Source organism: Diplotaxodon limnothrissa, linkage group LG18 (genome assembly GCF_057381915.1).
Source record: "Diplotaxodon limnothrissa isolate DT_005_m linkage group LG18, D_limnothrissa_male_GT1.1, whole genome shotgun sequence".
Lineage (NCBI taxonomy): Eukaryota > Metazoa > Chordata > Actinopteri > Cichliformes > Cichlidae > Diplotaxodon > Diplotaxodon limnothrissa.
Genome location: NC_140613.1, coordinates 25,270,907 through 25,342,995, shown reverse-complemented (window position 1 = coordinate 25,342,995; position 72,089 = coordinate 25,270,907). Strand labels below are relative to the sequence as shown.

The following is a 72,089-nucleotide window of genomic DNA, read 5'->3' as shown; positions in this document are numbered from 1 at the left end:
AATAAAAAAATGTGACCACATATTTGAGTAAACAGTATTTTTTTCCACGTTCTTTCTCAAAAGTTGTTTTAGATGTGTACGAACTTTTTTCCATCCCACAAAATGGGAAGGGCCAAGATGATTGCACAAACTTTTGGGTGACAGTTGTGATAAGTAGCTGGTTCTCATGTGGATTACCTTTAACTGCTGGTGCTGCTTTGTTGTTGGACGATTTAAAAATGTGCATCAAATATTTTGCATTTGCTCTTCTTTGGTTTCCTGGAGTGCTGCACGGTGAGAACAACAAGTAACTTCACAGACAAACATTTACACTGGTTGATAATGTTTTGCACTTACTTCAGTGTTGTGTTTCAGCACAGAGCACCACACAGGCCTGTGATGCTCCCACACTGGACGGTGGCTTCTTTGCCCCAAAGCAAGAGACTTACTCTCAGGGCACCAAGCTGAGCTACACCTGCAACGAAGGACGTACGCTAGCAATGAAGGGTTGGTGGGCAACCAGCACATGTCACAATGGAAAATGGTCTCATCAGCTACAGTGTATAGGTAAGTCCTGCCAATAGCTCTTCTTTCTTTGCCTGTTTTTCTTGGTTGAAATATTTTTGCACAGATTTCATGAGACAGTAAGGTAGAATGAACTCCTTTTTACTTTATGTGACTTTTAATTTAATGCCAACATCAGTTTAAAATTTTAATGTGTCAGATTTTTTTTTTTTATGTGTTTCACTAATGTAAAGAAATCTGGTCGCCTTCTTTCCAAGCTCCTTAAACTGCCATAACCTGGATGACTGAGAACCTACACAGACACGATGAGCCTGTTTTTACTGTCAGTGTGATAGAGTGTCCTCACTGAACAGGAGATAATAAAGATATAACTGTCAGAATTATGACTGTTTCTATGACTGTCACAAAGACTACATTTTATGTTAACTTTTAAAAGAATATAATATTGATTACATGTCAGAATCAAAAGAAAATTCCAACATTGCTGATTTTTCAGAATCTGATTGAAACCTATGTGAAATTTTAAAGATAATTCACCTTGTTTAAAAAATAATAAGGTGCGGCAAACATTCTTCAGAAATTGTGGCCATATAGTATCACCTAACACAACTGCTGCAGATTTGCAGATTTAACATTGAGCACATTAACCTGCTGGAAGCAGTCAGTAGAAAGTGGTCGGCTGTGGTCCCCAACAATAGTAGGCTTTGGTGTTTAAATGATGGGACCCAAAGTAGGCTGAGAAAACATCAGTAGACCCTACCAGCCTGAATCATGGATCCATCCTGCCTTAGATGGAAAATTAGTGATGGATGGATGGCTTCAGAACAACAATCAGATGATGAGCAGCGAGCAAGACTTGGGAAGGAAGAATTCATTATTTTACTGGAATGGTGGGGGGGAGAAGAAAGGACGACATAAAGAGACAAGGACAATGAGAGAAAAAACAAAAGATTTAGTACTTACAGCAGGAACAGGGAGCGAAAAGTGGTGACAAAAGAATAAAAGTTCACATCACATGAAATTCTCCAGCAGCCTAAATCTAGTATGTGAGGAGAGGAGTTTCAAATTTAATTCTGCATTTTAAAGGAGCCAATAAAGTGAAGATGATACAGGAGAAGTATGATGGTTCTTTCTAGTCCCTGAAAGTACTCTTGCTGCAGTATTTTGGATTAACTGTAAAGTATCTGTAAGTATCCGGTTGGACACCACAGTCTGCACACTATGATGAAAACTATTGGTCAACCAAATTAATACTGGTCAACACAGAACAAATTCGAGACCAATGCTGTTAATAAGGACATTTTATGTAGTTTTTGTTTTCAGGTCCTCACAGTTTTTTGATCCATGACTCAACACGCAAAAGTTTTTATGATTAGTGTTTAAGGACTGTAGGTTTTGTGGGTTTGATCCTGTGAATAAGCTACAAACAAATGGCCCTGCTCTGGGATTAATAAAGTCTAAATCTAATTTTACAGAAAGCATGAATGCGTGCAGCGTGCCTCCTAAAATCCCCCATGCAGTCATCGTTCATCAGGACTACCAGGAAGTGTTTGCTGCAGGTTCAGAAGTGCAGTATGAGTGTGAGGATGGATACACTGCAGATGGAGCACACAACAAAAAATCTGTTTGTACACAAGGAAGCTGGACACAAGGCCCGACCTGCAGTAAGCTGACTGTTTACTGAGATCTGCATTTATGTATTTACTTTTTATGAATTGGCAATAATCCACAGTAAGTTTAAATACAACTGATTACATGAAACTTGTATCAGTGCACAAATGAATGAGAATGTTTAGTGAATGATCAGGTGGTCAGAAATATAATAAATAAAAAATAATAAGTATTCTGCAATCATTTGAAGTTTACAGTCTACAAATGATGCACGTTTAAACAGGAAGTGGACTGTCAGTGTCTGTTTACAGTCTTTTCTGCTGTTCATAGTGAAATTTAATAAAATACAAAAATAAAAAAAACAGATATTTAATACATATTACAGTGACTTTATCCTTTTATTTCTGGGTGTTTTTGAGCAGTAAAAGTTCTTGGATGCATATGTAGTGTGTGTAGAACCTTGTTAACATAAAAATGACTGACAAACTTTATAAAATAATAATAGAGAAAATGTTCAAATTGGCCTAATCTCAAAGCAAAATAACTGTTTTGTATCTTTCAGGATCTTCAAATGAGGGAGACACACGTCTTCGTTATACAACAAGTAAATAAGTACATTATTTTCTCCTTGAATTTATTCATGCTGACCAATCAGAATGTTAAGTGCATTACCTCAGCGACAGTTTGGTATGTTTTCAGAAATATTCCTGCGTTTTCATTTCAGTTCAAAGTTGCGGAAACTTCCCTGTTATTGAAAATGCTGTTGCTCAGCAAACTTCACGATACTATTTGACATACCGATGCCAACGTTTGTACAGATTAGTGGGTCCAGAAAGAGTGAAGTGTATCAGCAGTGGCATGTGGTCAGACTTACCTGAGTGCAGAGGTATAAACACATCAATGATAATCATTTTTAAGGATCTCTTAAAGCGTTGGGGAGAAATTTTAATTTGATGGTTGTTTCTTGTGTCCAGCTAACTTCTGTGCTGTCAACACCGATGACAATCCTGCATACATATCTGTGGGAACTGTGCACATAGAAAATGGTGAGGAAGAGAGAGTGGAGTGTGTGAAACCACACAGCTGGTCGTTTGAACATTATTCTAAGGTTCGATGCATCAATGGAAGAGTGGAGGCAACTAACTGTAAGTATTACTGTAAACTCTCTATGTTTGAACGTGTCAGTCAGAAAAGTTTTCAGTGCTGTGTTGCCTACATGTTAACACGTTTTTATTACCTATAAGAAAGAATTTTTTTTAACAAATAATAAAACTGAACATGAATCATTTTAATAACAACTACTTTTAAAAGATCTGAGCACTTAATGTCTCTCAGTGTCGTCAAATTCAAGCAAGCTTTTACAACTTTAAACTCCTTTAAACACACAGAAAAAACTACAGCAACTCTGCTGATTCACTGATTCCTTGTAGCACGTGCTGCAGCCCTGACAGCTTCCCTTTCCCTGCACTAATGCCTGTGATGATTTAAACCTGAAGTTATCCTTGCCTTTTCCACTTGGCAATTTCTAGTGGAATCACAATAGATCTTATAGACCTGATGAATATGTATTTCTTTAAAACATGCAAAAAAGCTTTAAACAGAGTTTACTGTGTGATCACCTTTAATGAGGCTGATAAATATGTTGTTTACTTTGTGCCTCGTGTAAACACAGGTGACTATTTAGTAAACAACCATATCCACTTCTATAGAAACTTCTGCCTCATGCAGTGATTTAAACAGTATCCCAGTAAAGTCGATTAAACAAATTATCAAACCTGATAAAAAAAACTGCCAGCAGCTTGTAGACATGTAGAAAACTGAACACACCTCATCTGCAAATGTTAAGTAACTGAAGTGTTCACACTGAGCTTCTGCATCACTGTTTACAGGTTGTAACAGGGCAGAGCATGCAGTGGTGAGTGTTCCTCTTTAAAAGAAATGCTGTTATTGCTCTGATTTAACGATGTTTCAATTGAAGAATGACATCTTGACTTTTATACTTAGTTTTCACACTTTCGTTATTTTCTCCTTTGTTTTTACATTTTAAAATTATATTTGTCATTTATTCATAAAACATCTGTTCTTCTAACCAGGGATTGTGTGACTAAACCTGTAGCTGAGGATTAGCTCACCACTTTGGAGCTTTTACAGGAGGAACCTGACTTATGATCGCATCGTCACAGCCTGTGTTAGCTTTTCATTTTCATCTTCAAAAATTTAAGAGAAAATGGTTTGTGTGCTCTTATTTGAGACACAAACACCACCAAACTGAATAAAGTCTCAGATTTTACCATCAAAACTGCTCCTGCTTTGTGTGTGTGTTTTATTTGTTTAGTATCTGAAGAGCACTGATTTAAACCTAGCTGTTGTCAGGTTTATATAATGGATTGTCATTTATGCTTAGAAATATTTACTCATATATGCTTAGAGTTTTATAATTAGTTGTAGATTGATAGAGGTTTAATCCGTAGTAGTCTGTGGAGACTGTGTGCCTCCCAGAGCACTCTGGCATGCACACACAACTTAAGGTCAGGAGAGAAGTTATATCTGCTCTTACTGATTTATGGTATAGGACAGACCTTCCCAAAGTGTGGGGCCCGCCCCCTAGGGGCAATGGCGTGTCCAGCGGGGTGGCCTGGGGGGACACAGGCCACCCCCCCAACCAGACTGGCCACCCCAGGTGCCACCCCAAAGGTAAAACAATAAAATTCAATCAAATGTACGATTATGTTTTCACGGTGAAGCTCAGATATCCGAGTGTAAGTGAATGCAGCATCGGCTTCTGCGCTATGTGCATCACGTTAGCAAAGGTAGAAGAGCCAAGCACGAAAGACGGCACTGCAGGAAACAATTTTTCGGTGAAAGAAAATGAGGACAGAATAAATGTCCCGGTAAGTAATATTAAGTTTGTTGAGTTTAGTAAACTTCGGTGAAATTAGAATCCCAAGGAAAAAATAACACTTAAATGTCACGGTTTGCGGGGCAAGCCGTGTGGATTTGTAGTAAGGACCCAAAAGGCGGCAGCTCTGGTGCAGGTGAGTGTTTATTTACAGCAGTGGGTACAAACAGCAACGGGGTGTGAACATGAAACCGAAACCTAAACTGGGTAAACTAACAACACAAACCAGGAATGACGGTGCAGGGAGGTCCGGGGAAATACATACGGGGAGACGCAGGGAGACCGAGGGGAAACAACACAGACGAACCAGCAACTACTATGACAGAAGACACAACTTAAATACACTCAGAGAACACAGGGGGATTACATACAGGTGGGAACACAGCTGGGAGTAATTAACATGACGAGACTAGGGAGGCAAACTGAAAACACTCACATAAGATACAGACCTTCACAATAAAACAGGAACTTACACATGAAAGGACACAAACTAAGAAACGCGGACTAGATACAGGAACACACGGGCAGAACAGAGTAAACACTAACCAGAGGAAGAACAGAACCAAAATCGCGAAGAGAAAACACAAAACGCTGGGTCAAAAGGACCCAGGATCATGACAGTACCCCCCCCCCCCCTCAAAGGCTGGCTCCAGACAGCCCAACAAGAAACAAAACAGCCAGAAAAAACAGAAAACAACCCGACCAGGGCGGGCGGCGGGGGCCCAGGAAGGAGGGCTCGAAGCAAAACAAAACCGGAGCACCAGGGCCCTGTTTCAGGAAGCCGGTTTAGTGGAAAAACTGAGTAAGTATACCCTGAGATAACGAAAACTCCGGGTTTTCGGTTTCACAAAGCGATTTCAGATGAAGCCTCAGTGAGTCACTATGACGACACACTCCGTGAAGCTAACCTGCCCCCTAGCAGGTTTACTTCAACTAACCCTGACTGTCTCCGCCCCTTTGTTGGAAACCTGACTGTAGGAAGTGTCGGACATGGCGTGTCCCTTCCTTGAAGAGCCAGTAGATCGTGAAGCCCAAATACTCCGCAGAGCTCTCCGCCGGGAGAGAGTGATCAGAGCGCGTTTGGACATTTTATCATTTCCTGATGATTTTCTGTGTGAACGTCACCGTTTCTCAGCACAATCTATAAGTTATTTGAATAACATCCTCAGGCCATATATTGCGCATGTGACACATCGCGGACATGCTCTCAGTTCATTACATATTATTTGTATTGCACTTCGGTTTTTTGCAAACGGGAGCCTTCTGTATAATATTGGTGACGCTGAGCACGTTTCCAAGGCTACCGTCTGTCGGGCAGTCAGGAATGTTACAGTTGCACTGAAACGTCTCCTGTACTCATCTGTGGTGTTCCCCGGTCATAGACCCACAAGATTTATCAAAGAGGGATGCCACAAAATTGCAGGTATCAGGATGACCAAAACTTAATTTATGATGTGGTGATACTTGGACTACTACTTAAATTGCACATTTATTTTCAGGGTTCCCAGGCGTGATTGGCTGTATAGATGGCACTCACATTCCAATCATTGCTCCTTCAGTAAATGAAGGAGACTATGTGAACAGGAAGTCTTTCCACAGCATTAATGTACAGGTACATAGTTCCCTGTAGCATTTCAAACTAACAAATTATTTCATTATAGTAATGGATGCTAATTTGTGTTCTCTGCACTGTGAAGATCATATGTGATGCTGCCAACATTATCACAAATGTGGAAGCCAAGTGGCCAGGCTCTGTCCATGACTCACAAATATTCCGTGAATGTACACTGAGCACAAAATTTGGACATGGTGAGTTGAGAATACTGTAAAATATATAAAGACCAATTGCTTCAGGGACATTTGAACTGAAGTGTATCCTTCTGTCTCAGGAGAGTTCACTGGCTACTTGCTTGGTGATAGGGGGTATCCATGTTTACCCTATTTGCTTACCCCTTACCCTGACCCTGAACCGGGCCCACAGCAGCGATATAATCTGGCTAATTGCAGGACAAGAGCCAGAATTGAAATGACTATCGGAATACTTAAGGCCCGGTTCCAGTGCCTGCAAAGACTCAGGGTCACCCCAGAAAGGGCACGTGACATTATTGTGGCATGTGTGATTCTTCACAACATTGCCACAATTAGAGGAGAACACTGTCCTTCTGAACCAAACATCAGCAGTGATCCAAACCATGAACATCCTGACCCTCGCACGGACATACAAGATGGAAGAGCAGTCAGAGACACCATATGTCACAATCATTTCTTTTGACCCATCACCTCAACATGTTGAAAGAAGAATAAACAGATTTTTTGTTCAACTGGCTTTATTGGTCGCCTGTATTTCCTGTACACAAAGTATTAAAAGATGTAAACCTCATAAAGTGTCTCTGTTGCTTCCTCCTCTGTAACAGCTGTCAATGTTTCTTCATTATTTTCCTGTAGTAAAGAAATAAACAACATTGCTGTTCTACTGTAAACTCATATAATCTGTGGAGTATTACTCACAACTGCATGTTGGTCTGGCTCAACAGGAGGCTGCACCAGATGCAGTACACCACCACCATCAACTGATAGAATATGAGGTTTATACAGGTCACTTATAACTTACAAGGGACCAAATGGCAATTAACAAACATACCAATCACCTTACACTTCATTGTCATTATGCTCTCAAAGACAACCAAGACTGAGGGAAGGCAAAATCAGTAGGAAAATAACTTCACTACAAAAAAATTCATTATGGTAAAGAGTTTATCAAATGAATGAGTAGCACTGCAAAGGTGACTGTGAAGAAAGGATGTATGCACATCATGTATTATTTTGGATTTACCCCCTATGTAGGCACTTGTGTCTCGCGGGGTCATTGACTCAGAGGATGTCCCCGCAGAGATGCCTTCGGCCACAGGGCGCCCACTGTTTTGGCTGAGGGCCAACTGCTCAGCCTCTGTGAGTGGTGGTGGTGGAGGACCCCCACCTGTTTTTCGGGCCTCCGCTTTTTTTCTGTTGGCTATAACGGGCCACATTTGAGCATACAGAGTAAGCAAATATGTACTTGTAATGTGCTCAGATAATTTCAATAAGTGCTTACAGAAAGAAAATTAATGTAGCCTCTAACTGCAATCGATTTACATCGGACAAACAGACCAAGCACTATGGCTCATAATACAATTACACCTTACCTGTTTGGACTATATTTTTATATTTCATTTTTACTTGCTGCCAGGAACGTTTGGGGCCTGTTGGGTTGCACCTGCGCTCACATCACATCACAAAATAAAATGTATAAAATAACAAATAAAATAACATATGATAAAATAACGTGTTAAATGGGTGGAAATCCCTAGATCAATGTTTAAATTAACACTCACGCATTGACTCTGTCGGCTATGTTTTGCCATGCATGCTCCCTTTCTTTTGCAGCTGTGGCTGTGTTACTTTTTTCCGCGGAATTTGTATGTTATCAGCATATGCTGCCATCAGAATTTCGGCCTCAAGCGCTGTAAAATACATTGACTGCGCCTTCTTTCCCTCCGTCTCCATGGTGACTCGCTTACTCTGTGCTCCGCTTATCAGGGCTTTATGTATCCTCGTGCGCGCGCTTCACTTGGGGTTAAAGCAACTCCGCGTTGATTGAACTAATTGTTATCAGCCTTTCTGAAACCGAATATTCCGAGTTGGACAGTTCGGGGTTACTCAACCCTGCGTATCGTTTTTCACTCTGAGTTTTCTAAACCGGCTTCCTGAAACAGGGCCCAGAAGGCCAAAAGACAAAAACAAAAAACGAGCCCAAAACCAAAAGAAACGAAGCACACCAGAACACAGGAAAAAACAGAGTCCAAAACAGAAGAGTTCAGGGGGCCGACAGCACAGGAGTCCAAAACAGTTCAGGGGGCCGGCCAGGGGGCCGACAGCACAGGAGTCCAAACAGTTCAGGGGGCCGGCCGTGCGGAAGGCAACGGCGGCCACTCAGGCGATGGTGATCCGGACCAGGCGAGGATGAAGACTCGGATGAAGCTGGACCAGGCGAGGATGAAGACTCGGATGAAGCTGGACCAGGCGAGGATGAAGACTCGGATGAGGCTGGACCAGGCGAGGATGAAGGCTCTGAGGCTGGACCAGACGAGGCTGAAGGCTCTGAGGCTGGACCAGACGAGGCTGTAGGCTCTGAGGCTGGACCAGACGAGGCTGATGATGATGCTGCAGCCGGCGAGGATGATGATGATGCTGCAGCCGGCGAGGATGATGATGAAGCTGCAGCAGGTGGCTGGACGGGCTCCTCGGGCCCTCCAGCTGAGACAGGTGGCTGAACGGGCTCCTCGGGCCCCCCAGCGGAGACTGGAGACAACGGCCGGAGCGGTCCCTCGGACCCTCCAGCGGAAACAGGAAACAAAGGCCGGAGCGGTCCCTCGGACCCTCCAGCGGAAACAGGAAACAAAGGCCGGAGCGGTCCCTCGGACCCTCCAGCAGAGACACGGGACGAAGGCCGGAGCGGTCCCTCGGACCCTCCAGCGGAGACACGAGACGAAGGCTGGACGGGCCCCTTGGACCCTCCAGCAGAAGCCATCACAAAGCCAGCAGGCATGGAGTCCTCTGGCAGACATGAAGGCAATGGGTGCTGTGCTGAGCACTGGCCCTGCTCAGACAGCACTGACACGGAGTTGTTCTCTGAGGGCTGCTTAATCTTCAGGGGTCCAGAATCAGCTGGGGACTGAGACCTAGCCTCTGGGGAAGCCCTGGAGTGCAGAACGGTGCCTGAAGCAGCTAAAGCGCGAGAAACTCCCTGACTGGACCTTAAATCTTCTCCCTGCATGGAGTGAATGAGTGGAACCGGTACTGCTGGAGCCAGAGCTACGGGTAGCGGGGGCACTGGAGCTACTGGGGCCTGCGCTACAGGCGGCACTGGAGCTACTGGGGCCTGCGCTACAGGCGGCACTGGAGCTACTGGGGCCTGCGCTACAGGCGGCACTGGAGACTGAACTGAGGGTGGCACTGGAGACTGAACTGAGGGGGGCACTGGAGACTGAACTGAGGGGGGCACTGGAGACTGAACTGAGGGGGGCACTGGAGACTGAGCTGAAGGGGCCACAGGAGACTGAGCTGAAGGAGGCACAGGAGACTGAGCTGAAGGAGGCACAGGAGACTGAGCTGAAGGAGGCACAGGAGACTGAGCTGAAGGAGGCACAGGAGACTGAGCTGAAGGAGGCACAGGAGACTGAGCTGAAGGAGGCACAGGAGACTGAGCTGAAGGAGGCACAGGAGACTGAGCTGAGAGGAGCACTGGCTGCGGGGGAGCTAACTGAGCTGAGAGTGGCTGCAGGGGAGCTAACCGAGCTGAGAGTGGCTGCGGGGGAGCTAACCGAGCTGCCGGTAGCTGCACAGGCGATAAGCAGCTCGCGTTGACATCCGCCACACAAAACGCAGCCCCTGAATGAACAGTCATGCAGTCTGAAAATGAAAAAGAGTCCTCACTCACCACAGCCGGCGATTTAGAAGCCCGAACGTCCGGCTGTGGGGTGGCGCGCTTGCGGCGCGATCGGCGTTTCCTCCCCGCAGACGGCTCCGACGGGCCGGGCAAGATCACATCCGGCGAGTCGGGCAGCGAGGCAGGAGTGGCTGAGAGAAGGTGAGGTGTGTGCCGGAGAAAAGCCTGTATGGTCGGAGGAAGTGAATTCAGTAGCCATGGCAGGCCGGAAAAGAGACGTTGTAGCCGACCTTCCACGGCGCGGCGAAGCTCGTACGGAGGATTCTCCAGCCACAGCCCGAGGAGGATCTCCACATTGTAGCCGATGTCATCCTGGAGCTCCTCGGACGGATTGACTGCCGCTGGGTCCATGGTGGCTGGTTCGTTCTGTCACGGTTTGCGGGGGCAAGCCGTGTGGATTTGTAGTAAGGACCCAAAAGGCGGCAGCTCTGGTGCAGGTGAGTGTTTATTTACAGCAGTGGGTACAAACAGCAACGGGGTGTGAACATGAAACCGAAACCTAAACTGGGTAAACTAACAACACAAACCAGGAATGACGGTGCAGGGAGGTCCGGGGAAATACATACGGGTAGACGCAGGGAGACCGAGGGGAAACAACACAGACGAACCAGCAACTACTATGACAGAAGACACAACTTAAATACACTCAGAGAACACAGGGAGATTACATACAGGTGGGAACACAGCTGGGAGTAATTAACATGACGAGACTAGGGAGGCAAACTGAAAACACTCACATAAGACACAGACCTTCACAATAAAACAGGAACTTACACATGAAAGGACACAAACTAAGAAACGCGGACTAGATACAGGAACACACGGGCAGAACAGAGTAAACACTAACCAGAGGAAGAACAGAACCAAAATCGCGAAGAGAAAACACAAAACGCTGGGTCAAAAGGACCCAGGATCATGACAGTAAAGAATTATTGCAGCCGTGGAATATTTCAGACAGTAGGCTACTGAGGGCAGCTAACATAAGAGTTATGAGTTATAAGATATAATCTAAGTCGTAACATTGCTGTATGGAGCTGCAGATTTGGTTGCAGGTTAACATAGCTGGACTGGCCATCGGGCATACCGGGCATATGCCCGGTGACTTATTTTTTATTATTTTTGTAACGGCATGAACAATGAGAGGTGGTGGATTGGCCAGATGCAGGTCGATGTGTAAAAATAACTCCGTTGTTTGGTGGTGGCTATGGCGGGGCTTCCACAGAGGCCAGCAGGTGGATGAGGGAAGGGGAGGCAGGAGGAGAGCCCCGAGGCAGCCGCCAGTCCGAGTGTCAGGTGAACTGAACTTCAGGGAAGAAGTTATGACCTGCAGTCTATCTGGGTCAGATATAAACCAAGTTTAGGTGGAGTTTATTTTCGTTGTGCTGACTTTTTACCGTCAGTTGCAATAACTCATACTGCGTTCTAGCCAGCTTGATGGAGTTTTTATACAGCTGGGTGGGTGCTATGATGTTACTGATAGTGAACTTTATTTTATTCATAAGGTTAGTTAGTAGAGTTGCCAACGGCTCCTTAAAAAAATGGGATGGTCCCTCATTCAGAGAAAATATTACACGTTTCGTATTGAGCTGAGAAGAGATGCAGTTTGTCCAGGACTTTAGCTAGAATGGAAAAAGACACAAAGCTGGAGTTATTCTGTGTGTTTACGCTACACAGCTGCCTCTTCTCTCATTCTCTCCCTCTCCCTCTCCTGTTGCTACTTCAATCATGAAACTGATCAATGAGCAGCTGATCGGCTTTTCTCTCTTGTTTGTTTATCGCCCACTTTGCGCCAGAAAGAGGAAACCAGCGGATGTCGCGCTAAACAACAGCAGCACGTTTAAGCTTGATCATCTGTTGTCAGAATTTATTTAATATTAATTTCTAGTATCAGCTGATGTTTGCTGGAGCCACAGCTGTAAAAGCTGCTGGTTATGATGTCGGTTTGTATATGTGGTGAGAGGGAAACATGAAGATGAAACCAGGAGATGTCCTTACTGAACCATCAGAGCTGAACAGGTGATGGAGAAACAGGTTTACCTTTTAGGTGACATGAATGAGTTGAAGGGAAGTTATGAACTGTTTCTGAGAGACAAATAACCCCAGGATCCTTTTCTATGTAGCTGACAGCTGGTAACTGTGCAGGGGTGGATCTAGGAAATTTTTGCCAGGGGGCCAGGTAGGGCATTAACAGGGAAAGGGGGCACAAAGAAATACTTTTCTTTCTTATTCTCATTTAAAATATCTAGCTTTTATTAAATAATTATCTAAATCTTACAACCAAAGTTTTTATCTGACGTAAAATGCAGAGGTGTGGACTCGAGTCACATGACTTGGACTCGAGTCAGACTCGAGTCATTAATTTTATGACTTTAGACTTGACTTGAAAAAACGTTCTAAGACTTGTGACTTGACTTGGACTTTTACACCAATGACCTGGGACTTGAATTGGACTTGAACCGGTTTACTTGAAAAGACTTGATATTTTACCCCAAATATAAAATTTAACATGCATATTATATAGAGATTGAAAATGTGACGTCATTCACGGGTAGAACCGCAAAGGATTCTGGGAACTCGTGGCAAGCGGTACTAGCGCACGCAGGCTTTCAATTAAAATCAGTTATACAGCGATAAAAAGAAACACAAAAATGTCAAGAAGCTGTTGTATTATTAACTGCAATAGCCGGTCGAATGACAGCCACGGGAAGCCGACGGGTAAAGAGATCGGTTGTTAGTCGTTGAAGAGAAATTGTTCGAGCCATGTTTCCGAAGTAACAAAGATGCGACGGATGGCCTGGATTGCAGCCATTCAAAGACCAAATATAACGTCCCAGAACACTCCAGCTCACAGGTTAGTCTGCTCCAAGCATTTACACGAAGGTCAGTGTTTTTTAGTAGTTAATACGTCATTTTCATAACATAATTGGTGATATAGGTTACAAGCAAGTCTGGCGCTCAACAGAAATTGTCGCGCTATGCTCCTTTATTTATTGTGTTTATTGTGCATAAATAGTGAATTGTCCTGACACAATATTGCGTTTCGCTTCTGTTATTATGGTACATTGACAAAAACATATACTTTTATTCACAGGATAAAACAGGTTTTTTGTATCACTAATTGCCCAGTACGATTACAGCATACAATATTGTTGTCACTACATTTCTGTGATGGGTACCAGAAATTATTTCCACTACTAATTAATTACCGTTGAGCTCAAAGGTCCTATTAATAAACGGTTAACGAATCTGTATTTATGACGACAATTTGTGAGACTGGTAAACTTATGATACGTACGATGGTCTTTCGTTCTACACGGTGCATTTCAAGGTCCTGCACCCATCCGTCGGTAAACTGTACCTGGGCTTGTTGCAGTGACCTGAAGTTACTAAACTTCACGAGTGTGTGCACTCACTCCAAGAACCGTATGATTATAAATATGCATATAAATATGCTAAGATGAGATAGCTGACTTCATCTAACTAGCAAATGTTGTCCAGGCTACGTTGGTGATACAGTTTTTTTTTAATGTGTATGATATTTTTGTCATGCGATTTTAAAGCTGGTCCTACAACCGCATCCAAGAATAACATGCAGCTTATCTCAGAACTGTCGGTGAAAATTATTCTTGGAGCTAGGTTTAATTGAGCTGCATTTTAAAGAGGTGCAATTTCACAATTTGTGTATATTTTCTACGTTCACTATTTTGTCATGTGTTGAGAAAAACACAGATTTTAAAATTACATGGTCTAATATTTACATTTAGCATATAACTGCAACATTATTTTTTCGTTTTTTTTTTTAAAGACTCGAAAGGACTTGAAATTCAAAGTTTCAGACTTGTGACTTGACTCGGACTTTTACACCAGTGACTTGAGACTCGACTCTGACTTGCCTGACATTACTTGAGACTTGAATTGAGACTTGAGGATAAAGACTTGAGACTTACTTGAGACTTGCAAAACAATGACTTGGTCCCACCTCTGGTAAAATGTATAGAAATCATACATATACCAACAAGACGGTGTACATCACTGTCACAACAGCATTTGTTTTCATTCAAAGTCTTTATGGCTTTAATACCTGGTGGGCCGGTCTGTAGTCAAAATGCCAGATTTTCTGTCCCAGTCCAGCCCTGCAGGTTAATACTGGCAGTGTCACCATGCCAGCTGACTGTATTTCATCATCAGCCAGTGTTGTTCTTGATCAATATTACCAAAGTTGACCATAAGGCAGCATAGAAAGTATTTACTTGCTTTCAGGTTTTATTCAAATGTTAGTCTTTTCAGTTGTTTCCCCACTTTTTTCCTGTTTCAAAATCAAACACCAGTTTGTGAGAAGATTATCTTCTTTTCTTAATAGGCAGATAAAGTTTTGCATTGGAACTGGCTAATTTGTCAATTGTTTGTTACAAATGTTCGTATTTTAATATTCAAAAATGTTTTTGCCCAAAACATATGTGCACTACATGTCAGTAAAAATACTATGCAAATATTGCTGTCCTTGAATGCTGAGTAAACACTGACAAAGCACTGATTGTATCTCTTGTACTTTATCAACGCAGTATCTAAAAACTTTGCACCGTAGTGGTTAAAATCTCATTCTAATAAGAGTTAAAAGTGCATTTGGTTATTAGGTTTATAGGATTATTGAATTATGGTTAATGGTTGGTAGAATTTTTTTTAAACATTATCTACCAATTACATCTGCCATCCTTCTCCAAATCTGTGCCCCTACCTGGCCCCCCCAACAAAAATTTTCTAGACACGCCACTGCCTAGGGGGGGCGCAGAGCAATTGCAGGGGAAAAAAAAAAAACAATGCTTGGACACTGCTAGCATCTGCACCTCATCTGCAAATGTTAAGTAACTGAAGTGTTCACACTGAGCTTCTGCATCACTGTTTACAGGTTGTAACAGGGCAGAGCATGCAGCGGTGAGTGTTCCTCTTTAAAAGAAATGCTGTTATTGCTCTGATCTGTCATTTTAAGAATAAGAATTGCATCTTGATTTTTTTACACTCGTAAATTATTCATAGAAGAGATTTTCTTCTAACCAGGGGTGCAAAGCACAGCTGTAGCTGTGGATTTCCTCACCACCTTGGAGCTTTTAAAGGAGACACCTGACATATGATCACATCACACCCTATATCAGCTTTTCATCTTTGAAGGTGTCAGAGAAAATGATTGTGTGTGTGTGTGTGTGTGTGTGTGTGTGTGTGTGTGTGTGTGTGTGTGTGTGTGTGTGTGTGTGTGTGTGTGTGTGTGTGTGTGTGTGTGTCACATATATACAAAAACACCAGTGAAAAGAATAAAGTCTCAGATTTTACCATCAGGGCCCTATTTCAGGAAGCTGGTTTAGAAAACTTAGAGTGAAAAACGATACTCAGGGTTGAGTAACCCCGAACTGTCCAACTCGGAATATTCGGTTTCAGAAAGGCTGATAACAATTAGTTCAATCAACGCGGAGTTGCTTTAACCCCAAGTGAAGCGTGCGCACGAGGATACATAAAGCCCTGATAAGCGGAGCACAGAGTAAGCGAGTCACCATGGAGACGGAGGGAAAGAAGGCGCAGTCAATGTATTTTACAGCGCTTGAGGCCGAAATTCTGATGGCAGTATATGCTGATAACATACAAATTCCGCGGAAAAAAGTAACACAGCCACAGCTGCAAAAGAAAGAGAGCATGCATGGCAAAACATAGCCGACAGAGTCAATGCGTGAGTGTTAATATAAACATTGATCGAGGGATTTCCACCCATTTAACACGTTATTTTATCATATGTTATTTTATTTGTTATTTTATACATTTTATGTTGTGATGTGATGTGAGCGCAGGTGCAACCCAACAGGCCCCAAACGTGCCTGGCAGCAAGTAAAAATGAAATATAAAAATATAGTCCAAACAGGTAAGGTGTAATTGTATTATGAGCCATAGTGCTTGGTCTGTTTGTCCGATGTAAATCGATTGCAGTTAGAGGCTACATTAATTTTCTTTCTGTAAGCACTTATTGAAATTATCTGAGCACATTACAAGTACATATTTGCTTACTCTGTATGCTCAAATGTGACCCGTTATAGCCAACAGAAAAAAAGCGGAGGCCCGAAAAACAGGTGGGGGTCCTCCACCACCACCACTCACAGAGGCTGAGCAGTTGGCCCTCAGCCAAAACAGTGGGCGCCCTGTGGCCGAAGGCATCTCTGCGGGGACATCCTCTGAGTCAATAACCCCGCAAGACACAAGTGCCTACATAGGGGGTAAATCCAAAATAATACATGATGTGCATACATCCTTTCTTCACAGTCACCTTTGCAGTGCTACTCATTCATTTGATAAACTCTTTACCATAATGGATTATTTTGTAGTGAAGTTATTTTCCTACTGATTTTGCCTTCCCTCAGCCTTGGTTGTCTTTGAGAGCATAATGACAATGAAGTGTAAGGTGATTGGTATGTTTGTTAATTGCCATTTGGTCCCTTGTAAGTTATAAGTGACCTGTATAAACCTCATATTCTATCAGTTGATGGTGATGGTGTACTGCATCTGGTGCAGCCTCCTGTTGAGCCAGACCAACATGCAGTTGTGAGTAATACTCCACAGATTATATGAGTTTACAGTAGAACAGCAATGTTGTTTATTTCTTTACTGCAGGAAAATAATGAAGAAACATTGACAGCTGTTACAGAGGAGGAAGCAACAGAGACACTTTATGAGGTTTACATCTTTTAATACTTTGTGTACAGGAAATACAGGCGACCAATAAAGCCAGTTGAACAAAAAATCTGTTTATTCTTCTTTCAACATGTTGAGGTGATGGGTCAAAAGAAATGATTGTGACATATGGTGTCTCTGACTGCTCTTCCATCTTGTATGTCCGTGGGAGGGTCAGGATGTTCATGGTTTGGATCACTGCTGATGTCTGGTTCAGAAGGACAGTGTTCTCCTCTAATTGTGGCAATGTTGTGAAGAATCACACATGCCACAATAATGTCACATGCCCTTTCTGGGGTGACCCTGAGTCTTTGCAGGCACTGGAACCGGGCCTTAAGCATTCCGATAGTCATTTCAATTCTGGCTCTTGTCCTGCAATTAGCCAGATTATATCGCTGCTGTGGGCCCGGTTCAGGGTCAGGGTAAGGGGTAAGCAAATAGGGTAAACATGGATACCCCCTATCACCAAGCAAGTAGCCAGTGAACTCTCCTAAGACAGAAGGATACACTTCAGTTCAAATGTCCCTGTAGCAATTGGTCTTTATATATTTTAAAGTATTTTCAACTCACCATGTCCAAATTTTGTGCTCAGTGTACATTCACGGAATATTTGTGAGTCATGGACAGAGCCTGGCCACTTGGCTTCCACATTTGTGATAATGTTGGCAGCATCACATATGATCTTCACAGTGCAGAGAACACAAATTAGCATCCATTACTATAATGAAATAATTTGTTAGTTTGAAATGCTACAGGGAACTATGTACCTGTACATTAATGCTGTGGAAAGACTTCCTGTTCACATAGTCTCCTTCATTTAGTGAAGGAGCAATGATTGGAATGTGAGTGCCATCTGTACAGCCAATCACGCCTGGGAACCCTGAAAATAAATGTAAAATTTATGTAGTAGTCCAAGTATCACCACATCATACATTAAGTTTTGGTCATCCTGATACCTGCAATTTTGTGGCATCCCTCTTTGATGAATCTTGTGGGTCTGTGACCGGGGAACACCACAGACGAGTACAGGAGACGTTTCAGTGCAACTGTAACATTCCTGACTGCCCGACAGACGGTAGCCTTGGAAACGTGCTCAGCGTCACCAATATTGTACAGAAAGCTCCCGTTTGCAAAGAAACGGAGTGCGGTACAAAGAATATGTAATGGACTGAGCGCATGTCCGCGATGTGTCACATGCGCAATATATGGCCTGAGGATGTTATCCAAATAACTTATTGATTGTGCTGAGAAACGGTAACGTTCGCACAGGAAATCATCAGGTAATGATAAAATGTCCATACGCGCTCTGATCACTCTCTCCCGGCGGAGAGCTCTGCGGAGTATTTGGGCTTCAACATCTACTGGCTCTTCAAGGAAGGGACACGCCATATCTGACACTTCCTACTGTCAGGTTTCCGACAAAGAGGCGGAGACAGTCAGGGTTAGTTGAAGTAAACCTGCTAGGGGGCAGGTTAGCTTCACGGCGTGTGTCGTCATAGTGACTCACTCAGGCTTCAGCTGAACTCGCTTTGTGAAACCGAAAAACCAGAGTTTTCGTTAACTCAGGGTATACTTAGTCAGACTTTGCACTAAACCGGCTTCCTGAAACAGGGCCCAGGACTCCTGCTGCTCTTTATTGTTCTTGTTTGTATCTGAAGAGCACTGATTTTGAAGTGTCAGGGTGACAAGTTGCTAAAGGTTCTCACATGTCCTGTCCTACCTGGAGCCACCAGACACTCAAAGATCCTACAAACTAAAACACATCTTTTGTTTATTTATTTTTCAGTTGTCATTTATTGATTAAGAAACAAAGTTTGGAAAGAAAAAAAAAACATTACCACTTTAAAATATTTGGAATATTGAATTCTCAAACAATTCTGATCAAAGTTATAGGAAAACAGTAAAGAAAAGAAAAAACCCCTCTATTTGTTTTACATTTCTTTACCGTTTAACTTTCACTTTCTGAGTGTTTTTAATAAGGTTCTTACACGTTTTATTACACTAATAAAAGGCCGGGCGGTCTTTATCCTTCAAGCTCGGGTCCTCTACAAGGGCTTGAGAGTCTCGTGCAGTATCTTAGCTGCGCTCTTCTGGACAGATCTCAGATGTTGTTTCTGGGATCTGCCGAAGTCACTCGTCTAGCTTGGGAGTCGCTGCATGGACTGCTCTGATTACTACACGGACCACTGTTCACCCTCCACATCTTCTCGAGCTCTTCTCTGAGGCCTTGGTACTTAAAGGCAGACCTTCACAGTTTAAACGATCTGTAATTGAAACTAGACCATTTAAAGCTGCTGTCCACCTCGTCCTCATCAATCAATCAATCTTTATTTATAAAGCACTTTTCATACAAAAAAAAAATGTAGCACAAAGTGCTTTACATGGTTAAAAGCAGCCCACCCCACCCCACCCTCCAAGTCACTCCCCACACTCTCATTAACATAAACGATGTGAATGCACACATACCCCCCCCCCCCCCCCCCCCACACACACACACACACACACACACACACACACACGCACACATGCACACTTAAAGAGTAAAATTGGGCTGGGTACGCATGAGCCAAGTGAGGAAACACTATAACAGGGAGCCGTCTGCACCGGGAGCCGGTCACAGACCGCAGCCTCCAGGCTGGGCACACAGCAGGAGGGAGGCAAAGAAGCCCCCCAGCCAGGCTGAAAGGACCCCAGAGCCACAGCAGCCACGGTCGGTCACAGCCCCGGTACAGAGAGCGCCCTCCGAGGAAACACTGGAGATATGACACAATAGGATATATACAGGGTAAAACGATAAAATAAATAAGAACGGGATACAATATAAATATAAATAGAGTAAGAAGATTAAAAAATGAATAAGAATAAAATCAATAAATATTAGGTAAAGCCTAAATTAATCATAGAATAACAGGATAGAATAAATAAGCATAAAATAAATAAACGTTAAGTAAAAGCTAAATTAAAAAGGTGGGTCTTGAGCCTGTTCTTAAAAACATGTACGTTCTCTGCGGCCCTGAGCTCCTCCGGCAGGCTGTTCCACAGACGAGGACCATACCACTGAAAAGCTGCCTCTCCGTGAGTATGTGTCCTGACTTTAGGGACGATCAAAAGGCCAGCACCAGAGGACCTCAGGGTCCGCGAGGGTTCATATGGTAGAAGCATTTAACATTTAAAAACCAATAAAAGAACTTTAAAATCGATCCTGAAACACACAGGGAGCCAATGCAGCGATTCTAAAACCGGTGTAATGTGGGCCCGCCCTCTGGTCTTCGTCAGCACACGAGCTGCAGAGTTTTGTAAAAGTTGTAAAGGTGGAATATTCTTTTTAGGAAGACCAGAGAGCAGGGCATTACAGTAATCAATGCGACTGGTAATAAAAGCATGCATCAGCATCTCCGTGTTGACCCGAGAGAGAATAGGGCGGACTCTGGCTATATTCTTTAGATGATAAAATCCAATTTTGGTTACATGTTTAATATGTGGGAGAAAAATGCATTTAGTCAGACAATAACAAACACTGGGTGTCTGTGACAGATTCTGAGATAAAATACATTTTATCATCCATTACATGGTCACATGAGGTCACATGATATTTTAAATCTTTATACAATACTTTATATATGTTGACAATAAACCAAAAACTTGTATGAACTATAATTTTTAGGTTAAGGGGTTTTTTTTGTTGATCCTGGTCCTATAAATCATTACCTCAGTTTTGAGTGTCTTGGCAAAGGCAGTAAACACTTATGTACATGTTGTGTTTTTGTTTTGTATTTTTTAATAATAAATCCATTTTGGAATAAGAATGTAGCAGAGAGCTTCATTTCCAAAACCAAGCAAAACGTTAAGGATTTAGTTCAAGCTGTGATTGGGGTTATGTCATATCATAATATTAATGATGTTTCAATAAGGAGAGTATTGAGATTATCAGCGTGGGAAAGTGGTAGTGATGTAAAGAATAAAAAAAGCAGCCTAACAATGACTAATGACACTTTCCACTGATTCCTTTGCTTCCTTACCTGAGTGAGTCCTGAAGTGCATTTCTAGACTTCCTTTAAATTCTTTCATGCAGACTTGACATGTAAATTCTTTCCTTTCCTTCACATTTTAGCACTTAACCATCAATCAGGTCAATTAGGTGTCAAAACATGTTTGTGTGTCCCTATATGGAGGACGAACAGAGAACATTCAACAGGTCCAGAGACCATAACCCTGTCCACGTATATATACACACACAAACATCTTATCTCCTTTCACTGTGTGCAGCTGTCACAAAGCAGCAATCAGTGGCTTTGCGATCTTTGTTTCTTGGACCCAACTGGCACCTCTTTCTCTTCTGCTGTGTGCTTCTTTCCTGTTGCCAGATCGGAGCACTTTTTGTCCCTCCACACCTTCCCATTGCTTTAGTGATGTAGGTTGGTAGGGTCGGGGTACCTTCCAGTCGACTGTTCATGTGAGGTGTCACAAGCGACATCAATCATGTTGTACCAAAGCACCGTGGGCCACCTTTGCGTCTGGCATTTGCAAATGTAGTTGCCAACCATCTGGTCCATAGTATCTACTCCTCCTTTGGTCTGGTTGTAGAAGAGAACTGCTTCTGGTTTTTGCTTCGGGCTGTTTTCATCCTCCATCTCGCTGTGGTGCATTGTGCTGAGCAGCAGAACAGCCGTTCCCTTTTTTCTCCCATAGCTGATCATGGTCACACTGCCATTGAACCCATATTCAGTGCCGTGGACCTCTCTAGACCTGGAAGCCTTCATAACTGGAGGAGTGTCTGGCTTGTTCTGTCGCAAAGTTCCCACAATAGTAAGACCCTTCTCCAGGAGATTCTCTGCAAGAGGCACACTGGTGAAGACGTTGTCAGTGTTGATGTTGCGACCTGTGTGTCTGAATCCACTACACAACTGATGGACAATGTTTTCCCCCAGATTCTTCTGGATGTCTTCCCCTGGTTGTCTCCCTAGGTACATGATCCCATCAATTGCATATGGGGTGGGTGCATCACACACCCAAAAGATTTTAATGCCATACTTGGCAGGTAGATGTCTAAGGGGGACAGTCAGAGATGCGAAGAATTAAAGGTTCATAGAAGATTCCATAGGAACTGCTCCGGGTCATTTTTGACACCACTTGTGAAAGAGTGAGGTAGTGATACAAAAACTGCAATTTACTTAAATTAATGAAAAAAATACATAATTATCAAAATGGTCTCATCTCACAAACTCATTTTATGAGGAATACCTGGAATATGAATATATTACACTGGACTGAGGTGAAGCTTGTCCAAGGAACAGTTTAGCAAATATAGAGAAGTATAGCTATAACAAAGGCATGTTAATAATAGAGTCTGAAACTTTTGTCATCATCAAGCCTCTCCAACAGTCACTGGACCCATCTGTAGCAGTTGTCACTATGGAAACTTCAACCACAGATGCCACAGAGGTCAGGTTTCTCTCCAGAGAAGAATCAGTCTACTTGTTCTTATTATTAATGATGCAGAATAATCATATAGAAATAAAAAACCTGAAGTTGTGCGCTATTTGAGCATGTTGCCTGACTGGAACACTAAAGGACTCGGCAAGAGACGTCTGTCTCTCCCTAGCAGCACCTGTCCCTCTCCTCCTCTTCAGTTCGCCTCAACATAAGCTCATCATATTCTGTGATATGATTTGAGGTTTTTGACGAGGTTAGTGGTGTTGCCACCGCGTCTTGGCTGTTTGTGGAGGTAAAATACGTCCACACATGACTCCGTCACACACACATTGTTGTGAGTGCGCACGCCAAGGGGCTGCGACACATTTATACAGCCATATTTTGCATATGACTGTGAAATGTGTAAGAAGAAGTAGTTCCTTCTAATTTAGACGATCCGAATGATATAGTTTCTTTCCACTGTGTTCCTGTTAATGAAAAACTACAAATTTTCCCCAAAGTTGTCACGGTCGGACGGCCCTTTCCGGACGACCCTGCTTGTGTTTATGTTTTCTGTATATGTGTTTGCTTCTCCCTCCCTGGCCCTCGGGGTTGTTTACGGAAGTGCGCGCCGTGGGAGAGGCGTGTCCTGGCGACTGTCGTCATTGGGAGTCCCCCTTCGCTGTTGCCGGCCCACCTGCAGCTGATTACCTGACCAGTGGTTGGTAATCATTCCTCCAGGCTAGAAAGGGGTATTTAACCTGGACTCACGGCGACAGTCGACGTGGGATTATTACTCCGAACTGGTACAGTCTGTGCGAGCAGTGTGAGTGTGTTATTCGGCTAGCGTGTGGCTAACGCTGGATTTTCCTTCTTCCTCCAGGAGGGGCGAGCGGAGAAGCGAGTTGGGGAGCACACACACGAAGGGAGTTACTACACGGAACGCACTGGGAGCAAGGGACGAGCACGATTGGAAAATTGCACTTTTGAATGGATTGTTGGACTTGTCTGTTTCACTGTAAATAAACGCACTGTGTTTCTGTGAGCAAGAACCGCGCCTGGGTCCCTCTTTTCCGTGACAGAATAATCCCACCACCATGGACCCAGCGGATTCTGCTTCACGCCAGCTGTCTATCCAAGCGGAGGTTTTGGAGCGACACGAGGAAATGCTGAAGCACGTTTCAAAGGAACAAACCGCGCTTCTGCAAGCCATGACAGAGCTTAAAGGTATGTTGATTTCCTCACCTAATACGGCTCCAACGCAGCCCGCCCCTTCGCTGGAAGCCGCGGCAGCCTGTCCGCTTCCTCCTTCACCTCCACCGCGGCAGCGGGAGTACTCACTCCCCGCACCCGAAAAATTTGATGGCGAGTTGGGGAGGAGCCGGGGTTTTTTGACGCAATGCTCTCTTGTGTTTAGACAGCAACCTTGTGCCTTTGCCTCTGATTCTACTAAAATCGCTTATTTGGTGCAACTTATGACTGGGCGGGCGCTTCAATGGGCTCAGGCAGTTTTAAATACCCAGCCCTCTGTGTCATATGACGTCTTTCTCAGCAAGTTTCGCTGTGTGTTTGATAAAGGCGCTAGCTCGGATGCTGCAGGTCATCGCATGTTTTCTCTGAAGCAAGGTAGGAGGAGTGTTGCTGACTTTTCCGTGGAGTTCTGGATCCTGGCGGAGGAGTCGGGCTGGGAGGAGAAAGCACTGCGTGGAGCCTTCCTCAACAGCCTTAATGAGAATATTAAGCGTGAGTTAGCAACCAAGGAACTGCCTAAAGCTTTGTCTGCTCTAATCAATATGTGTATTAACTTAGACGACCACATGCGGGAGTTCGGCAGAAGAGCCGGGGATGGTCGGCAGCCTGCTGGGGGCATGGGTACATCTAGGGACCTTCCTACTCTGATGTGGAGAAGTGAGGAGGAGGAGCAACACAGGGATGAAGAGCAACCCATGCAGCTCGGCGGAGCCAAGCTTTCCTCCTCTAGACTGAGGCGCAAACAACGGACTGGTGAGTGTTTTCTTTGTGGAAAAAGAGGACATTTTGTTGACTCCTGCCCAGACCGAGTAAAAGAGTCGGCCCGTCAGTAATTGTGGGGATACTGGCGGGCGCCACAACAAAAGTGTTCCCTCACCTCAGCTGCCCTGCTAAATTAATGTCTCACTCCCTCACTCACTCCTGCTGCGCACTCATTGACTCTGGTTCTGAACAAAATTTCCTAGACGAGGAGTTAGCCAACATCTTAGGCCTGCCCCTACTTCCCCTTCCAGAGGTCCTGAAGGTCTCAGCCTTAAATGGCGGCCATCTAGCCTCCGTCACACATCGCACTCAGGAGATTACACTCATTATTTCGGGAAATCACTCTGAGAAAATCAGTTTGTTGGTATTCAAAGCCCCCCACACCCCACTGGTACTGGGATTTCCTTGGCTCCAACATCACAACCCCCAAATCGACTGGGCCAAAGGGTGTGTAACTGGCTGGAGCACGCGGTGTCATGAACAATGTTTACTTGCCGCTGTCCCGGACAATCCTGGGACCGCCTCTGCGAAAAGCTCCTCACCCCCCCGACCTTTCCTTGGTGCCCGCCGACTACCACGACCTCGGCCAGGTATTCAGCAAAAGTAAGGCGTTGTCTTTGCCTCCACATCGGCCTTACGACTGTGGAATCGACCTACTCCCAGGCGCTCCCCTGCCAGCAAGTCGGCTCTACAGTCTGTCTAAACCGGAACGCGAGGCCATGGAATGCTACATAACGGAGTCTCTGGTCGCAGGTATTATTCGCCCATCTACTTCGCCTTTAGCAGCAGGATTCTTCTTTGTAAAGAAGAAAGATAAGAGCCTGCGTCCCTGCATTGACTTTCGAGGGCTGAACAAGATCACTGTTAGGAATAAATATCCACTCCCCCTGCTGGCCTCGGCATTCGAACTATTACAGGGGGCAGTCCTGTTCACCAAACTGGATCTTCGGAGTGCCTATCATCTGGTTCGCATCCGCAAGGGTGACGAGTGGAAGACGGCTTTCAACACCCACCTGGGGCACTTCGAATACTTAGTGATGCCCTTCGGTCTCACTAACGCCCCCGCGGTCTTCCAGGCCCTGATTAATGATGTGCTCAGGGACTTTATTAACCATTTTGTCTTCGTGTATCTGGATGACATTCTGATTTTTTCCAGGTCGCAGACTGAGCACATCAACCATGTACGTCTGGTTCTACGGCGCCTATTGGAGAACCGCCTTTTTGTGAAAGCGGAGAAATGTGAGTTCCATGTGGAAACTTTCTTTTCTGGGTTTCATTGTGGAACAGGGGCGTTTGCGAGCTGACCCGGCCAAAGTCAAAGCCGTAGTGGAATGGCCCATTCCCAAGACCCGCAAGGAGGTGCAGAGGTTCCTGGGCTTCGCCAATTTCTACCGCCGCTTTATCAGGGATTTCAGCAAGGTAGCCCTTCCTCTAACCAACCTAACTTCTCCTAAGTTGTCTTTCCAGTGGGCCTCCGCAGCCCAGCAAGCGTTTGATCGGCTCAAGCACCTGTTTTCCTCAGCTCCGGTCCTCGTCCAGGCAGACCTCGGCCGGCCTTTCGTCGTCGAGGTGGACGCGTCCGATTCGGGCGTGGGGGCGGTTCTCTCCCAACGGATCGACGGCAAGTTGCATCCCTGTGCGTTCTTCTCCCGCAGGTTGTCTCAGGCCGAGAGAAATTACGACGTGGGCGACCGGGAGTTGCTCGCCATCAAGTGGGCCCTTGAGGAATGGCGACATTGGCTGGAGGGCACTGAGCAGCCTTTCGTGGTGTGGACGGACCACAAAAATCTGGCGTATCTCCAGGCAGCCAAGCGCCTCAACGCCCGACAAGCCAGGTGGGCCTTATTTTTTACTCGTTTTCTCTTCTCCATTACTTACAGGCCCGGTTCTAGGAACACTAAGCCAGACGCGTTGTCGCGCCAGTTCGCACCCGTGACCGATGAGGACGAGAAGGAAAAACCCATCCTGCCCCCCACCTGCATTGTGTGTGCACTAACATGGGAGATTGAAAAGGTGGTCAGGGACGCCCAGCGACAGGAGCCCGACCCTGGCACGGGCCCAAAAGGGAGACTATATGTTCCGGCCACAGCACGTAGTCAGGTCATTCACTGGGCACATACTGCCAAGTTTTCGTGCCACCCAGGTAAAAATCGCACGGTCTCCTTTCTACGACGTTTGTTTTGGTGGCCCTCTCTTGTTCTCGATGTCCAGAACTATGTTGCGGCATGCCCGGTGTGCGCACGGAACAAAACCACCAACTCGCCTGCTTCTGGCCTCCTGCGACCGTTACCCACTCCAAAACGCCCATGGTCGCACATCGCCCTGGACTTCGTCACCGGCTTGCCTCCCTCTGCAGGTAACACCTCCATTCTAACCATTATTGACCGTTTTTCCAAGGCTGCCCACTTCATTGCTCTGCCCAAGCTCCCTTCTGCCTTGGAGACGGCCCAGTTACTGACGCAGCATGTGTTTCGGCTCCACGGCATACCCCAGGACATCGTTTCCGACCGTGGCCCTCAGTTCACCTCGCGGGTTTGGAAGGAGTTCTGTGCAGAATTGGGAGCTCAGGTCAGTTTGTCCTCCGGGTTCCACCCCCAAACTAATGGTCAGACCGAAAGGGCCAATCAGGAGCTGGAGGCCATGTTGCGTTGCGTCGCATCATCGAACCAAGCGACCTGGAGCGAGCAGTTGGCCTGGGTGGAGTATGCCCACAACGCCAGCACGTCATCAGCAACTGGACTCTCGCCCTTCGAGGCGTCGCTGGGGTATCAACCCCCTCTCCTCTCCATCTCTGAGGGAGAGCTGGCGGTTCCCTCGGTCCAGCACCACCTTAGGCGCTGTCGTCGGGTCTGGCGGGCCACGCGCGCAGCACTCCTGAGAACGGCCGAGCGGAACAAGGCATTGGCGGATCGCCGTCGCACTCCTGCTCCGGATTATCAGGTCGGCCAGCGGGTGTGGCTCTCCAGCAAGCACATCCCTCTTCGGACTGAGTCCAAGAAACTGGCCCCCTGGTCTCTTGGCCCCTTTGCCATCCAGGAGGTCCTGAACCCGGTGACGGTCCGGCTGGCCCTTCCGCCTGCTATGAAGGTACATAACGTCTTCCATGTTTCTCAGGTTAGGCCCGTCCGGACCAGCCCTTTGTGCCCGCCCCCTGGGCCCCCGCCACCCGCCCGGATTATCGACGGCGCCCCGGCGTATTCCATTACTCGCATAATGGATGCCCGGCGCCGCGGTAGGGGCTTTCAGTTTTTGGTGGATTGGGAGGGGTACGGTCCGGAAGAACGTTCTTGGGTGCCGCGGTCTGCCATTCTCGATCATCGCATGGTGAGAGAATTCCACCGCCGGCATCCGGACAAGTTTGCCAGGTCGCCCGGAGGCTCCCATTAGAGGGGGGGTACTGTCACGGTCGGACGGCCCTTTCCGGACGACCCTGCTTGTGTTTATGTTTTCTGTATATGTGTTTGCTTCTCCCTCCCTGGCCCTCGGGGTTGTTTACGGAAGTGCGCGCCGTGGGAGAGGCGTGTCCTGGCGACTGTCGTCATTGGGAGTCCCCCTTCGCTGTTGCTGGCCCACCTGCAGCTGATTACCTGACCAGTGGTTGGTAATCATTCCTCCAGGCTAGAAAGGGGTATTTAACCTGGACTCACGGCGACAGTCGACGTGGGATTATTACTCCGAACTGGTACAGTCTGTGCGAGCAGTGTGAGTGTGTTATTCGGCTAGCGTGTGGCTAACGCTGGATTTTCCTTCTTCCTCCAGGAGGGGCGAGCGGAGAAGCGAGTTGGGGAGCACACACGAAGGGAGTTACTACACGGAACGCACTGGGAGCAAGGGACGAGCACGATTGGAAAATTGCACTTTTGAATGGATTGTTGGACTTGTCTGTTTCACTGTAAATAAACGCACTGTGTTTCTGTGAGCAAGAACCGCGCCTGGGTCCCTCTTTTCCGTGACAAAAGTACTAAAATATCAATATTTTAATACGAGAATCGATTCTAGAACATAAATTACTGGTAAAAAAAAAGTCAATATTTCAATATGCCACTAACGGGCAGCTGACCCAATCAACTCAATATGGAAAATGATAAACGCACATTGGCCCTCTCAATGGGAAATTTGAGTATTTAAAAACATAACAAGATGGAACAATCGACCAACATAAAGTATTATGCACGTTGTGCAAGAAGGAATTTTCTTTTCACCGAAGCACCTCCAGCTTAAAATATTAGTGTATACTTACTTATTAGTACATAGTTGTTGTTTTTTAAGGTATATTTCACAGCAGAGAACCTGTGCTAAAAGATTGAAGAAAACTACACAAATCCTCTTTGAATTTAAGCATACATTCTTTGTGTTTATTCTGCATTTACTTCATTATATTGCATAAATGTCAGTTACAAGCTTAAATATAAAGTTGAAAAAAAATGTATATGCAACCAGGCTGTTGATCAAGTATATGCCATTAATCGTGATTAATTACAGAAAATTGTGAGATTAATTAAGGTTTGTTTTTTTTAATCTACTGACAGCAATAGTTTGTTTATACAACATATGTCTAAGAAATATGGACCAGAGCCAGAGTTACTCAGCGCAATGTTTACTGTGTCCTGACTTCTTAGTTCTTTGGGGGAAATTCCCAACAATTATTAACTCGTCCAGCAGAACACGGCTCTTTACTCTGCCTTCACATCGTGCTTTCATTGCTGCAAAATGTGTCTCAGGACTCTTGGATTTGTCCTCGTTTTGTTTCCTGGATTGCTTCAAGGTAAGAAGATTCAATTCTGTTATAGTTTGTAAATGTGAGACTTATGTGGGATTTTAAACAATTTTCTTTATTGTACATCAGCACAGGGTTGTGATCCTCTCAGACTGGTTCATGGTAACTTTCTCCCCAGACAAGAGACTTACTCTGACAGAACCACGATCACTTATTCCTGTGATAACGGATATAAACCTGTAGTGGAGGGTTGGTGGGCAACCAGTACCTGTAAACGTGGGAAATGGTCTCATGAACCGCAATGTATAGGTAGGTCAGTCCCGGGAATGGTGAATTCTTTTACCATCTTTTACCAAAGATGAAAATGAAATTCTGTTCTTAAGGAACAATGTAATTAGTTTAGATTTGCTAAAAAAAAAAAAAATCAACTCAATTGAGGAAAAAGAACGATGAAATCTGATTATTTCAGTAAATAAATATAAAAAGCAATAAAATCCAATTGAAGAATTGTGAAGTTTAATTTAATGTTTTTGTGTCAAGTATAAAAAAATTATATTATCGTATTTTTTAAGAATTACAAACTAGGAATTTCAGTCTCTCACAAGGAATAATAACGAAAACTTTCTTCCAGTAATTCCTTGAATTAACTATTCACAACATTTAATGCGGCATGTTGCTGTTCGCAATCAGAAAGTTGTAATTATAGTTACTCTGTAAAATCTCAAAGTGTTGATGGTGACTCTGGTCTGTTCTTCCTCAGATGAAAGCGCCTGTTTTGGACCAACTATTCCCAATGGAAAGTACCCTGAAAACTCAAATGGCTGGTATGAGGATGGAAGTACACTAACGATAACATGCGATGGAGGATTTGAGCACCAAAACCAGATCAACACCACTACCTGTGGAAATGGAAAATGGTCCTCTGCACCAGTCTGTGAGAGTAAGTCTGCCACATGTTTGACTCCAGTTAGCTGTTCAACACTTTTTTTCTGCTTCTATTCATGACTTTTTATTTTTACAGGAAGTATGAGTGCATGCAGTGCACCTCCTAAAATCCCCCATGCAGTCATCATTCATGGATACCAGGAAGTGTTTGCACCAGGTTCAGAAGTGCAGTATGAGTGTGAAGACAGATACACTGCACACACCGAGAAATCTGTTTGTATACAGGGATACTGGACACCAGTGCCAACATGCAGTAAGTGGTCATGAGTTAAAATTCTTGACTCACTATAACATAATATTATAATAATATAGTAGCCACGTAGTACAGCTCAATGGTGTGACTTGATCTTCACGGAAGAGCATTTAGGCACCATTATTGACAAGTTTGTACCAATAACTCCTCTCAACCTGCAGACAGAGGAAGTATTAAACCATTTATTTATTCTCTTTATAAAATATAGATATACCTTGTAGCAATGTTTTGAAAACACTCATTCACACATCTTTCTTTATTTTGACTGACAAACAAGACTTGCAAATCATTAGTTATAGAACAACACCAGTTAGTAAGCCACAAAAGAAATACAAATGAAAATTGGGGGTGGACTCAAACCATGAAGTAGCCTGGGAGAGAAACAGAATAGGAATGTCCTTAAAGCAAGCACATGTGTATAGTGTTGTGGAGGTGAAGAGAGTGTCAGACAGGGTCCATCCATCCATGCATCCATCCATCTTCTTCCGGGGCCGGGTCACGGGGGCAGCAGCCCAAGCAGAGAAGCCCAGACCTCCCTCTCCCCAGCCACCTCCTCTAGATTATCCGAGGGAATACCAAGGCGTTCCCAGGCCAGCCGACAGATATAATCTCTCCAGCGTGTCCTGGGTCTGCCCCGGGGCCTCCTCCTGCTGGGACATGCCTGGAACACCTCACCCAGGAGGCGCCCATGAGGCATCCTTGTCAGATGCCCGAACAACCTCAACTGGCTCTTTTCGATGTGGAGGAGCAGCAGCTCTACTCAGAGCCCCTCGCGGATGGCTGAACCTCTCACCCTATCTCTAAGGGAGAGGCCAGCCACCCTTCAGAGGAAGCTCATTTTCGCCGCTTGTATCCCCGATCTCGTTCTACTACCCACAGCTCGTGGCCATAGGTGAGAGTAGGGACGTAGATCGACCGATAAATTGAGAGCTTCGCTTTTACGCTCAGCTCTCTCTTCACCACGATGGACCGGTGCAGCGTCTGCATCACTGCGGCCGCAGCACCAATCCGTCTGACAATCTCTCGCTCCCTTCTCCCATCACTCGTGAACAAGACCCCGAGATACTTGAACTCCTACACTTGGGGCAGGAACTCATCCCCGACCCGGAGTGAGCACTCCACCCTTTTCCGGCTGAGAACCATGTTCTCAGATTTGGAGGTGCTGATCCTCATTCCTGCCGCTTCACACTCGGCTGCGAACCGTTCCAGTGCATACTGGAGGCCTTCACCCGATGAAGCCAACAGGACCACATCATCCGCGAAAAGCAGAGATGAGATTCTGAGGCCACCTAAGTAAAAGCCCTCCGCCACTTGGCTGTGCCTACAAATCCTGTCCATAAAAGTTATGAACAGAATCGGTGACAAAGGGCAACCCTGGCAAAGCCCATCACCCACGGGAAACAAGTCTGACTTATTACCGACTGCAAACCAAGCTCTTGCAACGGTTGTATAGGGATCGAATGGCCCATAGCAATGGGCCAGACAACGCGTACTCCCGCAGCACCTCTATGTCTCAATGAAATATATGCAGCATGTACCATATAACTAATGAGTTATCTGTTCTCATCAAGTAGAGGAACTACTGGACATCAGGGAGGTACAGCTAGCAGCAGGACTCATTTATAAGTCAAAGAAGTTTATAAAGTGATTTCACTAACAAGGACCACATCCTTGGTAACAATGGGCGATGGGGGATAAGGAAGTGTGAATAGTGCTGCGGTTTGGGGAAGGCCTTTTTTTTTTTTTTTTTTTTTTGGCCTGTCCCGTTTGGCTCTTTTGCCATCAGAATTGTTGTCTAAAGGCAAAGAAAGATGCCCAACGGATTTACTTTACCAAACTGACCATCCCAGCCTTGCCGTAATGGTCCATTTGATTCACCTTTTATTGTTTATTTTATTTTCACTTACTGAATACGGGACAGACTTGACTGGGGGAAAGGAGGGGAGAAAGAAAGAGGGAAAGAGAAACAGCTGAGAAGAGGGACGGGGGAGAAGGGCAAAAGACAAAAACCAACAGAACGGGCAGAGAAAAAAAATGCATATATCAATCACCTGGATCACCTGCTGAGAAAGAAAAAAGAAAGCAAGCAGAAGAGAACAAGAGTAATAGAATAAACAACATCACAATGATATATGGGAATATGACAGTAAATACTAAATGTTAAACATTATTGTGCAGCACATAAGATCAACAGAACACAGTGTGCTTTGAGGTAGGAGCCAAAAAGGGTGTAGTTTGTGGGTGTGATCACCCGTGTGTACACCTGTGAGCATGGACGCGTTTGTTTTTTGTTTTTTAAAAGGTTCCTTCATGTAATAATCTGCTAGAGGGTGTGGGGGGGCCACAGCCCCGTCCTCCAGGGCGTGAAGCAGGTGTGGAGATCAAAACTCCAGACATCCAGAGGCCCCCAGAACACAAGAGACCAAGGAAGACCAACAGAGGGGCAGCTGCGCCACTGTCCCGGAAAGAGCTGAGGAGAGTCCCAGATGAGGGCTCACTCAGCAGCCGCGGAGCAGAAGCCAGGGGGAGTTGCAGTGACGCGCCCGTGAGCTCCGCCGGCAGCCAGCCGCGCCTGAGTGACCGAGCCCCAGGCCGGGAGGCCGGGGGCACCCCCCCTCCGAAGTGGCCCGAGCGAGCCCCAGGCCCCGATAAGCGGCCGCCAAGGAGTGAGCCGGTGTGTACCTGGACGCCCATCCCCGGACACAAAGAACCACCAACGCACCGATGTCTGAGGGGGTCCGCCACTGGCAGGGGAAGTGGTGGTAGGGGGAGATAGGCCTCCAAACCTTGCAGCATCCACACTTGTTCCAGTTGCCCCCAAATCACCACAAAACAGTTTGTTATGGTTACAAAACACACAATGAAGTAACTTAAACAAATGTTAATGTGGAATAAAAGTAAAACATGAGGAATAAAAGCAGTCTGGCTCTTTAAGAACAGAGAGGATTTTCCTCTGTAGGTTTATCTTTGAATGCAGTGAATCAGTCCTCACTAATAAAGTTTATGGATCTGAGCTTCTAACTGACAAACTATCTGCTTCTTTTTTAGGCTGTACTGTATCTGAATTTCAATATTTTGTAAGTGTTATTCTTTGATTTATTTTCAAACAAATATAGTTTCTTTGAAATAAATGTGCTTGATGTTTTTCACTCAGCTGTTGTTTGTTTGTGTTTTAATCAGCCTGATTGCAGAAGATTCAGAGAATCCTACTGACAACACAACCTTTCTGAAACACTTCAACCAGAACCTGCAGAGCAACAATGAAACATGTTTCTTTTCTTTGTCGAGTTTTGGGGCTGATTGTTCTCTAAACACCAAACTGTCCATAAATGATTTGAACTTTTCATGCACTCAGTACATGATGTGTACATTGAATCCATAAAGTGTCGATGGCTGGCTGAGGTCTGAATAAAATGTTTCGTCATCAGAGACGTCTTTGTATTGCTTTGTCTGCTAACTGTGTAGAACAGTTCTTTTACTATGCACACCAAAATATTATTTAATAAATAACAATAACGGAAACACTATAGTAAGCAGACAGGAACAAGTTTATTGATTTGTTTTACTTCATGATGGTGTTGGCTTTGGTTAGTGACCAAAAGCATGCAGAAGATTCAGTAAGAGCATAGGGAGATATTTTATTTTAAGCCAACATGAAAATAATCTCAGGAAATAATTTAAACAGATATTATTAACACATTTATATTTAAACAAAGATTTTTAGTAGATATTTGTCCAACTGATATTTAGGCTTAAAATGTCAGAGGTCTGTGATGGCACAAAAACACTCATTTGGTGTCCTGGTCCAAGAAACAGGAGCAGAAGATTTAAAGAACTGACCATCAGACACAGAGAAAGTTCTTATATCCAACCCAACATTTGAGCCAAGCCCAAAGATTCTTGTGCTTCACAATATCAAAAGCAGAAAGCAGCTAATGTCCAAAATAATGAGGGCTGTGATATCTCCTGAATCTAATGTGAGTCACAAATAATCGATCACCTTCAACAAAGCTTTTTCAGAACTATGAAAAGCTCTGAAGTCTGACTGAAATAGTTGCTGTATCTCATTTGAGAAGAAGTCATAACAAAATCACTTTTCCCAACACTTTTGACATTAATTAGTGTGAATGCTTGAAAAGCATTCACAGTATTGTTGTTGTAATCTTTATTATTATTATTAGTGTGAATGCTTGAAAAGCATTCACAGTATTGTTCTTCTAATCTTTATTATTATTATATTTTATCTATTCCGTACGTTTTTTGTAATCCTACTCCTTCAAAACCGTTCAACTTAGAAAAACCATTCAAACACCGTTAGATTCCTATTCTTTTGGACAACACTGCTTCTATTTTTCTCATTTTTAACATTTATATTTTTAATTTTATTCAACTTTATTCAACAAAAATTTCCCATGTATTTCAATGGGGAGACCCTTCAAATTCTCATTCAATTTACTCATTTTTAAACTCTTACTACTTCCACATACATTGACATAGAGCCACCATTCAAACTTTAAAACGAAGACAAGACATTCAACTATTCAACTTGTATTTATCTTTTCAATATCTATTATACTTTTTCTTCAGTTCCAGTTTAAGTTTCATGATGTTTTTTCACCCGTTTCAGAGTTTATAATGGGTGTGTATGGGACGGAATGTTGGGGCTAGAGTGAGACAGCTCAACTGCTAGAGTGAGAGGAGCAAAAAAATTAATCTTAAAATCTTTTTTAAAACTGCTGCTGTGTCCACAGCGTTTGCTCTACAGGTATGATTTTACCCTCAAAACGTAGCCATCGCTGTCCTCTTTCATCCAATGTGTTTACTATTGTACTAGGTGTTATGGTTCTTTCATAAATGTCACCAATGCGCAGCCTCCTCCCTCCAACTCTTCCATAGACTCTAATGTTAAAATGGCTCAGAAGGTTCGTTTGAAAATCAGAAGAGTATGGTGTCTTTCCACTGTCACCACGTCCATATAATAAACTCCACAGGCATGAAAACTGAGAATTCAGTAGACTAGAAGCTGCTGTCGCTCACGGTGAAAGAATTTTGTCAATACGACTTTTACTTTTCATTTGGGAACGATTTGTTTCGGCCTGACTTTTCTGTTCATTTTAAGCAGCAAAAGTGAGGTGCATGTCTGTGTCGTGTGTATGGAGCCATTGTCACTATAGCAACCAGGCTCACACCTGCCTGCTTAACAAGCTCTCTCTCACTCTGCCAAGGTTAAACCTAAAAATGTTAGATTGTAGTAAGATTAACTTTTTCAAAAGTACAATAAGACAGATTTGACAGGGTTTTGCCACAGATTAATAGTTTGTCACTAGTTAGTATATGCCAACTAAGTAGAGCATTGTGATTGGCACAAAGGTTTTTCAGATCTGGGCAGTTGGAGTCAGTTGATGACTTCAAAATCATCCTTTCTGACTGGATAATTAAAGCTCTCAGCATCTATCGGTCTGTAGTTAATTTTCCCACCTTTTAACTAACGTTTAACTAACCTAATCTCATTTAATGTCTCTGTTTATAGTCTGTATAGTTTATCTCCCCACGAATACACTCAAAGTAGTCTTAAAATAAAACCCACAAAACAGTTCAAGATTTAATACTTTTTATTTGCTCATTTAATGCCAGTTGCCCTGTTTTTCTGTATGTCACTCATTCGCTTATACTTGGGCAAAAAGGACCAATTTGTACACTAGTATAGTGTATTTTTTCCCTCTATCTCTCTATGTCTGTCACACACAGAGACCAACACACAGACATGTATATGCTCATTATTGCTGTTCAAACTGATGATCAAATTTCCAAGCACCACCTGAACGCCTCATCTGTTTTTAACCTATCACTGGACCAACTGTCGTCATTCCGCTTTGCTCTCTGCTGTGGTAAGTACAGTACACTCAGTACTGCAGTGTTTTATTTTTATGATGGAAAAAATACATGTTTGACATTTAAACTCACATATCAAGTCCAACAGAGTTAAAAACAATTCAAAGAAGAAAGAAAGAAAAAAGAATAACCTTCGCTATCATTTATATACGTTTATTACGTTTTGCTGTTAGCAGCAGTGCTAACGCTAGCTTCAATGCTAATGCTAGCAACAATGCTAACGCTAGCTATAGTGCTAACACTAGCCTTAGCAGTTGTTAACTGACAAAAATAATATTCCTGTGATATTTCTTGCCGGTCAGTGAGACAAAAGTAAGAAATTAGCTTTATTATTGCCATTGTGGCTCAGTTTTAATAGTAAGAGTGCTAGCGCTAGCAGCATTGCTAGCGCTAGCTGCAATGCTAACGCTAGCTGCAATGCTAACGCTAGCTGCAATGCTAACGCTAGCTGCAATGCTAACACTAACTGAAGTGCTAATGCTAGCCGGAATGCTAGCGCTAGCAGCAATGCTAAGGCTAGTAACAGTCTAACAGTAGCCTTACATAAGTGGCAATACTTCAGTTAACTAGTTTGAATTGTAAAATGACTGCTGTATCAGTTGGTGTGCTATATTACTCTATAATTACCCTGCTGACTAGAAGTTCAGTGTATCATGTCGTGTGGGCTTTGTATTTCTGTTAGTCTGATAACACTGTACAGACAACTAACGTATTATTTCTCGTTTCTTTCAGGAACCTGACTGACACTGTGCTTTGCCTGGTAGGTGTGCACATACTGTAAGAGAAGTAGACCAAAATAAAAAAATAATATGACTAATATAAGCTGTAAAGTGATGGGTTCAAACTTTGTGCTAGACCTTTTAAACACAATTTTATAATAAATACACATAAGTGCAGCTTAACAATTGGGCTAAAATATTTTTTTCGTACATTTTTGTAGTCACACTACATGTGATTAATTAATGATTCACTCAATCATATTTGTATTTAAAAATATTATTGCTGAATTTAATTAAATATTTATTCTTTTAAAAAGTGCCCAATTATGCAACTTTTTGCACATGGCAGCCGACAACAGTTTAGCTTGAATATTTGTTTTGTCCTTTTGCAGTAGTCACATTTAGTTCATACAATTACCATGTGATATAATTTTAATAAAATTATTATTTTTTCTTGTTTTTTGTTCAGAGTGTGTAGAAGAAGAAGAAGAACAAGGACCAGATCTCCAGTCTTCTCTCTCACATCCCAACCCCCCAACCCCTCTATCCTCTGTCCTGCTCCACCTATTGTCTCTGCCTTCTTTCCATCTGTATTTCACTCTGTGGTTTGTGAGAAATTTTGCCAAACCAACAATCCTTTTGCGGTTTGATTTAAAGCCGTGTCTCTCCTGCTCTGTCTGTTCTCTCTGCTAAATTTTCTCTCTACCTGTTTTTCACTCTTGGCTTGCTGCTGAAAAACGCCAAGCCAACAAAGCAATAAAGAGTGCATATTTTGCCTCAACCTATGAACAAACTGAACAAACAAAGAAAAATCTGCGGTTTGATTTAAAGCCGTGTCTCTCCTGCTCTGTCTGTTCTCACTGCTAAATTTTCTCTCTACCTGTTTTTCACTCTTGGCTTGCTGCTGAAAAACGCCAAGCCATTAAAGCAATAAAGAGTGCATATATTGCCTCTACCTGAGAACAAACTGAACAAACAAAGAAAACTAATTCACGGTTTGATTGTGATTTCCCAGCCGTGTCTCTCCTGCTCTGTCTGTTCTCTCTTCTAAATTTTCTCTCTACCTGTTTTTCACTCTTGGCTTGCTGCTGAAAAATGCCAAGCCAATAAAGAGAGTGCATAATATTCTCTCAACTGAAGAACAAACTGTCAAACGAAAGACAACTGTTTAAGACAAATAAAAACTGAAATATACAAACAAAGACAACATCTCCTGGTGTGTGCCACTCTTATCTTGTGAACATATTTTCTAAAGACTAAGAAACACTTGCAGGTGTGTGAAAATGCCAAGGAAGCAGAAAAAGTCACAAGCTGCAAAACAACGCTGGAAAAAGTTTCATGAGTTTCACAAAGTACCAACATGTGAACAAGCTGAGTTTGATTTTCCTCAGAGCTCTGCAGAAGACAGTGTGTCTACAAAGACCAATTCTGACAGTGTCAAACAGGCAGGTCAACATGTTCCTGCACATGTACAACAGGTATCTTATGCTGATGCTGTAAAGAGTGGACTGCAGCATGAATTTAATGAACAACATGAGGTGTCATGTGACCCACAGGTGGGTTATGCTGATTTTTTGAAAAGAGGCTGTCACAGTGATGTGGCAGGACCATCTCATGCAGAAAGAGTGAACCTTGAAAACCAGCCCTCTGTTATACATGTCTGTGCATCTCGCAGCCAGGCTCATCCTAAATATGGAGACTCTAGAAACAAGCAGTGCACATGTAACTCACTCACATTTCTTGCTTTCCTTCATGAGAATGAAAACATGACTACAGCTGACCTTAATCTGGTCTTGGATAAAGGTGATGTGATGTACAAAGAGGCCAAGAAAAGATTTCCTAAAAATATTCATTTGGCTACCGATGAGCTGCCAGACAAAGTTGATGCTCGCAGGTCTATGTATCATGTCAACATGACACAGCCTTCCCGGTATGGGACATTTGAAGAACCTCCAGAGGAGGCAGTAGATACCTTTCTCAGCTTAGAAGCAGGACTGAGCTGCCTGTTGTCAGATGTGCAGTATGCCTTACTGATTATGAGTGGATTGTGTATCGCAGTGTTCAGATCCACATCAGGCAAATATGGTTTCTTTGACCCACACTCCAGAACACCCAGTGGTCTTCCTCTACTACTACAGTCACGTAATCGTGGTACAGCTGTGATGCTGAAATTCACACTCCTCAGTGACATGATTAAGAGGCTACAAGATTCTTATGAAATGATGGAGATATCACCCTCTTGTAACTATGAACTGAAGCCTGTGCAGTTCTACAGTATGAGCACAGTCAACCTGAGTGATACTATCACAGACACAGTCTGCAGACCAACAGCTGCCACTGCTGTGGCACCTACTCACTCTGATACAACTGTTGATGAAGCAAACTCCTCTACTCCAAGGAGAAACACAACCACTGATCCGACTGAAAATATCTTTTGTCAAATGTCCATTTGTACGCCACTGGTGAAACAAAAAGAAGTCCACGTGACTCAGTTCACATCATATGAAGATCAGAATGAACCTCCTAATATACCAACTGAAGAACTATGCAGTGAATTAAGTTTCCTTCCATCAAGTGATGCTTTTTCATGTCAATCAAATGCTGCCATAACAAATGTTGCTGCCTGTGACCTTTCTGATATAGTTTTACAAAAACTGAAAAAAGTTAATAAACAACAAAGGCACAAAATGAAAAGAAGATTAATGGCATCAGAGAAACCCAGAAATCAGAGAAAAGAAAACCAAAAAAGGAAAGAACAACAAAAGTACGCTTCAAATAAAGATTACAAAGAAAAGAAAAAATCTTGCACAAGCGAGACATATAAAAACAATCCTGAAGTTAGACAAAAACAACAACAGTATATGAAAAGACGTTACTGTGAAAATGATGAATTCAGAAAGAAACAAAAACAATATGTTAAAAAACGTTTTTCTGAGAATGCTACAGTTAGAAAGAAACAACAACAATATATTAAAAGACGCTACTGTGAGAACAATGAATTTAGAAAGAAACAACAACAATATATTAAAAGACGCTACTGTGACAATGCTGAATTTAGACAAAAACAAAAAAACTATATAACTAAAAGGTATCAAGAAAACCCTGAATTCAGAGAGAGACAGAGATCTCGAGTGACTCAGCGTTATGCACATGACAATGCATTCAGAGTAAGACACAGACAACTAATGAAACAACTAATGCGAGACAGGTATCAAAGTAATCTTGCATTCAGGATTATGCACAACATGAGATGTGCCATGAAAATAAAAAGGAAATACAGATGGGTGAACAGACAAACCCAAGAGATTGACAACAGTGCGATCAACGAGGCCATATCTGTGTTCAAATCACAAATCAAAGCTGGACCATCATACCCATGTACTGTCTGTTTCAAGGCTTCATTTCCAAACCAAGTGCGACCCTGCACAAGGTCAAAGTATGTCAAAAACCCACATGTGGTTGCAACATGTTTGACTGGAAGATTTGTTCATGTTTGTGATGAAAACTGCAGAAATGAGCAGTGCAATGTTCCCGATGAGAGAAAGAGAGAGTGGATTTGTCACACCTGCCACGATCATCTTAAAAATGGATCCATGCCAGCACTTGCTGTTGCCAATAAACTGGATCTTGCTGATACTCCACCTGAACTGTCTGATCTCAACATACTGGAGAGACATCTCATAGCCAAGTGCATACCATTTGCCAAGATCATTCCTCTTCCCAAAGGCAGACAAAGAGCAATTAGAGGAAATGTGGTCTGTGTCCCATCCGAGGTACAGGAAACTGTTGAAGCATTGCCTCGATTGAGAATTAATTCTCAGGTCATGAGAATAAAACTGAAGAGACGCTTGTCTTACAAAGGTCATCAGCTGTTTCAGACTGTAAGCTGGTCTAAACTTGTGCAAGCACTGCATAAACTCAAGCAGATTCACCCACAGTATAAGGATGTGAGCATCAGAGATGATGCTGAGCTGTGTGATCCAACACTTCCTGATGAAGATGATGATGATGATGATGATGATGATGATGATGATGAAAACATGAATGAGGACGATTATGATGAGGCTGATTTAATGGAAATTGACAGCTGTGAGAAAAATGCACTGAGTGAAGCACAAAATAAAAATGAACAGGACATTGACACGTTACCCTGTGATGGTGAACAATCGCATGAACAGATGAGAGATGATTCAGAGCAAGCAGATGGACTGACTAATGGTGGTTTTGCACTCGAGTCCTGTTTGCAGCCCCCTGATGTGGCTGAGGAGATATTATGTTTCAGTGAAGGAATCTACTCTGTTGCTCCTGCAGAGAGAAACAATCCAATAAGTTTTTTCAAAACACCTAAACTGGAGGCCATGGCCTTCCCTGTGCAGTTTCCTACAGGCCAAAACACACTTGATGAAAGAAGGCTGATCAAAGTATCCCCCAGTGGGTATTTCAAATCAAGACTTTTCTGCATTGATGATCGTTTTGCCAAAGACACAAACTATTTATTCTTTGCACAGTTTGTGACTGAAATACACTTGGCTACATCCAGCATGACAGTACAGTTAAGGAAGGCAAAGCCTCTGACCAGAGATGGTAGAAAAATAACCTCAGGCATGTTACAAGATAAACATGAGGTGGAGAAACTGGTGCGAAATAAAGATGCAGTGAGATTCATGCAGCCTCTGAGAGGAACCCCAGCCTATTGGGAGAAAACAACAAGAGATCTTTTTGCCATGATCAGACAGTTGGGAACTCCCACGTTCTTTTGCACATTTTCAGCTGCTGAAATGCGCTGGCCTGAAGTGATCGAGGCAATAACAAGGCAGCAAGGTGAACAAGTGAATTTTGAAGGACTCGACTGGTCAGCAAAGTGTGACATCCTGAGAAGCAATCCTGTCACAACAATGCGCATGTTTGACAAGAGAGTTGAAGCATTATTCAGAGATTTACTCTTATCTCCCGCAGAGCCACTTGGCAAAGTCATTGACTACTTTTACAGAGTTGAGTTTCAGCACAGAGGAAGCCCACACATACACTGCCTCCTGTGGGTAGAAGGTGCTCCTGTGTTTGAGGAGGATGATGAGCAAACTGTTCTTGATTTTATAAACAAATACATCACAGCTCAGCTGCCTGATCCACATAAACAACCTGAACTGTACAAAAAAGTAACAGAAGTGCAAAAACACAGTAAGAACCACACAAAGACGTGCTTTAGGAGTTTAAGCTCCGGGTGCCGTTTTGGTTTTCCCAAACCACCCTGCAATGAGACAATGATCACAAGACCCAGTGAGGATGATGCACTGGAAGTAGAAACGGCAAAGAACAAGCTCAGACCACTGAACCAGCTGCTGAATGAACCTGAAACTGCTTCCATGAGTTTAGAGCAGCTCTTGGAAAGATGCAAGTTGACACATGCAGAATATGAGAGATACCTGAATAAAATGAACATGAGGAGTACGATCATACTAAAGCGTGATCCAAAAGACTCTTGGATAAACGGCTATAATCCACATCTGCTTGAAGCCTGGAACAGTAATATCGACATAAGCTTTGTTTTAGATGCTTTTGGTGCTGCAAATTATTTAATGAAATATATATCAAAAAAAGAGGGCGGGCTATCTGAGTACCTGAAAACTGTCATTGAGAACTCCCATAAGGACAGTGTAAATGAGTGCGATGAAATGAGAGCCGTCATGCAGGCATATTCAAAGAAGCGAGAGATCAGTGCACAGGAGTGTGTTGCTCGTGCATGTGGTCTTCACATGAAGCAATGCTCACGTGCTGTAATATTCATTCCAACTGATGATAATCCTGTGAAAATGAGTCGTCCCCTGTCAGTTCTGGACAACACAACACCTGAGTCTTCCAATGTTTGGATGACATCTTTGAATGACAAATACAAAGCCAGACCTGAAACACCAGAGTATGAGGAGATGTGCATGGCAGACTTTGCTGCTACTTGCAGGATTGTCTATGGCCAACAGAAAAAAGGTAAAGATGTTTTGCCCCTTCTCAATGAGATGGGGTTTGTGCAAAGGCGCAAAAACAATAAGCCTGCTATCATCAGATTTCACCGCTGCTCACAAGAAAAACATCCAGAGCAATATTACGGAAGACTGCTTAAACTGTACCTTCCTCATCGTTCAGACCACGAACTGAAAACACCATCTTTGCCAACCTATCAGGCTTTCTATGGTGCTGGCTGTGTACAGCTACCAGGTACTGACCATCTTGAGTACGTGCAACACATTGTCAAAAGAAACAGAGAAAAATATGAGAAAAACAGTGAGGAGATCGAGAGCGCTGTTGAGGAATATGAGCAGAATAGAGGTGTGACTGACGAATGGTGTAATCTGGCACCTGAATCAGATCTCGTAAGGTTGCCACTTGTCGAACAAGAAAGAGAGCGAGACAATGAAAATGAACAGGAAGATGTGCCCGACTACAGCCGTCAGGCTGATGCTTCAACAGAAGTCAGAGCCATCAGGGAACCCCCTGCTATTGATCCCACATTGTTACGTCAGATGTTTCAGAATCTGAACAAGAAGCAAGCCTGCATATTTTATGCAGTTAGAGACTGGTGCATTAAAAGAGTCTGTGCTCTAAATCCAGAGCAGTTTTTCTTTTATATTAATGGTGGTGCTGGAACAGGAAAATCACATCTTATCAAATGCATCTACTCAGAAGCATCTAAGATACTGAGCAAAGTGCCCAGATATGCAGACGACGTTGACATATCAAAACCCACCGTCCTGTTAACTGCTTTCACTGGGACTGCAGCTTTTAACATTTCTGGAACAACACTGCATTCTCTTCTCAAGCTGCCTAGAAGCTTAAAACCTCCCATTCAGGGACTTGGCAATCAGCTGGATGAAGTCAGATCAGAACTTTTGAATGCTGAAATAATCGTCATTGACGAAGTGTCTATGGTGTCAAGACATCTCTTTGCATATGTAGATGCAAGACTCAAACAGATCAAAGGGACTCGGAGACCCTTTGGAGGCATGTCAGTCATTGCTGTCGGAGACTTCTATCAGCTACCCCCAGTGCGACAGTCTAAACCTCTCTGTGTGCACGACCCGTCTGAGATCGACCTGTGGCGGGAGCATTTTCAGATGATCACTCTGACTGAGATTATGCGTCAGAAAGATGATGTTGTCTTTGCAGAGATGCTGAACAGAATTCGTGTGAAAGGAAAGTTGGATGAGCTTTGCGAAGCAGATAGAAATTTGTTGTCACAGGCCATAACTGAACCAGCCCTTTGTCCAACTGATGCATTGCACATTTTTGCAACTAATAAAGAAGTGGATGCACACAACTCTGCAACACTGGCTCTGCTCCACACTCATATCATTGACATCCATGCAGATGATTATAGAAAAGATCCTAGAACTGGCAGAATGGCACTTCAAGACAGACCATTGAAAGGAGGTAAAAACGAGTTACCAGACACACTGAAAGTTGCAGAAGGAGCTCGTGTCATGCTCACCAGAAACATTGACATACAAAATGGTTTGGTTAATGGAGCTTTTGGAATACTACTTAGAGTAGTTCACTCTGAAAACGACCAACACATCATCAAGCTTGGACTTAAAATGGATAATGAGACATCTGGAAAGAATAACCGCACACCAGCAGACGACATGGTGTACATTGAGAGAGCAGAGGAGAATCTGAAGCAGAAAGGAGTGGTACGAAGACAGTTCCCAGTGAAGCTGGCCTTTGCATGTACAATACATAAGGTACAGGGTATGACAACTACATCAGCTGTTGTCTCTCTTAAGAGCATTTTTGAGCCCGGCATGGCCTACGTAGCTGTCAGTAGAGTGACGTCTCTCAGTGGACTGTATCTTCTTGATATGGAGGAGAAAAAAATATTCACCAACCCAGAAATCACTGCAGCGCTTGAGAACATGAGACAAGCCAACCTTGATGACATGATGCCTCTTCTACACGTGAGGCAAACACTGAGCAGGTCAGAGGTTTTCACCATTGTTCATCATAATACAGAGGGACTGCCAGCTCACATTAATGACATCAAAAGTCACCATGAATTGTGTCTAGCAGATGTTTTGTGCCTAACAGAAACACACCTGCGGGGCTCTTTTGTCGCAGAGAGTCTCCACTTGGAAAATTACAATTTGTTCAAACGCAACAGACACCTGTCCTACACAAACTTTCCCCAGATGGCAAACAGAAGTGGTGGTGGAGTTGCTGTTTATGTGAAAAGTGACATTCAAGTGCATGAAAAACAGTACATTCATAATGTAACTGACCTTGAATTTCTGGCTTTAAAGGTTGAAGCACCAGTCAGTGCTCTGATTGCAGTTGTATACAGACCTCCAGACTACACTCTGAGGCCATTCCTGAAAAACCTGGTAAGCCTATTAGACTCATTGGAGATCATGGACTGTCATCCCATCATAGTTTGTGGTGATTTTAATGAGAATGTTTTATCCAGTGCAAACAAACCAATCCTGGAGCTGTTTGAGTCTAGGGGATACGCACAGGTCATCACTGCCCCTACCACAGAGAAGAACACACTGCTTGACCTAATTTTCATTTCTCAGTCAGATCGATGTCTCCATTCTGGAGTCATGAAGACCTACCATAGTTACCATGACCCAGTATACTGTGTATTGTCCTGTGATGATTCATGATCTAGATCTTTGAATACAGTAAGTAATATCTATATTTTTGAATGACTTAAGAAAGTAGAGCGATATTTAAAAGTTGACGCTCTGCATTGCAGTATAATGGTTGAATTGTTTACATAAAATACAATTACATGAATTAAGTAATGATATCAGTAAAAGATGACAATTTTATTTATCACAGAAAATCTAAAGTTCACTAACAGTAACCTATAAATGTCAGAAAAATCAAATATAGCAGTTTAAAATGAATAGTGTAGGCATATCCTCTCTGCAGCCAGGCTTCAACATCCTGCCAGGCTGCCCCAGTCTCACTGTGGCTGGGAGGGAGGGAGGGTGGACCAGAGGATTGCCTACACAACACATAAATGTTCAACAGCTTCTTCATTGTTTCTGAGAGAACAATAATGACTAAAGGTTGCTTTTTAAACAAACAAACAAACAAACAAACAAACAAACAAACCTAATTACAGCAATAATGACAGTTAAGCCACTTTATGTGTGCCTCTATTTTGAAATACTATTTACAAAAATGTTATTATTTTGGTTTGTTATAAACTTTAAACTTTTTCAAAAGTATACGATTATATTTTTGGACAAATCTTTCGATGAAACATACATTTTTATGAGCTTTTATCATGTTTCGGCCAGTGCAATCATCAGGGTGGGTCTGGGTTGATAACTGCACATTTCTGGCCAGAAATGTTTCAGCAGTGTTACATAAGTAGTACATATGTAACACTTGCTTTCTGTTACCAGCTGATACCCTACATTTGTATAGACATTGGATGGTGTGAGGTTGGGGAGTTGAGTGGGGGGGGGGGGGGGGGGGGGTTTACGGTGGGAGCTGAGGGGGGGGGGTGTTAGGTTTCCTTTTTTCTTTTTCTTTTTTAAGAGAGACACAGTCCTCCTGTGTCTTCTCCAAGCTTCACATGTAAGATCCAACAGTGTGAAGCACATAGCAGCTAGAAACTGTAATGCCACAGATCAGAGAGGCTTCATCATCACCATCTTCATCGCCGTACGATCAGAGCGTGAGACTTCACATCTGGAGCACAGGAGACATTCTGTGATAAGTCCTCCTTCTAGCTTGTCCCACAAGCAGTCGGTGAGATTTACTCACAACAAAAAGGGTTAATGACATAATTTCCATGAAAACATGTATTCATTCTTTGTAAAGTGTTTAAATTGTGTTTTCACTTGACCTTAGGAGTGTTAGAGTGTATTGTAATGTCTGTACTCAGGTGTTTCCCTCTGTGATCCATCCCCATCAGAGCTGAGACACTCAGGACTGAACAGACTGCACAGTTTCTGTGACCGAGCCTCCAAAACACCTTCTTTGAAACCACTCATGATAGAAGGGCTTCATATTTGCAGCAGCACTACTACAGGTATTCAGTTTATTACAGGATGTGTTTGTTTCTTAGGACCAGCTCTGAGTGCACACTACCTAACATATACACCTTTCTGTTCATTACAAACCAACTACTCTGGATCATATGGCCAGTTGGCAGGAATGTTGCTGCAGGAAAACATCCCTGGAGATCACCATCATTGTCAGACTGACTGTGCCTCCTCTGTGCAGTGTCAAGATCCTCTCTAAATGAGTGTGTAAGTTAACATTTTCATTATTTTATTCCCTTTGACAAGACAAGTATCACTGATATTTACATTTACAACTACATATGTTCCCGTTTTCTGCTCTTCTTTTAAAGTCCTCAGCTATCCTGCTTCTGTGCTGCTTGCCACACATCAAACACTGGCCGGATGACAGGGAGGATCCACTCTGAAGTCACTGGACGTGATGAGGATCATATGGGACTTCATAGTTTCACAGAAACATTGTGCTCTGTGATTAAAGGTTTTAAATGGACATAATGACTGCCTCTCTCTGATCAACAGGCTAAAGGATTGTTTTCATTGTTAGTGCTCTGTACAATGTATGCTTATTTAATATTTCATCACAGAGCAAACCTTTATTTATTTAACATTTTTTTTATTTTGTTTTAATGTTGAATTAACTGTGGGGATTTTTTTAAGTGGGCACTTGGGATGTCATATGACCAGAAATGTGGTAACTGGAATTCAACAGTATGGAAGAAAAAATCTGCTGAGAACGAAACACATACAAAAACCCCCAAGAAAATTCAAATTCATTCCATGTAATCCAATCTAAAACATTTTAAACTGCTGAACAGCAACACAAACAGTGTTAAAAAACAGTGTTAACAGAATGATTATGATGATTTTGTACCAAAGTTTCAGGTCACATGGCACACCTAGTGTGTAGTGTGGGGTATCAGCTGGTAAGTATAGGTTTTTTCATATTTGTGTCCTTAGAGTTTAGATAGATAAAGCCTTGTGTATAATAATTAGTCATAACCACAACTCAAAGTCAGGGACTAACTAAATTTGGGACTTTGTGTCTGAGCCCAGGTTAAAACAATGTGTAAAAAAGCATTTAGTGGCATGGCTGAACAATGCTGTATTGATACTTATTTATCCATGTTCACAAAAAGGACTAATGTGTTTATTTGATTATTTGCATGTGTTAAACTGTGTCACCACCTTAGGCTTTCATTTGAGTTTACTCACAAATCTCTATACAGTTCTCTTTTACCACTGTGTGGACTCTGTTTACATTAAAACATAAAAAAGAATGAGTAATAAAAAGATGTGTAGACAGATCAGAAGATTAAGTAGACCGATAGAAACAGCTGTTCAGCCATGTTCTAAGAAACCAACACAATTTAAAGGTTCAGGATTGTGGTTTTAAAAGTTGAATTTTCATGTATTTCATATGTTGCTCATTATTTTTTATTTAGTTATTTAATTTAGTTATTTTTCTTTATTCTACCAGTCCTTTTCAGAAAGAAGCTGTATATGACTTAAGATTTTTATGTTATTTTCTATGACATACAAAACAAATTGATGTATGTAATACTATTAAACATGATATACACATGTGTATATGTCTGAAAAACATCATGCTGTATATTAAAGTTTGTATTTTCTGCAGAATGTTTGTTCATCTTTTAAGTTCATTTCAATTAGAAGAATATGAACTTTTAATATTCATTCAGAGGTTTTCTGACTCTAAATTTTCTTTTGTCATTACTCATCTTTTTATTATTTACATTTTAAACATGCTTAGCTTTTTCCAACTTCTTCTGTGTGAACATCAGCTTTCAAAAGTTCTGCACTTTTATTTTCAGGTTAAAAATTCTGTATTTTCCAGCTCATTCAGATTTTTAACTTAACATTCAGCAATTAATTCATTTCAGTGCATACATTCAGATTCAAGCATTCACACTGCAGTTTCTTCAGAAAATGCACTTTCTAGTTATTATATTTTATTCTGTATTCCGTACGTTTTTTGTAATCCTACTCCTTCAAAACCGTTCAACTTAGAAAAACCATTCAAACACCGTTAGATTCCTATTCTTTTGGACAACACTGCTTCCATTTTTCATATTTTTAACATTTATATTTTTAATTTTATTCAACTTTATTCAACAAAAATTTATAATGTATTTCAATGGGGAGACCCTTCAAATCCTCATTCAACTTACTCATTTTTAAACTCTTACTACTTCCACATACATTGACATAGAGCCACCATTCAAACTTTAAAACGAAGACAAGACATTCAACTATTCAACTTGCATTTATCTTTTCAATATCTATTATACTTTTTCTTCAGTTCCAGTTTAAGTTTCATGATGTTTTTTCACCCGTTTCAGAGTTTATAATGGGTGTGTATGGGACAGAATGTTGGGGCTAGAGTGAGGCAGCTCAACTGCTAGAGTGAGAGGAGCAAAAAAATTAATCTTAAAATCTTTTTTAAAACTGCTGCTGTGTCCGCAGCGTTTGCTCTACAGGTATGATTTTACCCTCAAAACGTAGCCATGGCTGTCCTCTTTCATCCAATGTGTTTACTATTGTACTAGGTGTTATGGTTCTTTCATAAATGTCACCAATGCACAGCCTCCTCCCTCCAACTCTTCCATAGACTCTAATGTTAAAATGGCTCAGAAGGTTCGTTTGAAAATCAGAAGAGCATGGTGTCTTTCCACTGTCACCACGTCCATATAATAAACTCCACAGACATGAAAACTGAGAATTTGGTAGACTAGACATTGCTGTCGCTCACAGTGAAAGAATTTTGTCAATACGACTTTTACTTTTCATTTGGGAACGATTTGTTTCGGCCTGACTTTTCTGTTCATTTTAAGCAGCAAAAGTGAGGTGCATGTCTGTGTCCGTGTGTATGGAGCCATTGGGTGCGGTCACTATAGCAACCAGGCTCACACCTGCCTGCTTAACGAGCTCTCTCTGCCACTCTGCCAAAATTAATCTTAAACACTTCTCTTTCAACTGCTGCTGTGTCCACAGTGTTAAAGCCATCATTTTACCCTCAAAACGTCGCCATCGTTGTTCTTTTTCCAACATCTTGTCTTTCAAAGCTCAGAGATGTAAACTTTTTAAACTGTGTGGGTCCAAGTGGAGGGATCACATTTTAGTCATTCAGTGATTCAAAGAATATGACCTTTTAATATTCTTTCAGATGTTTTCTGACTCTAAATGTTCTTTTCTCATTTCTTAGGTTTTTCTAATTTACAATTAAAACATTTTCAGCTTTTTTCCAACTTCTTCTTCTGTGTAACCTTCAGCTTTTAGCAGTTCAGCACTTTTGTTTTCAGGTTAAATTCGGGGTTTTTTTTTTTATCTCATTCAAAATTTTTAACTTAAATTCAGTAATTATTTCATTTCAATGCATACATTCAGATTCAAGCATTCACACTGCAGTTTCTTCAGAAAATGCACTTTCTAGTTTACAATTTGTAATTTATGTTAACAGGACAATGATTTCTTAGACTCAGCATAAAGGTTGAATTTTTATGTGTAAACCCTGAAATACAGTATTCTTAAAACATGCAGTGCTTTAAAAAATTATTTTCATATTGTAATATTCAACAAAGATATCCTGAGTAAATACAAAATCCACTTTAAAAATGACGATTTCATTTATTAAGAGATATAAAGCTATTCAAACCCACCTGCCCCTGTGTGGAAAAAGTAAAAGCAATTAGATCAGATTAGATGATTGGAGTGGAGCAATGATGTCAGCACTGACTAGGACACCGTGAAAAAGTGGAAGTGACGTGATGAACAGACTAGCAGCCAAACAGCCAAGAAAGCAGACAGATGAACACTTACAGATCGTCCTTACTGAACATACACTTAACGTAGGTGTAAGTGTAAAAATGTATACAAGTGTAAGTATACTGAATTAAACTGAACTGAATTAATACGCCACAACTGCAGACAGACTGACGACCTGTCCAGGGTGTATCCTTCTCTCACCCTTGGATCGGGCCCAGCACCTCCTTTCTCCACTTAATGTACTCATAACATGTCATCTTCATTCTTTATTATATCTTATCATGGCAGCCTCTGAGTCCTGCATTTGGACCCTAATGAATAAGCTCACAGTGACTAAGATGCAGAAATGTTTCACAGCTCACTTTTGCATGTACTAAATGCGTGGTACAGCCACTAATTTGATGTGACATTAAAGTTTCAATCCCATGGCTGTTAAGCTGTGGCCTGTTAAAGGCATCACGGTGACCGAGTCCCTACTTGAACTTTTTCTAAAATAAACTCGGCCACAGGTTTATAAAATCCAGCACTCAGGCATGCAGACGTCAACAAACATTTGTGAAAGAATGAGTCGCTCTCAGGAGCTCAGTGATAGGATAGGATGCACCACCCGTGCAACACGTCCAGTTGTGAAATTTCTTTGCTGCTAAATATTTTACACTTAGCTGTTATTGGTATTATAACAAAGTGGAAGTGATTGGGAACGACAGCAACTCGGCCACAGAGTGGTAGGCCATCTAAAATGACTTTGAAATTTGGACTGTAAATAGTTTCATTGATTTGATGTTTCAAAGTAAATATTTCGAGTCGCTTCAGAGAAAATGTCCCAAACACAACATCCACTGTGTGATTAATAAAATCAATGCAAAATATGTGTTGCTCTATTCATTCAATACGCACTGAAATAATAAATGTCATGAATAATGTAATTTGAAATCACTATGTTTAAACCAAACTAATCGGCAAAGTAAAACCAACAATTTTCTCTTCATTTTCTGGGTGATGAGAAGTTTTGTAGACATCGGGAAGATGTTGGTGTGTGCATGAAATCAACAGATGTAACGATATGTAACAAAAGCACTGAGAAAAGAAGCTGTGGAAAACCCCAGTCTCGATAAATTAGCTGTAAAAGAAAGAAGTTCATGAGTTTTAGATCAGAGCTCTAACATTTATATATATTTTATTATATATATATATTTATTTATATATATATAAATAAATATATATAAATATATTTATTATATATATATTTATATTTATATATACTGGTTTTTCTCCCGTTCTTTCTCAAAAGTTGTTTTGGATGTGTACGAACTTTTTTCCATCCCACAAAATGGGAAGGGCCAAGGTGATTGCACAAACTTTCGGGTGACAGTTGTGATAAGTAGCTGGTTCTCATGTGGATTACCTTTAACTGCTGGTGCTGCTTTGTTGTTGGACGATTTAAAAATGTGCATCAAATATTTTGCATTTGCTCTTCTTTGGTTTCCTGGAGTGCTGCACGGTGAGAACAACAAGTAACTTCACAGAAAAACATTTACACTGGTTGATAATGTTTTGCACTTACTTCAGTGTTGTGTTTCAGCACAGAGCACCACACAGGCCTGTGATGCTCCCACACTGGACGGTGGCTTCTTTGCCCCAAAGCAAGAGACTTACTCTCAGGGCACCAAGCTGAGCTACACCTGCAACGAAGGACGCATGCTAGCAATGAAGGGTTGGTGGGCAACCAGCACATGTCACAATGGAAAATGGTCTCATCAGCCACAGTGTATAGGTAAGTCCTGCCAATAGCTCTTCTTTCTTTGCTCACCCACTTAAAGAAATCTGGTCGCCTTCTTTCCAAGATCCTTAAACTGCTAATCTTAAAAGTAGAGAGGGTGTCTGTCTCCTCAATCTAAACTGGGAGCAGGTTCCACAAAAGAAGGGCCTGATAGATGAAAGTGCTGCCTCCCATTCTACTTTTAGAAACTTTAACTCTTTATTTAAGACCTTTTATGTCAGAGGAGGAGTGTCAAATTTAATTCTGCATTTTAAAGGAGCCAATAAAGGGAAGATGATACAGGAGACGTATGATGATAGTACTCTTGCTATAGCAATTTGGATTAACTGCAAAGTATCTGTAAGTATCCGGTTGGACACCACAGTCTGCACACTATGATGAAAACTATTGGTCAACCAAATTAATACTGGTCAACACAGAACAAATTTGAGACCAATGCTGTTAATAAAGGCATTTTATGTAATTTGTTTACAGTAGCAGGTCCTCACTTTTCTTTGATCCATAACTCAACTCACAGGAGTTTTTATGATTAGTGTTTAAGGACTGTAGGTTTTGTGGGTTTGATCCTGTGAATAAGCTACAAACAAACGGCCCTGCTCTGGGATTAATAACGTTTTTGAGTCTAAATCTAATTTTACAGAAAGCATGAATGCGTGCAGCGTGCCTCCTAAAATCCCCCATGCAGTCATCGTTCATCAGGACTACCAGGAAGTGTTTGCTGCAGGTTCAGAAGTGCAGTATGAGTGTGAGGATGGATACACTGCAGCGGGAGCACACAACACAAAATCTGTTTGTACACAAGGAAGCTGGACACAAGGCCCGACCTGCAGTAAGTGGACATGAATTCAACTTCTTGACACACTATAACATAATATAATAATAATATAGTATCCATGTAGTATAGATCAATGATGTGTCTTGATCTTTACAGAAGTGCATTTAAGCACCATTACTGACAAATTTGTAACAATAACTCCTCTCAACCTGCAGGCAGAGGAAGCATTAAACCATTAAACCATTTTCTTGATCATTAATATGCAAATTGTCATGACCATTGATCAACAACTACTGATCAAAAACCATTGATCAATGGCTATGAGTAGCATTCACAGAGAGTTGGGGAATGGCTGCAATCACAGCACTGAAAGATGCTGAAAGATGTACCCTTAGGCTCCCCCCTCAAATCAGAGATGGTCTTTCCCTTTTCACGTAAATGGCCTCCTTCACACCCCACTCAAACCAGCGTTCCTCCTGGAACGCCAGGAAGTGAACCCCCTCATGTCCACTAGCATGTAGGTGTTAATAGACTGCAGAGTCCTGGCCTGACACTTTCACTCTTTGATGTACCAACAAAAGAACTGTGATAATGCAGGTGGAAAAGTAAAGATGCAACGAATAGAAGTAGTAGTGGAGATACCTTGGGTCAACCAAAATAACAGATGGTGCAAAAGAGAAGTGAAGAAGATTGCATGCAGGGTGGAGTGGGTGGAGGTGACTGTCTTGTAGTGAACTCTGACACAATGATAGCAGCAAGAGAGAAAAGGAAGGTTTACCAGACAGTAGTGATACCAGCTCTGATGTATGGCACTGATAAAAAGACAGGAGCTGGAGGCATCAGAGTTGATTTTCATTAGGAGTGCCCAGGAACAAGATTTGACGAAATGAGTGCATCATAGGAACAGCTCAGGTTGCTCAATTTGGAGATGAAGTCAGAGATCTAAGATGCTGAAAATGGAGCTGCCAAGCAGGGAGAAAAGAGGAAGACCTCAGCTCATGGACGTGGTGCAAGAGGAGATGCAGAGGGTTGTTGTGACAGAAGAGGATACTGGGGACAGGATGATTCACTGTGATCACATATCAGGGAGGTACAGCTGGCAGCAGGACTGATTTGTAAGTCAAAGAAGTTTATAAAGTGAAGCTGACTGATGTGTTGTCTGTATATGTGCGTTATCTGCTCTGTATCCTGCAGCATCTTCTAGCACCTCTGATTCAAATAACAGAGACAACAGTCTTATACCAATAAACAGTAAGTTGCTCACAACCTTTCCACTTAATCAGCATATACATCAAATTCAGTTTATATATTTAATTTAGTTATATGAATGACAACAAGCAGCTGGATTGGAGTTAGAAGCCAGCGTTAATGAATGAATGAATCGTTGATCACTGCAGAAATGATTGATGTTGATTGGTTCAGCACGTTGTACAGGAATTCAAAGATTTGGAAAACTAAACAGCTGAGTAAACAATGATCATTTTGTTACACTCACTTTCTTTTATTTTAGTTCAGTCGTGTGGAGCCCGCCCATACATTGAAAATGCTGTAATTGTGGAAGAAGGTCCAATGCATTTGAAATACCAGTGCAATCGTTATTACAAACTAGCTGGTCCAGAGGCTGTGAGTTGTTACAGTGACGCTCACTGGTCCAAACTACCCACCTGTGAAGGTATCAAAAAAATAATTTTCACTCTAAAAGTTTATTAAAAATGTTCTTAAAATTCTTTTTATGTTTGGTTTTTACTTCTTGTTGTTTTTGCAGAAGCGTTCTGTGTGGTGGATCCTGCTAGATATGCTCGTTATGGTCTTGTAAAAACTTCACCTGAATACATGCGGGAAGGAGAGACGAAGCCTTTCCCTTGTACAACAAAAGACTATTATATCAATGTTCGGTGCACTAATAGAAGAATATTTCTGAGCACATGTAAGTATATAAAGGATCTCTTGTTTTTCTTTCAGTTTCTTTTTTCCTGTAACAGCTAACATACATGAAACTTCATTCTCCAGGATCTAATTAACACATCATTTCAAGAAGAATAGTAAGAGAAAACCAGTAAATAAACATTTCCCACACAGGAACATAATGAAATAGAAACCTAACATTGCTGATTTGTGAAAGGCTGCAGCTGATGTTTGCCTATAGAGTCGTTCCCAACTTCCAACAGCCAAACTCATGTCATGTCAGAGACATTATTAGACAAATATTGAGATAAATATAGAGATATAGGTATAAATACAAACATAAATATATATATAAATATAAAATATGTGTGCAAATATATGCTATGGTGTACAAAAGTAACAGAGTGCAGTTAGGTGTGTTTGTTCTGCATGTGTGGATCTGACCCAAGTGGATGAATTAAAGAGTCTGATAGCAGCAGGAAGGAACGGCCTCCTGTAACGTTCCCCTCAGACAGTGAACTTGAAGAAATCTGTTCCTGAAACTGCTCTTCAGATTGTGCAGTGTGTTATGGAGGGAGTGGGAGTCATTGTCTATGATTGCAAGCAGTCTTGACAGCAAATGATAATATGGAATAAAAGTAAAACATGAAGAATAAAAGCAGTCTGGCTCTTTAAGAACAGAGAGGATTTTCCTCCACAGGTTTATCTTTGAATGCAGTAAATCCGTCCTCACTAATAAAGTTTATTGGGTCTGAGCTTCTAACTGACAAACCCACTTTGTTGCTTTTGTCTCATTATGTTTAGGTTGTCCAACAGCTGACATTTTTTATGTAAGTGTAATTCTTTGATTTACTTTTCAAATATATACATTTCAAAGAAGGATATTAAATTGTGAGTAACATTTACACAGCAGTTTGAAAAATATTGTTTTATTTGTAATTTAATCAGGAAGTGTGCAGAGTATTCAGAGAACCCAACTGACAACACGACCTTTCTGAAACACTTCAACCAGAATCTGCAGAGCAACAACAAAACATGTTTCTTTTCTTTGTACAGTTTTAGTGCTGATTGCTCTTTAAACACCAAACTGTCCATAAATGTTTTGAACTTTGAATGCACTCAATACATGATGTGCACACTGAATCCCTAAATTGTTGACGGCTGGCTGAGGTTTGAATTCAATGTTTCATCATCAGAGACGTCTTTGTTTTGCTTTGTCTGCTAAAAGAGTGGAGCTGGGGGGTTTGTACATACCTAGAACATCTACAAATGACTGTTTAAATATTGAAACTAGTCTTTTAGGCAGTTTTCGAGTAGAGGTTTGGATTGTGAGTTCTACACAATGAACACTTTCATAGATGCTGCAATGTCAAATTCTTCATGTGTGTACATGCACAGACCACATGTGCATGTACATGTACCACAATTTGTTATTCTAATTTTAAAAATGTAATACATATAAATTCAATACAGTTTTTAATAGACACCGTTCAGAACACAGCCTGTGCCTGATTCTCATACTTGTATTCGTTTAGTCATAATGTGGAAAATTTTCAGGAAAAAAGCAGATGAGCAAATCTGTAGCTGCCACCTGTCCTCTAGGCTTCACCTCCGCAAAACCTGTGTCTCTGAACTGGATCTCAACAGTATTTGTGGTCTCATAAGCTCTCCTGTGAATTTTAGTTTGCATACTAGTTTGCATGCTTGGAATTATTATTATTACAGGCTTTTCCACAATAGATATAAAAGTAAAAGTTAGTAAACCTCTATTAAAGTCTGTTGTTTCTTAGATTCAGCAATGAAACTGAATTTAAAACAAAACATAGATGACATTCTGTCACCTCGGCAAACACCATGATCTCACTGCCTAAAGTCATTCAGTAACTCTTATTGGAGAGTGTTCATTAACATCTTTCACTAAATATCAAAGTTTTCTACCTGCCCTAGTTTAAATTATAAAAGAAATTATTATGCATGAGAATCTCTAGAATGTTGAATACTTTTCCATTAAACAGTCATCTTCTACTTTAGTTAGGGTTTTTAACAACCATTTATTAAACTTATATTTTGCTTTTGCTTTATTTTTTACTGCAATTTCTGTACAGTAGCTTTTATAGTGTTAAATCAGTATATGCTACAAAATAAAAGCCTTTCCTTTACAGTAGGTTTGTAGGCATTTTATTTTGAATTGCTCCAATCATGGCACTTCAAAGGAACAGCCTGTGATGTCAGAGTGAACATTCTACTAGAAAAATCCTTAAATAGGAGAGAAACTCAACCAACTTTAGTGGATCTCGGATGGCAGAAACACACAACAACCTGGTTGTTAAAACTAAGATAAGGCAGACGCAGAGAAACGCAGACACAAACGCTGAACCATCGACAATGGCAGAAGCACAAACGAAAATGGTCATTGCAACAATGAAAACAACAATCCTGCAAGGACCAAAAAATGAGCTTGAAAAACCCGGAAAACCAAATACTGAAAAATCTCCCGTGGCACAAGCTCAAACAGAAACGGTCAAGAAAACAAAGAAAGCAAAAAAACAGCAAAGAGTGGCTGAAGAGCCAAGAAGACCGTTTACTCAGGCAACATCAGTCCAACATCAGTCCAATCCCAGATTTAGACCCCATCAGGGCGCAGTCCAGTATAATCCATGGGACGAGATTGCTGCTCTCAAACAGCAACTGCAAGCCTCCCAAAACTATCAGAACGACATTTATTGGCAAATGGTTGGTGCTAACAAGAGGGCCTCTTATCACCAGTTTCAGCAGAGCAAACTTCATGTACAAATGTACGACAACAACAGAAATCATGAGGAAACAATTAAAGACCTCATAGAGCAGCTGGAAGAGGCTTCTAGAAATAAGCCCGATAACAAGAGTGAAACAGAGGCTCTCACAAATGACAATCAAGCAATTGAAACTGGATGAGGTGATGCTATCCCTGCAGGACCAAATCAGCCACCCTACCACAGAGCAGTGTGTGGAGTCTGCCACTCCAACCGCAGGCACTTCACACGCCGACTCTGTAGGCCTAAAGTCCTCTAAGGAGGCTGAATTGGAGGTCCAATGTAGGAATCAACGAGAGCAGATAGAGATGCTCCAGAAACAGCTGAAAGAGCAGGCCATTAAACATAGCCAGGAGAAGGAGTCACTCAAGACAGAAATCAGTGACCTGAAATCCCAGCTGCTTTCCAACAAGGGCCTTCATGATTTGAAGGTAGAGTCTCTTGACCAAGAGCTGAAAGAAGCCAGAGCTTCCTACCTTGAAGTCACAAAGAAGCAAAAAGAACAAAATTCTGCCGATGCAAATAAAATGCAAAGATCCGAGCTTCTGAAAGAAAATGGCACTGGAGGACAGGAGAAGATAGAGAAAGAGGACTCGCTACCATCGACTGCAATGTCTCTGCAGGAGACTCTGAAAGAAGAAGACACCCGACGACGAGAAAAGAAAGAAAAAGAGGACTGCATTGTGCGTCCAGGAATCTTTGCAAAGGCTACGAGATAAACAGAAAATCCTTACTGCCAAGGTGGCTGAACTCGAAACCGAAGTTAAGAGCCTGCCAGAGATACCGCAAATTAAGAAGAAGAAGAAGAAGTGGAACTGGCTGCTTCGGCTTTTCACCTAATTTGGTCTCAACATCGTGTCCTAAAATTCATATTTATATTTGGGGCTTTTTTAACACCAACCACTTATAAGCCCACTGGCATCAATTTTAGGACAATATGTAAATGGATGGAACTGAAGAAAAAAACACGTCTTCCTCCACCTCTGTTCCATCTTAATTTTCACCTCTCCTCTGTTCTCTCCCATCTCCGTCCCTTTAACTCCTGACACCTTCCCCATCTCCCCCCCCCCATCTCCCTCTCTCTCTCTTTTTTCAACCTCACCCCCCAACCAGTCCCGACAGTTGACTGCTCCCTCTAGAGCCTGGTTCTGTCATAGGTTTCTTCCTTTTAAAGGGAGTTTTTCCTATTCACTATCGCCAAGTGCTTGCTCAGAGGGGATTGTTGGGGTTTTCTCTCCTCTATTCCCTCCTTTCTATCCCTTTTTTACCTCTTTTTTCCCCTTCTACCTTTCTTTTACCCTTTTCTTTACAACCCCCACAATTTCCTCCATCATCTCCCTAACCTGTGTTCACTTTTGAACAGACAGGTTAGGGAGGTGGGGTGGAACAATAAACACAATTGGCTACATTTTACATGTGACTGATCGATGTATTCGTTCAAGAATAAGTTGTCTTAAGTATAAATACAAGAAATGGGTGATAGCTGCATGTGTTTGTATGTGTGCATAATATGAATACTTTACTTGTTAAATCCAAATCCCAGAAGCAATTAAATAAAACAAGAAGACAAACAAAACCAAAACAAAAATACAAAGAAAAATCAGAGAGCTGTTTTATTTCTTTATAACATTTGTATTAATAAGATATTCTTTTGTGTGTGTTTATAACTCTGAACTGGTAACCAAATTTTCTTTTTTCTTTTTTTTGGGGGGGGGGGGGGTGGGCACGTGTGTTTTAATTTATTTTCATACTTATGTTGACCCTGTCTGTGTTTACTTTATGGTTAAATGGAAAAACACACACACAAAAAAGAAGAAGACAATTTTTGAAATGAATTAAAATGTACAGCTCTGCTACCACTTCCAACATAAATGAAGACAGAAAACTAAACAGCAGTGGCGTTTGCAGGGTTACTGAAGTTGGACTACCTGGTATATAATGTTGTGCTACGTGATTGCTAGCGACACAGCTATGTTAGCATAACATTAGCACAGTGAAGCTGGAGGATGAACACCAAAATTTTTTCCACTCGATAAAAGTTAACGTGAGGGATTCTGGTGGTCAGGGACAAATGCAATCGCATAGCAGGATGCTATCCGGTTGTTCAGTGATGACACGACGAATCCTACTTTCGGGCCTAAAGTAGTCTGCGTTTAATATGGCTTTTGTGTTGTTAACATGGTTAATGTTATGTATTTTCTTCTATTTAATCTCAAAAAGCTCCTAAAACAGTCAGTGATCACTGTTGACCTCCCTCGGCTTTTATTACCGCTAATCATTTGTTTAAGCTCAGTTTTTAAACCCTTAGGATGTAACTACAGCCCAGCCCATGCAGCAGTATATTAATGACTAACCTCGTATTGTGGATGGATTATCTCAGTTGTTCTCCTGGCTGAAGTTTGGTCCTTTTACAGCATCCTGCCATGCGATTACATTTGTTCCTGACCACCGAGAACACTCACGTTAACTTTTATCGAGTGGAAAAAAAGTTAGCTTGTTTATATTATGCTAACATAGCTGTGTTGCTAGCGGTCACGTAGCACATCATTATATACCAGCTAGCCCAACTTCAGTAACCCTACAAACGTCACTGCTGTTTTGTTTTCTGTCTTCATTTATGCTGGAAGTGATAGCAGAGCTGTACGTTTTAATTTGTTTCCAAAACCCTGCAGTCAGGACATGCTATATTGTATTTAGATAGAAGCTAGCGAGCTAACTCCCTGCTAACTTCTAACTCCGTTAAATGTCATAAATTCCGTTTTCATGGATGCCTGGATGTTAAACTCAATTGTTACACCTGGTAGAGCAGAACGCTAATCATTTTATTAAAGATGAAAGACTTTAGACAGTTTTTCAACTCTCAATAATGCTATAGTGATCGTTTGATATATGGACCTGCAGCGGAGTTTAGGTCCAGACACGGCTAGTGACGTCAGACTGAACAACCGGATACAGGGGCCAAACTTCAGTCAGGAGAACAACTGAGATTATTCATCCACAATACAAGGTTAGTAATTAATATACTGCAACAATATGGGAACAGAACAGCTGCGAGAGATTTCAACATTAATGAATCAATGTTACGGAAGTGGAGGAAGCGCAGTTTTTGGCTTTCCCCATATTTCAAAAGTGCTTCATCTCTTTGCTATGACTGTCACCATAATTTGCAGACGATAATAGTTTTAGCCGCCGCCATGCTTTCGACCAAAACAGGCGCAGCTTGAGGACATCATCAACATGCGCTATCGCAATAGGGCTTTGGAGTTGACGTCACACCACAGTGCATTGTGGGATCGCGGCACCATGTCAGAAGGCCACAAATCAAAACAAACACACTGTGTTGGAAGCGGGACTGGCAGAACCTTGCTTAAAATCAACGCAAAAGACAAAGGGCTGTATCGCGACCGATTGCGCCCAGACGCCAAGAGATGGTACTTGGAAAAAATAGCGTGCATCGGTAATGTGGACCCATATGAAATAAGGCAGTGGAGTGGAAACCCAGACAGCCTACCGCCGTTGTCCTATCCCGATATCTTCGCTTACCCGGTCTGTGGAGTCAGCGCATACACGGCGAATCATTTTCGGAATTATAAATCCCTGGAGACACACATCTAGTTCACAAACGGTTGGGTACAAGATTTAGCCGTTTTTAAGCCTCCATGTTGTGAGTACATTGACCATATGACCAAGATACAGCCAGGTTGCCAGCTGTGCGTTGCCATGTAAATAGTTTGCATTTCATGTGTATGTACTTGCTAAGTACAGGTGAACAGATCTTGAATAAAAGAAATAAACATACTTTTCTTTTCTGTTTCATATTTCATATGCTGGTTTGCCTGCAATAATGCCAAATAATAAGCTACTCCGTCAACATGACGTGATTCTATAGCATCACACATTACGATGTTCTATCTAATTATCTATGACCTCAGCGCATTCAAAATACACTAAAAGCCTATTAAGAGAGATATGAATTTATTTAGAACTCATCGGAAAGAAAATGCTGCGAGCAAAACAACAAAATAATTTTTAAAAAGAAATGTTCATTTACCTGTTACTACCACACACCAAATCAGGTCGTTGGTACTTGCTGGCTTGTGTAGCCACTAGGTAACAAAAGCTCAACACTGCCCCTAGCATCCTAGAGCACTTCTGTTGTCTTTTGTACGTGTTTTGAGTTTTTATGTGCTTCTTAGTTTTTACGTGTTTTGCAGTTTGTACGTGCTTCGGAGTTTGTACGTGTTTTGGAGTTTGTACGTGTTTTTACGTGTTTTGGAGTTTGTACGTGCTTCAGGGTTTGTACGTGCTTCATAGTTTGTACGTGATTTGAAGTTTGTATGTGCTTTGTCTGTAGGGGCCACCGTAAATATACTTTTATTTATTCACTCCACATAAAATGTAATAAATAAATCATATAATACAAAAATCAACTATTCCCAGTTCAACTTTGAACTATTTAAATTTTCAGCTTTTTCCTTTTACAAATTTAAAGTGAAACAACACAAAACACTGCAAACCACAACACAATTAAATATAAATTATAATATGAAAACAAAAAGAACATGCATATTCTCTGTCATATGGACCTGCATAAATAAACTTTCTGAATCCTTTATCATCTGCAACTGAAAATAGTTGTGGATGATTACTATACCTTTCTAATGTGACGTTGTTGTCCCTGGCTCTTTCTCTGTCTCTCCCTCCTGCTCTGTTCCTGTGCTATTGAGTGTAACTACCGCCCCTCCCCCCTCTTCCCAGCGTAAAGCACAAGGCTCATGCTGAGTGAAGCGGGAAAAAAGTGCGAGAGAGAGGGTGAGAGAAAGAAAAAAAAACAAAAACCCATGGCTCGCGATAAGGACCCGGCTCTTCGTTCGCGACCAACCCATCACTAGTCAAAATCTCTATCGTTGGCCAAATTTATATAGTTTCTATCGTATATCGTTTATATTGCCCACCCCTACACTCATTGTGTAATTAGGATTGGCTTATGTGACAGTACATCACTGCAAGCGCCAGGCACAAAATGCACAAGAGGCTTACATGTATCTAAATCCAGATTTTATACCGAAATTTTGTTAACCATAATGAAAATATATACTCCTTAGCATAAATTAACCACTGGATGTAAAATAACATATACAAAAGAAAAAAATCTGAATCACATTTAGTGTTTTAATTCAGTGTCGCAATCATTCTATGACTGAGTAGTTTATAAATCCAGCAGTTAGCAGCACTAACTTCAGCTGCTTCAATTCATTGACATTTGCAAGCAATCCTTGATACACAGCATTTCAGTCAGGTTAAGGTCTGGACTTCCATTCTGTAGATTTGCTGCTGTGCTTGGGGTCATTATCCTGTTGCATGGTCTAACTTAGGAGAAGCTTTAGCTGTCAGACAGACGGCCTCAGGTTTGACGCTAGAAAACTTTGGCATACAGAGGAGTTCGTCAACTGCAAGGTGCCTCTCTCTTGTGGCTGCAGAACAAGCCCAAATCACCACCCTTAAACCAGCATGCTCTACATTTGGGTTGAAATATTTGGACTGTGTTTGATTTTTGCTGAAGGTACTGCTGTGCATTATGGCCAAACCTCCACTTTGGTCTCATCTGTTAAAAAGACGTTTCTCCAGACGTCTCCTTCAAGGGCCCAATCACTTGTGTGTGTGTCCGTCCCCAGCTACTCAAGCAGTTGGTTTAGTTCAGCTCTGGTTTCTAGCAGTCGTCACAACATGTCAAAAGTACTGTTCCAATGAGTGGTACAATCCCAAAACAGAGTTTTGCAACACCTTTTGATCATCTCTTACAGCATGTACCAGTTTTCTTGCTTTAGTTATGACTGAATCAGCAGTTGGGTGTTTCATAGCATCGTTCATTGTGAGTTGGAGTGTGCGGTAGGCACGGCTTTCTGTGGAACTTGCTGTTCATCCCATCTTCTTGCAGCTCAAGGTATTAAAAAAAAGAAAAACAGTTAACATTTAAAGATTATAACATTATGAATGTAGAAGCAACAGTCTAAAAATGTTATTCTATTTCCACTTGAGGTATTTATTTCATTAAATAAAAACTACTTGTTAAACTATGGTCATTAGTTCCAGTTTATTCCAGATTATGCTCCAGGTATCTTAAGTAAGCGGACCTGTAAGCGGCAGAGGAGAGCAGCTTGATGACATCATCACCCGGGGCAGAAGAGAGCAGGTTGCTGACATAAGCAGCTGATAAAGATCTGTGGCTATTCATAGTCCACCAAAGTAATTAAGTAATAAATTTTAAAAAAGGAAACATTTGAAAATTCATGCCTTTTCAATATTTTCAATATTGAGTATATAGAAACTTTTTAGTGGGCCCAGAAAATATATGGGCTCAAAATGTGGTCATAAATATTTTGTACTTGTAAAAAAGATTTGTATGTGTAAAAAAGATTTGTGTGTGCGTAAAAAAGATTTGTATGTGTAAAAAGAATTTGTGTGTGCGTAAAAAAGATTTGTGTGTGCGTAAAAAAGATTTGTATGTGTAAAAAAGATTTGTGTGTGCGTAAAAAAGATTTGTATGTGTAAAAAAGATTTGTGTGTGCGTAAAAAAGATTTGTGTGTGGACTTAGAAAAAAAAAGTACGGATTTTGACCCTATTTTTCTTCCTTTCATCTGATTGGTCAATGTCATGTCAATCACAAATGTAACAATCCAATCAGAGAACAGATGGGTTTGGCTGTCGGAGGGGCGCTTTTTTGAACTGCAGGTCCTTGAAGGGTGATACAGTTTGAAGCTGGAGGATCGCTATATAAATATCTGATAGCAGCTAGGTCCCCTAACTTTCAGTAGCTGTTGAAAGGAAAAAGTTGTGGTATATCAGTGGTTAGAAATACCATTATTACTTTAGGATTAGTTTAACACAAAGTCAGGGTTGACCCAGGACCATTGCTGTGAGTCACAGTGCGCAGCATAAAAGTCCTTTCACATCGGACGCAGGATGTGCTGCTAATGCTAACTGCTAACTAAAAGCAAAGGATCCAGAATTTGTTACGCTGGCTGCTGGGCTCTGTGGGTTTTTGCAGCAGATCTACCTGTACTAGATGCACCTGCTCCTTGTCTTTTCTATCTCTGACTTTATGTCCTCTACAAGAGTTTGTTTTTTTTGCTAGTTCTTCAAATGTTCAATAAAAACATGTATGCTAATTCATAACGAAGAAAGCTTTGTAATGAAGACTGTCATTTCCAAAACACTGCCCGCCCCCACCCCGCGGTCCGGAAAACGCTGGGTTGGCACGTAAAAGGGTATTTATTCCCTTCAAAGACCTGCAGTTCAAAAAAAGCGCCCCTCGACAGCCAAACCCATCTGTTCTCTGATTGGATTGTTACATTTGTGATTGACATGACATTGACCAATCAGATGAAAGGAAGAAAAATAGGGTCAAAATCCGTACTTGTAACTTGCAGGGGTTTTTTTTCTAAGTCCACACACAAATCTTTTTCACGCACACACAAATCTTTTTTACACATACAAATCTTTTTTACGCACACACAAATCTGTTTTACACATACAAATCTTTTTTACGCACACACAAATCTTTTTTACACACACAAATCTTTTTTACACATACAAATCTTTTTTACACACACACAAATCTTTTTTACACACACAAATCTTTTTTACGCACACACAAATCTTTTTTACACACACAAATCTTTTTTACACATACAAATCTTTTTTACGCACACACAAATCTTTTTTACACATACAAATCTTTTTTACGCACACACAAATTCTTTTTACACATACAAATCTTTTTTACGCACACACAAATCTTTTTTACACATACAAATCTTTTTTACAAGTACAAAATATTTATGACCACATTTTGAGCCCATAGAAATAGGACAATTTCTTTGAATTCACAGAAACGTTCTTGTTTTATAATTACTGCACAATCTGGGCAACGAGCTAATTTAATCAGCCAATTTTCTTTGGTCATTTTACACATTTATTTATTCCAATTTATGCTCAAAGAGTATCACTGAAATATTTATTTCATTACAGCAGCATTTTTTTATTATGTGGAAAAACTTAGTTGTACTGTTCAAATAGTCGTTTGTTTTTCTTTCTTACGACGTCTCAGTGCTTTGATTTTTAACTAAACTTATTTTCACCGATGGACAGTTTCACTGGTCGAGCCCACTTTAGATCAGTGGGCTATAGTGCCACACAATGTAAGATGAGTTTGACATCCCTGAATTAGACTCAAACACACTTCACAAGATTAATGTTGGATTCTTTTAATATGTAATACTGAATTTAATAAACACCGGCAGCCTTGCAGAGCACGCTGACAACAAACTAATAGTAATTAATAAAAATGATGCACAGGTTTTAAGACGCTGTAACAAAGCCTATATTCATCAGCATAGCGATGTGTCAGGATCTAACAATTTATATAAACTGCTGTCCTGTGATTCCCCTGAGATGTCACATTTATCCAGAGAAAGCTCCGAGCTCTCAGCCAGCTGTCAATAGAGTGAGAATAGTAGGAAACTAAAACTCATATGTAATTCATCCATTACTATTTTGTTTTTTTAAACAGCTGTCCTTTTACTTAATTTTACTTCAATCTACCCAACACATGTCCCTCAAAAGAAAATATAGAGAGCATGCAAGGATCAATAAGAACTGAATCTTTCACCGCAAAACAAATATCATGATAACAATATTACTGAACACAGTCAACATCCTTTTTGCTTGTTTTGTTTCTGGCTTTAGGATTCAGTCTTTGCTGAACGTCTGTGCGTTGACGTGGCTGCTGTTTGATGTTTCACAATGTTGAACTCTGATTACGGCTGTCCGGGAAGTCAGTTTGAAATCTGGACTGTAAATAACCTCATAGATTTTTGTACAAAAACATTATCTGACAAATGCAGGAGGAAAGAAATAAATACAAGCAGTTCCAACTGAGCGGTGTTTTCTTAACGTTCACTATGTGTACAAAATGTGTGTCTGCGTACTTTGTGTGCATTTGTAAGGACCCCAATTTAAGCTTTATACATTTATAAAATGTGCACGCAGTGTCTATTTGTGAATTTATTTCAACAGCAGCCAGAATTACTCAGCCGTTTGTTTACTGTTTCCCAACTTTTAGGCTTTGATGACTAATTATTAACTGGTTCAGAAGAACAAGGTTCTACTCTGCTCTGCTTTGTGAATTAATTCCTGCAAAATGTGTCTCAGATCTCTTGGATTTGTCCTGATTTTATTTCCTGGAGTGCTTCTCGGTGAGGACATTTATTTATTTATTTGAAGTTGTTGGTTATATATCTAATGTGCGTTTTTATGGGGCTTGTTTGTTTGTTTTTATTGTATTTCAGCACAGCGCTGTGACGCTCCCAGGCTTCATGGTTATTTTATCCCCGAACAAGAGACTTACTCTGACAGAACCACGATCACTTATTCCTGTGATAACGGATATAAACCTGTAGTGGAGGGTTGGTGGGCAACCAGTACCTGTGAACATGGGCAATGGTCTCATGAACCACAATGCATAGGTAAGTGTTACATATATATGTCTATACTGGGAATGGTAAATGTGCTTAAAAACTTAAATAAATATATATATATATATATTATTAAAAGATTGTGTAATCAGTTGTCTCAAAACATAAGAAATAAGCTAAAAATCAGACTGATCAGCAAATAAAGACAATGTTCAATCTTATGTCAGGATGGTGAAGCTTTCATTTTAACTCTAAAAAAGTTATAAACTAAATAAAAAATAATATTATGAGGTACAGGACATACAAATCAGAGTTTGGGACTCCTAATTCTCTTTGAATTAACCGTTCATGCAGGGACACATTTTGCTGTTTGTGGAGTTTTAAAGTTAAATACCACAAATCACAGAAGTCCAAGCCTGTCAAGAATCATTCTGCCACGAATAAAAGAAAATTGCATTTCTTCCAAGAAAATACGTGTTTGTTAGGTTTTTTGTTTTGTTTTGTTTTTGTCTGTTTGTTCTTTTTTTGTTGTTTTGATTTGTTTTGTTTTGTTTTTTTCCCCTCCACTGTGATTAAGTTGTATTGTTGTTCATGTTGTATAAATAAGAAAACCAATAAAACATAAATTATAATTAAAAAGAAAATACATGTTGCTTGTCTTCATGGTTAAGATGGGAATTTGTCATTGATCGTGACTTTTATGAACACTTACACTAACCCTGAACCCCAACAGTTAATATTGTTAAACTGTTGATGGTGACTTTTGTCTGGTTTTCCTCAGATTTAAAGGAACAATTAAAAAAAACTTTCTTCCAGTAATTCCTTGAATTAACTCTTCACAACATTTAATGCGACATGTTGCTGTTCGCAGTCAGAAAGTTTTAATTATGAATGTAAAAGTTACTCTGTGAAATCTCAAAGTGTTGATGGTGACTCTGGTCTGTTCTTCCACAGATGAAAGCAGCTGCCTTCCACCAACTATTCCCAATGGAAAGTACCCTGAAAACTCAAACAGCTGGTATGAGGATGGAAGTACACTAAGGATAACATGCGATGGAGGATTTGAGCACCAAAACCACTTCACCACCATTACCTGTGGAAATGGAAAATGGTCCTCTGCACCAGTCTGTGAGAGTAAGTCTGCCACATGTTTGACTCCTGTTAGCTGTTCAACACTTTTTTTCTGCTTCTATTCATGACTTTTTATTTTTACAGGAAGTATGAGTGCATGCAGTGCACCTCCTAAAATCCCCCATGCAGTCATCATTCATGGATACCAGGAAGTGTTTGCACCAGGTTCAGAAGTGCAGTATGAGTGTGAAGATGGATACACTGCACACACCGAGAAATCTGTTTGTATACAGGGAAACTGGACAGCAGTGCCAACATGCAGTAAGCTGACTGTTTAATGAGATCTGCATTTATGTATTTACTTTTTATGAATTGGCAATAATCCACAGTAAGTTTAAAAACAACTGATTACATGACACTTGTATCAGTGCACAAATGAATGAGAATGTTTAGTGAATGATCAGGTGGTCAGAAATATAATAAATAAAAAATAATAAGTAGTCTGCAATCAATCGAAGTTTACAGTCTACAAATGATGCACGTTTAAACAGGAAGTGGACTGTCAGTGTCTGTTTACAGTCTTTTCTGCTGTTCATAGTGAAATTTAATACATATTACAGTGACTTTATCCTTTTATTTCTGGGTGTTTTTGAGCAGTAAAAGTTCTTGGATGCATATGTAGTGTGTGTAGAATATGTGATGTATTTTCTGTCTCTCTGACAGAGATTGAAACCAGACCAGGTGGTGAACATACTGAATCAACAGTTACAGAAACAGGAGACGGCAGTGTGATACAGCCAGGACATGGAGGTAGGTTATGATTTACATTATGTCTCAGTGGGGGTTAAAAGTTCTCTAGCATGAATACCTTGTTAACATAAAAATGACTGACAAACTTTATAAAATAATAATAGAGAAAATGTTCAAATTGGCCTAATCTCAAAGCAAAATAACTGTTTTGTATCTTTCAGGATCTTCAAATGAGAGAGACACACGTCTTCGTTATACAACAAGTAAATAAGTACATTATTTTCTCCTTGAATTTATTCATGCTGACCAATCAGAATGTTAAGTGCATTACCTCAGCGACAGTTTGGTATGTTTTCAGAAATATTCCTGCGTTTTCATTTCAGTTCAAAGTTGCGGAAACATCCCTGTTATTGAAAATGCTGTTGCTCAGCAAACTTCACAATACTATTTGATATACCGATGCCAACATTTGTACAGATTAGTGGGTCCAGGAAGAGTGAAGTGTATCAGCAGTGGCATGTGGTCAGACTTACCTGAGTGCAGAGGTATAAACACATCAATGATAATCATTTTTAAGGATCTCTTAAAGCGTTGGGGAGAAATTTTAATTTAATGGTTGTTTCTTGTGTCCAGCTAACTTCTGTGCTGTCAACACCAATGACAATCCTGAATACAAATCTGTGGGAACTGTGCACATAGAAAATGGTAAGGAAGAGAGCGTGGAGTGTGTGAAACCACACAGCTGGTCGTTTGAACATTATTCTAAGGTTCGATGCATCAATGGAAGAGTGGAGGCAACTAACTGTAAGTATTACTGTAAACTCTCTATGTTTGAACGTGTCAGTCAGAAAAGAGTTTTCAGTGCTGTGTTGCCTACATGTTAACACGTTTTTATTACCTATAAGAAAGAAAACTTTGAAATAAATAAAACAACTGAACATGAATCGTTTTAATAACAACTACATTTTAAAAGCACTTAATGTCTCTGTGTGTCGTCATATCCAACCAAGCTTTTACAACTTTAAACTCCTTTAAACACACAGAAAAAAACTGCAGCAACTCTGCTGATTCACTGATTCGTTGTTGCCTTCATTACTTGTCACCAGAAGTACTGCACAGGCACCTGTCACACCTTGTAGTGTATGCTGCCGCCCTGACAGCTTCCCTTTCCCTGCACTAATGCCTGTGATGTGGAAATTATTAAAATGAGTAACAGATATACACAATAGATCTTATAGACCCGATGAATATGTATTTCTTTAACATACACAGGAAAGCTTTAAACAGAGTTTACTGTGTGATCACCTTTAATGAGGCTGATAAATATGTTGTTTACTTTGTGCCTCGTGTAAACACACGGGACTATTTAGTAAACAACCATATCCACTTCTATAGAAACTTCTGCCTCATGCAGTGATTTAAACAGTATCCCAGTAAAGTCGATTAAACAAATTATCAAACCTGATAAAAAACTGTCAGCAGCTTGTAGACATGTAGAAAACTGAACACACCTCATCTGCAAATGTTAAGTAACTGAAGTGTTCACACTGAGTTTCTGCATCACTGTTTACAGGTTGTAACAGGGCAGAGCATGCAGTGGTGAGTGTTCCTCTTTAAAAGAAATGCTGTTATTGCTCTGATTTAACGATGTTTCAATTGAAGAATGACATCTTGACTTTTATACTTAGTTTTCACACTTTCGTTATTTTCTCCTTTGTTTTTACATTTTAAAATTATATTTGTCATTTATTCATAAAACATCTGTTCTTCTAACCAGGGATTGTGTGACTAAACCTGTAGCTGAGGATTTGCTCACCACTTTGGAGCTTTTACAGGAGGAACCTGACTTATGATCGCATCGTCACAGCCTGTGTTAGCTTTTCATTTTCATCTTCAAAAATTTAAGAGAAAATGGTTTGTGTGCTCTTATTTGAGACACAAACACCACCAAACTGAATAAAGTCTCAGATTTTACCATCAAAACTGCTCCTGCTTTGTGTGTGTGTTTTATTTGTTTAGTATCTGAAGAGCACTGATTTAAGCCTAGCTGTTGTCAGGTTTATATAATGGATTGTCATTTATGCTTAGAAATATTTACTCATACATGCTTATGTAACCAGGGGACTATTTTGTAAACAAACATATCCACTTCTATAGAAACTTTGTAGAAACTTGTAGACATGTAGAAAACTGAACACACCTCATCTGCAAATGTTAAGTAACTGAAGTGTTCACACTGAGCCTCTGCATCACTGTGTACAGGTTGTAACTGGGCAGAGCATGCAGTGGTGAGTGTTCCTCTTTGAAAGAAATGCTGTTATTGCTCTGATCTGTCATTTAAAGAGCTTTCATATGAAGAAACACATCTTGGTTTTTTGTTTGTTTGTTTTTTTTGGGGGGGGGGGTGTTTTCTTGTTTTTTGTTTTTACACTTGTAATTTATTCACAAAATATATTTTCTTCTAACCAGAGGTGCAAAGCACATCTGTAGCTGAGGATTTGATCACCACCTTGGAGCTTTTAAAGGAGACACCTGACATATGATCACATCATCACATCTTCATTGTCATC

General features: G+C 41.4%; 3 protein-coding genes across 5 annotated transcripts in view; all 3 read left to right on the top strand.

Moving 5' to 3' along the window:
- The first annotated feature begins 149 nt into the window (after positions 1–149).
- Positions 150–15,649, top strand: LOC146613753 (complement factor H-like). 2 transcript variants are annotated; one of them, XM_085377706.1, is made up of 8 exons: positions 150–273; positions 355–546; positions 1,980–2,168; positions 2,678–2,719; positions 2,840–3,001; positions 3,090–3,260; positions 4,005–4,030; positions 15,555–15,649. In XM_085377706.1, the coding sequence occupies exons 1-8, from the start codon at positions 219–221 to the stop codon at positions 15,573–15,575; spliced, it is 858 nt and encodes a 285-aa protein (XP_085233832.1). In that variant the 5' UTR covers positions 150–218; the 3' UTR covers positions 15,576–15,649. The 2 variants fall into 2 exon arrangements, with proteins under 2 accessions (XP_085233832.1, XP_085233833.1); XM_085377707.1 differs by lacking the exon at positions 15,555–15,649 and adding an exon at positions 4,209–4,404.
- Positions 15,650–29,294: 13,645 nt separating this feature from the next.
- Positions 29,295–57,440, top strand: LOC146613752 (complement factor H-related protein 1-like). Of its 2 annotated transcripts, XM_085377702.1 has the most exons (9): positions 29,295–29,397; positions 29,479–29,658; positions 30,110–30,289; positions 30,371–30,547; positions 54,719–54,775; positions 55,035–55,196; positions 55,290–55,451; positions 56,234–56,259; positions 56,378–57,440. In XM_085377702.1, exons 1-9 carry the CDS (start codon positions 29,343–29,345, stop codon positions 56,408–56,410), a joined length of 1,032 nt encoding a protein of 343 aa, XP_085233828.1. In that variant the 5' UTR covers positions 29,295–29,342; the 3' UTR covers positions 56,411–57,440. The 2 variants fall into 2 exon arrangements, with proteins under 2 accessions (XP_085233828.1, XP_085233829.1); XM_085377703.1 differs by lacking the exons at positions 29,295–29,397; positions 29,479–29,658; positions 30,110–30,289; positions 30,371–30,547 and adding exons at positions 52,348–52,470; positions 52,552–52,743; positions 53,390–53,578.
- A 9,906-nt stretch (positions 57,441–67,346) lies between these two features.
- LOC146613751 (complement factor H-related protein 1-like) overlaps positions 67,347–72,089 on the top strand; it is a 4,829-nt gene continuing 86 nt past the window's right edge. Inside the window, exons 1-10 of the mRNA XM_085377701.1 lie at positions 67,347–67,479; positions 67,573–67,749; positions 68,653–68,832; positions 68,914–69,090; positions 69,493–69,579; positions 69,741–69,782; positions 69,903–70,064; positions 70,153–70,323; positions 71,782–71,807; positions 71,989–72,089. The exon at positions 71,989–72,089 is cut by the window's right edge and continues 86 nt beyond it. Coding sequence (XP_085233827.1) covers positions 67,425–67,479; positions 67,573–67,749; positions 68,653–68,832; positions 68,914–69,090; positions 69,493–69,579; positions 69,741–69,782; positions 69,903–70,064; positions 70,153–70,323; positions 71,782–71,807; positions 71,989–72,009 — 1,098 coding nt within the window. The 5' untranslated portion in view covers positions 67,347–67,424 and the 3' untranslated portion in view covers positions 72,010–72,089. The remainder of the gene's footprint in view (positions 67,480–67,572; positions 67,750–68,652; positions 68,833–68,913; positions 69,091–69,492; positions 69,580–69,740; positions 69,783–69,902; positions 70,065–70,152; positions 70,324–71,781; positions 71,808–71,988) is intronic.

Excerpts from the sequence above, each read along its gene's own strand:
- LOC146613753 (XM_085377706.1), top strand. The coding sequence starts at position 219 with ATGTGCATCAAATATTTTGCATTTGCTCTTCTTTGGTTTCCTGGAGTG. Across the intron at positions 547-1,979 it reads TCATCAGCTACAGTGTATAG|AAAGCATGAATGCGTGCAGC; the intron begins GTAAGTCCTGCC and ends CTAATTTTACAG. Across the intron at positions 4,031-15,554 it reads ACAGGGCAGAGCATGCAGTG|GGGTGCAAAGCACAGCTGTA; the intron begins GTGAGTGTTCCT and ends TCTTCTAACCAG.
- LOC146613752 (XM_085377702.1), top strand. The coding sequence starts at position 29,343 with ATGTGTCTCAGGACTCTTGGATTTGTCCTCGTTTTGTTTCCTGGATTG. Across the intron at positions 30,290-30,370 it reads CTCTGCACCAGTCTGTGAGA|GAAGTATGAGTGCATGCAGT; the intron begins GTAAGTCTGCCA and ends TTATTTTTACAG. Across the intron at positions 54,776-55,034 it reads CAGTCTTATACCAATAAACA|TTCAGTCGTGTGGAGCCCGC; the intron begins GTAAGTTGCTCA and ends CTTTTATTTTAG.